This window comes from Ornithorhynchus anatinus, chromosome 20 (assembly GCF_004115215.2).
Source record: "Ornithorhynchus anatinus isolate Pmale09 chromosome 20, mOrnAna1.pri.v4, whole genome shotgun sequence".
Taxonomy (NCBI): Eukaryota; Metazoa; Chordata; class Mammalia; order Monotremata; family Ornithorhynchidae; genus Ornithorhynchus; species Ornithorhynchus anatinus.
Window position 1 is genome coordinate 26,702,375 of NC_041747.1, and position 71,127 is coordinate 26,773,501.

General features: G+C 45.5%; 1 protein-coding gene and 2 long non-coding RNA genes across 4 annotated transcripts; 2 read left to right on the forward strand and 1 right to left on the reverse strand.

Moving 5' to 3' along the window:
- Positions 1 to 1,457: 1,457 nt before the first annotated feature.
- On the reverse strand, positions 1,458 to 42,321 carry LOC100081512 (glutamate carboxypeptidase 2-like). Of its 2 annotated transcripts, none has more exons than XM_007668109.3 (19): positions 41,419 to 42,321; positions 39,023 to 39,131; positions 37,466 to 37,652; positions 36,298 to 36,399; positions 29,222 to 29,347; positions 27,758 to 27,944; positions 25,163 to 25,256; positions 21,721 to 21,819; positions 20,007 to 20,092; positions 18,867 to 18,986; positions 16,581 to 16,663; positions 15,528 to 15,591; positions 14,240 to 14,307; positions 11,671 to 11,762; positions 9,268 to 9,358; positions 7,990 to 8,254; positions 5,936 to 6,017; positions 4,200 to 4,292; positions 1,458 to 3,061 (listed from the first exon to the last, which is right to left on the reverse strand). In XM_007668109.3, the coding sequence occupies exons 1-19, from the start codon at positions 41,540 to 41,542 to the stop codon at positions 2,872 to 2,874; spliced, it is 2,262 nt and encodes a 753-aa protein (XP_007666299.1). In that variant the 5' UTR covers positions 41,543 to 42,321; the 3' UTR covers positions 1,458 to 2,871. The 2 variants fall into 2 exon arrangements, with proteins under 2 accessions (XP_007666299.1, XP_028904240.1); XM_029048407.2 differs by having other exon boundaries at positions 41,615 to 42,311.
- LOC114805897 lies at positions 6,006 to 13,396 on the forward strand. Its single transcript, XR_003753994.2, has 5 exons — positions 6,006 to 6,162; positions 8,069 to 8,158; positions 11,380 to 11,467; positions 11,571 to 11,788; positions 12,950 to 13,396. It is a non-coding gene; the product is annotated as an uncharacterized LOC114805897 (long non-coding RNA).
- LOC114805898 lies at positions 18,962 to 30,042 on the forward strand. The gene is made up of 3 exons (XR_003753996.2): positions 18,962 to 19,048; positions 22,549 to 22,703; positions 29,839 to 30,042. It is a non-coding gene; the product is annotated as an uncharacterized LOC114805898 (long non-coding RNA).
- Positions 42,322 to 71,127: the final 28,806 nt, after the last annotated feature.

Below are 71,127 nucleotides of genomic sequence, written 5' to 3' on the forward strand. Positions count from 1 at the left end.
GGGGCTCCTCATCTACTTTTTGCTTATCACATTCCTTCGCAAGAGGATGGGGGCCATTCGTTGAGCCACCGAGCAGCGGAAGAAAAATACTTCCGCACAGAAGGCGGTTAGTTTACAAAACTAATTTCCACAAGAAGTTGGGCAACGGGAAATACAGATTCAGAAGGGTAGGATGAATACATGGGTGACCCCCTAAGGGGTTATTAAGGGAAAAGGAGAAGCTAGAAGGTAGATCCCAAACTACTCTGTTAGTTGCCCCTGGTGGAGACAGACTATTGGGTCGGAAGGACCACGGCCTTGACTTTACTACTCAGGCGTATCGCTGTTGGCCTTTTATTCCTGGCACTTGGGCTTCTTATTCAATTGTATGTTTTGGTTTATTGCCCATTTAAGAGGAAACTCGATGCCTGCTTCCTGTACAAGTTAACTGGGCAAAAAGGGTGACGTTTATAATGATAAAAACACGCTCCCAGAAGCGTCCACATGTGCTCCTCTGGGGAATAGCTCAACTTGGGCCAGGACCAATGGGTGGATTCCATTTTGTTTTCTTGGTGGAGGCTGTGTCTTCAAGCCACCCCCTTCGACCAGTTGGAGGGATCTTTCATTGGGGAAAGGGAAGGAGGCCCTTTAAAGCCCCACCCACCATGCCGGGGTGGGAAGGAAGCAGCCACGGGCAGAGATTCGGGGCAGGAGGCTGTGAGGAAATGGTCCTACCGTGGGCAGGTGGGTGATGATGGTCATGTCCCCTTTACATTATCATCAATCCCACCACGAGGAGGAGGGTGTGGGGACTGGGTTGAGGCGCCAGGCTCTCTAACGTCGCTGCTTGGTGGGTGGGCTGGGACCTGTTTTTCATCTAGGGTCCTATGCCTCTTTATGCCAGGGAAGGGAACCCCATCAGGTCGGAAAGAAACGGGCCATGACGTTCCGAGTTCCCAACACCCCTGCCGATGTAGAAGCCTGCCTGGGATCTACTCCAGCTCCACAACCGACCGGGTGGCCATAGGTCAGTCTTGCCTTATGCTGTCTAGTCGTCTCCGACCCGTAGAGACTCCATGGACACATCTCTCCCGGAGCGCCCCACTCTCCAACTGCAATCGTTCTGGAAGCGTATCCAAAGTGTTTTCTTGGTAAAAATACAGAAGTGGATTACCATCGCCTTCTTCCGCGCAGCAAACCTGGGTCTCTGCCTTCGACTCTCTCCCGTGCCGCTGCCGCCCAGCACCGGTGAGTTTTGACTTGTAGCAGATGGCCTGCCGCTCGCTAGCTAAGGTCCAAGCCGGGAACGGAATGGGGAGGCCTCTGCTTGACTCTCCCTTCCGCGGTCGAGACCGGCGGACTACCGGAACCCCTCCGGGTGCGATCCTGAGAGGGGATAGGCCAGTCGCCCGACCTAAAAACCCACCTCTGCGTGCTACTAGGAAAACGAGAGAAAAGAATGTAAAAATGACCCGAGCTCTTAGGAAAACGCCAGAAATCCAAACCGATAGTTTATTGATTATTATTACCGTTATTATTAGTGGCAAAACACTGACAGGAAACCTTCATTTTAGAGAACTGCAATCCATTTAGAGAAGTTCATTTTCTTCCATGGATATTTCATTCAAAAAGGCAGATTCCAAAACACAAGTCTTTTATATTGAAAAACCAGCCCTGTCCCCCTTCTCATAAAATAAGCAAGGAGAACCAGTACTGGATTTCTGTGAATTCTCCTCCTTTCCAGTCCACATTCCCAAGCACCAGAGTTTCCCAAGACCGCCCCCTCATCTTCTTGCTTCCTGCCCCGGATCCAGCCCTGTAGCCTGAAATCATGAAGACAAAGGGCACAGGAAGACCCCAACACTCCCCACCCCTGGGCATCTCTGTCCTCTACCACTCAGCAAGCATTCAAAGGCCCAGTGCTCTGCTGGGTGGCAAAGCCATATGGAAAATCATTTTCTTTAGTCCCTGGATCCTTTATAATACTAGTTATTTTTCTTAAGAAACATCAGTCAGCCAATGAATGCTATTTATTGAGCGCTTCCTGTGTGCAGAGCACGATATTAAGTGTTTGGGAGAGTCCGATAAAACAGAATCGGTAGACACGTCACTAAGCCCTTACAAGTACCAACTGCCGTGCGAGATATGATACTCGCATCAGACACAGGCATATCCTGTACCAGGCTCATAATCTAAGCTCCTCTCCATTTTCCAGATGAGGATAGCGAAGCCCAGAGAGGTGAGGGGATTTGCCTAAAGTCACACAGCAAGCCTGTGGCGGAGTTGGGACCAGAACCCAGTCGCCTGACTGGAAATCCCGAGCTCTTTCCGCTTTCCAAGCTTCGACCCCAACAGACTCCTCTCTTCCGCTCTCAAAAGACCAGAAGGAGATGAGAATAGATCCCGGAGGGAGGAGGAGGATGGACTTGGCCCATTGTCAGGGTTTGTCTTCACAGACAGACGGGAGCCTTCCATTACCAAGATCCTTCGGAACAAGAAGTGGATTTCTGAGTTCCTTTAGGTTCATTACTAGAGCTTCCCTGAATTCGGCATCAAGGGAAATGCTGCCAAAATCAACCAATCGATGGTATTTACTGAGCGTTTACTGTGTGCAGAGCACTGTACTGAGCACTTGGGAGGGTGAAATACAGACACATTCCCTGCCCACCAGGAGTGCTGAATGGACTAAACAAATGAGACCCAAGGTTACCTGTTAGCCCTTCCATCCTTCTGACTGCCAATGTGATTTTACTTTTTTTTTAAATCACCACCTTATTTTACAACTGATCTCAACCCCATCCTGACTTATAAAATGGCCTCGGTAATAGAGTTAAAAGGCGAGCACAAAAGAGGGTATATTCTAACCCCACAAACCCCAAATCCTCCCGGGGGTCAGGCCACCTCCTTCAGGGTGCCCGCGGCGGCCTGGACCGTGAAGGCCGCGATGGAGATCTGCCTCTTGACTTCGGCCCAGGCCTTGGGCGGGTCGGGGTGGTTCCCGATATCAAAGAGGGCGTCGAAGATCCCCGGGAACGACTCCCCCGCGTACTTGTTGTGGCTGCTCGGAGCAAAGATCACGTGTCTGTGGATAGAATAAAACCGAATATCAACCAAGTGAACCAAAGAGGGTGTCCAAGGTCTAGTGGCCTCACCGAGGGCCTGAGAGTCAGGGGACCTGGATTCTAATTCCGATTCGCCACTTGCCTGCTGTGTGACTCTGGGCAAGTCACTTGCTTCTCCGTGCCTCAGTGTCCTCGTCTGTAGAATAGGGATTCAACATCTGTTCTCCTTCCCACTCGGGCCGTAAGCCCCGGGAGGGACAGGGACTGTCCCCCGACTTGATTATCTCGTATCTACCCCAGCGCTTGGAACCAAGTGAGCACTTAAATAGCACTATTACCATTATCATTACTGTCATTGTTACAGTGCAACCAAGAAGCAGTGGGGCTCAGTGTGAAGACCGTGAGGCTGAGGGCCAGGACATCTAGGCTCTTGTCTCAGCTCTGTCCCTGACCTGCTTGGTGACTTTGGGCAAGTCACCTAACCTCTCTGGGCCCCAGTTTCCTCATCGGTGGAATGGGGCTAAGTTCCCTGTTCTCCCTGCCTCTTAGGGCATGAGCCCCACATGGAACAGGGCAGTGTTTTATCTGGTTATCTTGTAGCTACTCCAGGGCTTAGCACAGTGCTTGACATGTAGTATGTGCATAATAAATACCCTAATATAAGATCACGATCTGGGGATTCTGGAAGCATAGGACGTGTTTCTCAGTGATGCCTACATCTCACTAGGAGAGAAGGATCTCACTTAGCTCCTCCCACCCTTTGTTTTAATAGTATTTGTTGAGCCCTTACTGTATGCCGGGCACTGCATTAAGCACTGCGATAGATACAAGATAATTCGGTTGAACAGTCCCTGTCCCACATAGGAGTCACAGTCTTCATCCTCATTTTACAGATAACTGAGGCTCAGAGAAGTGACTTACCCACGGTCACACGGCAGACAGGTGGCACAGCAGAGATCAGAAGCCAGGTCCTTCTGACTCCCAGGCTTGGGCGCTAACTACTAGGCCATGCAGCTCCTCCCGGGGAGAAAAAGTAGGGGGTTACTTTCATTTGCAAGGAAACACTCGACAACTCTTTTTTTCCCATGGTGATTGCAACTGTCTTCCAAGCGCTGAACTCTGAAACGGAATCCAGGCAGCTGAAGGTCTTTTCCTTACCTATAGAAGGGCCTGCCGGGTAATCCCAGAGGATCGATGAAAGCCCGTTCCAAAAACATTAACTGATCATTCGCACTTCTCACCGACACTGGGCTGAAAAGGAAATGGAGATGCTTTAGTTTCTGATGATGATGGTATTTGTTAATCGCTTACTATGTACCAGGCACAGTACTAAGCGCTGGGGTAGATCTAAGCAAAGCAGGTTGGACACGGTCCCTATCCAACAAAGGGCTCCCAGTCTCAATCTCCATTTTACAGATGAGGCAACTAACACACAGAGAAGTGAAGGAACTTGCCCAGACAGACAAGTGATGGAGCCGGCATTAGAACCCAGGTCCTTTTGACTCCCAGGTCCGTGTTCTAGCCACTAGGCCGTACTGCTTCTCTGCCCGGGGTTCAGTTAAACCGAGGAAGAGAAGGGAATGAAGAAGGTGGGGGCAAGGCATGCTGCCAGCACCGTGTGGAGCCTAAAATGCTCGTCCTAGAATGGGCCCAACCTCACATCTGGGCCAGCACTTGGTGAAATCAATCGATTAATCCATCAGTCAATCAATAGTACTGTGTGCCTACTCTGTGCAGAGCACTGAACTAAAAGCTGGGGAGGATATAATAGACCCGATACCCTCCCTCATGGAGTCTTCCGTGGGCGGGACACTCTACTGAGCACTTGGGAGGGAACAACAGAATTAACAGACACGCTCCCTGCCCTCCAGAAGTTTACAATCCAGCGATAATAATGATAATTGTGAGATCCATTAAGTGCTTACTATGTACAAAGCACTGTACTAAAAGTTGGGGTAGATACAAGATAAGCAGGTCCCACAAGGGGCTCACATTCTAAATTGAAAGGAGACAAGGTATTGGATCACCGTTTTTGCAGATGAGGGGACTGAGGCACAGAGAAGTGAAGGGACTTGCCTAAGATCACCCAGCAGGTAAGTGGCGGAGCTGGGATTAGAACCCAGGTTCTCTCATTCCCAGGCCTGCGCTCTTTTCGCCGCGCCAAACATAATTGTCGATGGACCACTGGGTAGGAAGAGCAGAAATGGTGGCGGTAAAGTCACCGGGTACAGAAGCCTGGGTGGTTCAGACCCTCTGGGCTGCACGCTCGTTGTGGGCAGGGAATGTGTCTGTTCTCTTTTACTCTCCCAAGCGCTTAGTACAGTGCTCTGCACATATTAAGCACTCAATAAATACGAGTGACAGACTGATAGCAACGGTACTTAAAAGAGCCTATTGAATGCAGAACACTGTAGTAAGTACTGGGCAGTGTACTAAGACTGTGAGCCCATCACTGGGCAGGGACTGTCTCTATCTGTTGCCTAATTGTACATTCCAAGCGCTTAGTACAGTGCTTTGCACAGAGTAAGCGCTCAATAAATACTATTGAATGAGGCACTTGAGTGGTGTCCCAAAGCAGAAGGTTAATATGATGCCAGCACTTTCCAAGGACCCAGCTCTATTTAGAAATGCCAACTCCATTAAAATTCCCTGAGTATTCCCAGCTTCATTAATCACATATCCCTGCAGAGACATTAACCCCATGTCTCCGACAAGTCTAGAGACTTGAGGGTAAAAAAAGACCCCCAAATAGTGACTGATGGTTCCTTCTCTGAAGCCAGTTCTCAACTTCTTATGCCTCCCACACTTATGATGAAAAGTTGGCACCTTTGTCTCTGTTTACTTTTATGCACGACTCTGTCCGTTGAACACTCACTGCTTCGGTGACCGCTTACCGGTTTGGGTCCACTTGCTGGAGTCTCCCGTGAAAGTCAGCGGCTGTTACCGTAAAATTTCTCACTGCAGAAAAAAGGGAGTCTGGAAGAAATGAAAGCCATGAGCAACGACTGCAAAGCAAACCAAATTTCTAGCCATTTAAAAACACACAGCCTGGCAAGGAATCACTGCAGTCACGATAAAAACTATTCTCCCATTGGAGTGGAAGCTCCTTCCGGCAGAGAACGTGAGTTTTGCTTCTGCTTTACTTTTCCAAGTACTTAGGATTGAAGCGAAATGAACACATTGTTCTGTCGAACTCTCCCAAGTGCTTAGTACAGGGCTCTGCACACAGTAAGCGCTCAATAAATACGATCGATTGCTGATTAAACTCCTGCTGTTAGGGAAAGGTGGAGGGGGGAGATGTGGACATTAAATAGTGAATTCCTTTCCCCAGTATTCCTGTTATTCAATCATTTCCCACAGGTCCTTAGGAGGCTTTGTCAGAGGCAGATTAGCTAGGGTCTTTGTAAACAAATATTCATCTAACCAAGCTTCAAGGGGCCTAATGTAGTCTGTGCTGTTTCGTGGTAATAACACTCTCCTGGTGGGTTCTGAACAGAGAAAACTTGGCAATAGAATATAGGCTTTACTGACCAGATAAACAGGCACATTTAATTAGACTTAGTTTAACAAGGAGGTAAAACAATCCTGGGAGGCAGGAATCCCCGTATCCTCTTCTCAATTTTAGTTCCACTCGGGGGTGGTGGGAAGTTAGGTCGGAAGAGCCTCAACTACCCTCTCCGGGATACATCCGGACGGAGGCCGTTTAGTCCCCCTACCATCGGGACGCTTAATACCCGGTTCTCCTAGGTCAGCAAACAACTCACGGCTAAGGGAAGCACCTTTGCAGCATGGGCTGCGTCAGATACCATGCGCAGTGCACAATCATGTCTCCATCAACAGTATTGAGCACCCACTCTGTGCAGAGCACTGTACTAAGCAATTGGGAGGCGCGCAACAGAATTAGTAGACATGATCCCTGCCTTCGAAGAGTTTACAAGCCGAACAGGTGCCAAGGACCGTGAGCTCATTGTGGGCAGGGACGTGTCTGCCGATTCTGTTTTATTGTACTCTCCTGGGTGCACACAGTAAGTGCTCAATAAATGTCACTGATGATGACCGAACAAAACACCTGGGAAAGTACGACGGAGTCGATGGAAACGATCCTTGCCACCGAGGATCTTAAAACTCCCCCGACACCATGTCATGCTGTAACCAAACAGGTTTGGATAGTCGGGAAAAGTATAGACACAGTCCTGTCCTCCCCGTCCAAGAGGGCTCAACCTTCCCCTTAGACAGGGAGACCCATTAGGAAAAGGGACTGTCGTTTAATCTGTTTGCGATGTATCTGTCCCAGTGCTCAGTACAGTGCCCGGCACCAACTGAGGAACAAATACTGTTATTACCGTTATTTTGGAGGCAGAGCCGGTACCTTCTCCCCACCTTACAGATGAGGAAACTGAGGTTCAGAAAAGTTACGCAATTTGCCCAGCGTCACACAGGACAGTGGCAATACTGACTTTAGAACCTGTGTTATCTGATTCTTAATTGCCCCTTCCTCTCTGCACTAGGCCATTTTGCCTCCATTGTAAAGGGTTAATAAGCAAGATATTCCTGGGATTGGGGTTACAGGGAGGATCTGCTTAAGCAGCCTGTGTTGTCTTTGCTGTTTCTGAGCCCGTGGAAGCTTCCGTAACATCTGTTTTCCATCAGTACTAACACCCAAAAACTTTGCCACGTCAGCTCCAGAGTTAATCAATGCCATTTTTGAAAACAAAGAGAGAACAAAATTGAGTAGCACTCTTAATTTGCTGGAGATCTCTCACTTTAATATCATCATTATGGGCATAATCCAAGTCTCTCGCCAACTGCAAAACCTCCGTAGTTATTCACCCACTGCAAAACCTCCGTAGTTATGAAGAGCAGAGCTTGCAAGAGGAATAGAGGGGACGGGCCCACCAGAAAATCTGATTTTTTTTTTCCCCCAAGGGGCTCAGAATGTGAGACGTACCAAATGATACCTGGTAGCTTTCCAGTTCCTTTTGGTATTTCTTCGCTATATCATAAATGTTGCGTGCATATTTTTCTAGAGCTTCTGCATAGTGGCGGCAGTCGAAGGGAAGGATGATGGAGTCTGCCAATTGGAAGACCAACCCTCCTCGAACCTGGGCCACCGTGAGGTGATTCTTCCAAGTGGGGTCGTAAAATCTGTCCACCATCTCATAGGTTTCATAGACGCTGTGATATACTGGGTAGCCACTGAACCTGTCCACTTTCTATAAGGAAAGGAAAACCAGAAATCATAAATTCGCACTGCTTCTAAGCAGAGCGCCCGCACTGCTGACAGCGGGAAGGGAAATGTCTCCTGAGTAAACAGCGGTGAATGAACTATGACCGTTTCTCTTGGGCCTCCTCTTTCTCCACCTCTCTCCTTCCGTCGCTTCCCCACTTCCCTCATCCATTGATCTAGTATTTAAAGTTGAATATGGATGTAAATCCTTCTCTGGCTGGTAAGGAGGGAGGCAGTGTGGCTTAGGGAAAAGAGCAAAGGCCTGGGAATAATGATATCCAGGCTCTAGTCCAAGTTCTGCCACCTGCCTCCTGTGTGTCTGTGACCTCGGGCAAGTCACGACGTTTCTTTACCTCAGTTTCCTCATCTGAAAAACGGGAATCCAAAGCCTGTTCTTCCACTTCTGACACTGTGAGCCCCACGTGGGACAGGGATTGGGTCCAATCTAATTATCTTGCATCTAACCCCGCTCTTAGAACAGTGTTTGGTTCATGGTAAGTGCTTTAATAATACTGTTATTGTTATCCCTACAGAAATGGCCAGGCAAGGGGTCTCTGTTTTATGTGAAGGTAGATGGGATACTACTGCAGGTTTTTGAGGAGTGAACTGAATGTGTTTTTTTAGAAAAATGATCTGGACAGCAGCTTGAAGAAAGGCCTAAAGTGGGGAAAGACAGGAGGCGGGGAGTTCAGTGAGGGGGCTGATGAAGTAATCAAGGTGGGGATATAAGTGCTTACATGGGATGAAAAGGAGAGGGTAAGGGAGAATTTTAGCACTGTTTTGAAGATAGAACCAACAGGATTTGGTAACAGATTAAATATGTGGGTTAAATATGAGTAATGAGTCAAGCATAATGCCAAAGTTATGGGGCTTGTGAGAAGGGTGGATAGTGGTGTTGTCTACAGGCATAGGAAAGACAGGAGGAGCCCCTGTATACTTCAAGTCAGGCAAGACTGAATTTGCTTTCTCCAGCACGAACCCCTGGTCTGTCACACTCACCCAGTTTTTCGTGTACCGGGCCCGGCCTGAAGCAATGCCAAGTCGCTGGAAAAAAACTTCAAAGTCATTGCCAGATCCTAACTTGTTAATCCTTTTGAAGAGACAATGAAAGCACAATTTTAGGGCAAGATGGTTGAGTTCAACCCAGAACAATACCACAGTGAACCGAAACTGGAAGCTTTCCCTTGAGGATTTTCCTCCATAGAGCAAAAGCTAGAGCCTCCCTACTGGGGCTGCTCTCAGAGTTAGGACCCCATTCAAGCATTTTCCTAAAAATAATTTTCTTTCTTTTTGCGATCACTCATGGTTCACAAAGAACCTTTCAAAGGATGTCATTCCTTATCTAGCATATTCCTAGGACCTTCAAACACTTAAGAGAAATGTTTATAAGCTCCTTGTAAGCAGGAAATGTGTCTACAAACTCTGTTACGCTGTCCTCGCTCAAGTGTTTAGTACAGTGCTCTTCATACAGTAAGCACTCAATAAATACCACTGACTGATTCATTCATTTTTTCATTTCTAAGGGTCTTTAGAACTGAATTGGTAAAACTGGGTCATCCTCGATGGCTTCTGTGTCACCTTTTCCAGAGAGATTTCTAAAGCTTGGAGAAAAGAGAGAGAACTTGGCAGGCAACAGAGACCCTACAAACATCCCTTTGGAGGGAATGAATGAACGAGGTTTGGCTTTGGGCTTCCCTTCGGGAAGGAAACTGGCTGAGAAACTCTGTTGGGAGAAAGCCAAAAGTGAACGTTAGACTGACAAACCACGGTCCAATCAGAAGACTCGCTGCTTAGGAGTCCCAACAGTCTCTGACTTTTGTCAGCAATGCCAACACAGTGTGGACTGGAAAGATGGAGGAACACAAAAAGTAGAAACTCGAAATATATCTGTGACGGTTTCCACCCTCCCCCAACCATAAATATGGAAGGCCACGGGGTCCAATGATGATGATGATGGCATTCGTTAAGCACTTACTAGGTGCCAAGAACTGCTCTAAGCCCTGGAGAAGATACAAGTAATGCGGTTGTCCCACGTGGGGCTCACGGTCTTCATTCCCATTTTACAGATGAGGTAACTGAGGCACAGAGAAGTTAAATGACTTGCCTCAAGTCACACAGCTGACAAGTGACAGAGCCAGGATTAGAATCAACGACCGCTGACTCCCAAGCCCGTGCTCCTTCCACTGAGCCACGCCGCTTCTCTAATGGAAAGAGCATCGGACTGGGAGTCCAAAGAATGGGGTTGTAAGCCCAGCTCAGCCTCCGACATGCCGTGTGACTTGGACAAGTCACTTTACCTCTCTGGGCTTCAGTTACCTCATCTGTAAAGTGGGGATGAGGCACCTCCCAACCTCTTGGACTGTGTGTGATCAGATTCAATTATATCTATCCCAGCGCTCAGCACAGACCTCGCCACTGAGTAAGTACTCAGAGAAGCAGTGTAGCCAAGTGGATAGACACAGATCTGGGAGTCAGAAGGCCCTGGGTTCTAATCCCAGCTCTGCCATTTGTCTGATTGACCTTGGACAAGTCGCTTCACTTCTCTGTGTCTCAGTTACCTCATCTGTAAAATGCAGATGAAGACTGTGAGAACCATGCTGGACAAGGTCTGTGTCCAACCTGATTACTTGCCTATCTCAGTGCTTAGTACAGTGCCTAACACATAGTAAGAGCTTAAGAAACACCATTAAAGAAAGTGCTTAGTAAATACAGTAATAATAGAATTTCCCACCCAATGGACAAAGCATACTGAGGTACAGAAGGATTCAGCAGACTGTGAGCCACAGGTGGGACAGGGACTGGGTCCAACCCAATTTGCTCGGATCCACCGCAGCGCTTAGTACGGTGCCTGGAACCTAGTAAGCACTCTTTGAATGTCATTATTATTATTACTATTATTATTAACAGCATATTAGTTTGGGTCATTCAAAGATCTATGATTCAAGCTAAACGCCCAAGTTTTCCATGGACATGGTGCTTTCTCAGAGGCAAGGCCATAAGCGTGAATAATAAACAGAGAATATAAACTTTTCTCCTCATGAAACACACACAAAAAAATCATCACCGTCTCACCCTGCTTCACTCTAAATCGCATCGTTTCACATTTCACAGTCCATTGATTTGCTGAGAGAGCAGGGATTCAGCTACGGACACGAAGGAATAACTTTCTTACTAACTTCTGAAGATTTAACAACATGAGGTAAGGAGTGATGGGAAAGAGAAAACCTTACATGTCATTCAGAAGCATTTCTCCCTCTCAACCTTCTCTCTCCCCTTACCTCCTCTCTCCTTCCTTTCGCCAGACATGGAAGCATTTTCGCACCATTAATACTGTAGGGGAAAAGCCCCCAAATTTGCAATGTAGAGCATACTCTGTCAATTCCCAGGAAGACATGTATTTACCAAGGAACGCCGATGAATTCATCTGAAGGATTTTTCTCGTACCAGCTTTCAAAGAGAGATTTATCTTCAAAACCTTCATCAGGGCTTGGGAGCTGCAGGACATTTCCAACGGATAAAGGTTAAGCTACGTTAGGGATAGTAGGACAAGGACAATCTACAGTATTAGGCCCAAACCACGGACAGCTTTTTTAGGGGGGCGAGGGGAGAGATATGTGGTCATATGGACCCCAAATTGGAACACATCATAAACTAAAGAGAGTGTGTGGTAAAATCAAAGCAGGTTATCTGTTGCAATACAAATGTAAGTCATCAATCAATGGTATTTATTGAGCACCTACTGTGTGCAGAACACTGTACTAAGGGCTTGGGAGAGTACAATACAAGAGATTTGGCGATACAACAGAATTGGCAGACAAATTCCCTGCCCATAGACAGTTTACAGTGTGAAGAGGGAGACAGACATTAATATAAACAAATTACAGATATGTAGATAAGTGCCGTTGGGCTGAGAGTGGGGTGAATATCAGTGCTTAAAAGGGTATAGATATAAATTCATAGGCAATGCAGAATTACTGAGGATCTACTGAAAGTAATGCAATATCCTGAGCATTTGGGAGATAATAATAATAATAATAATAATGGTACTTATTAAGCTTTTACTATGTGTCAAGCATTGTTCTAAGCACTGGGGTAGATACAAGCTAGTCAGGTTGGACACAGTCCCTGTTCCACATGGGGCTCCCGGTCTTAATCCCCATTTGGCAGATGAGGTAACTGAGCCCAGAGAAGTGAACTGACTTGTCCGAGGTCCCACAGCAGACAAGAGGCAGAGCCAGGATTAGAACTCAAGTCCTGACTCCCAGGCCCGGGCTCAACCTACTAGGCTAATGTGACTGAAAGCTCGCTGTGGGTAGGGAGAGTGTCTGCCGGCTTTGTTTCACTGCATTCTCCCAAATGCTCAATACCATGTTCCGCACACAGAAAGCGCTCAATAAATGCCACTGATTAACTGATTGGGATTTACAGGGCTCTGCACCCTGTAGAAGCTCAATAAACACTACTGATGGATTGATTCTGAACATATCTGAGCTAGCTTTAAAAATAAAGCTTATCTTTCCTTTGTCATAGCCTAATAAACGAGCAACATGCCACTAGAACATAAAACTTGGTGATAGCTTCGTTTCATTTGTAGTATCGCAGTGGAGCAAAACTGATTGTGCATACGAAGTAATTATATTCTACTGTGTAAGGTTATTAACTGGAAATCTTCTCTTTTCAGATCAGATTGGTTTCGCACTCTGACAGTGGGAACAACAATGAAAGTCAGAACTCAGCCAATTTCACCCAAGAAATCCTACGTTTCGCTTCGCTGCTAGTCACAGGACACTCTTGACGGGAAAACTGGTTGGAAACAAGAATGTTTAAAGTGTTTATAGCAGGGTCACATCCACACACACACCCCCTTCTAGAAATGTTGTTTATTGGGGCCACGCTGAAATTAAGTGTGGGACGGGGACTGTGTCTGACCTGACTTAATTCTATCTATCGTTCAGTGCAGCGGGTAACATAAACCACAGTTATTACGATTATGATGATTGTCACAACTTTTCTTTGCTTCAGTTTTCTCACCTGTAAAATTCTTTTATTATCTCTGTGGGCCTGGTGGGACCAGGACTGTCTTTGATCTGATTATCTGTACCATGTACCTGATTATCTTGTATCTTGGGGAAGCGGGAAAGAGTCTGGGCCTGGGAGTTAGAGGACCCGGGATCTAATCCCAGCTCCACCAATTGCCTGCCGTGTGACCTTGGCCAAGTCACAACTCTCTGTCCCTCCATCTCCTCACCTGTAAAATGGAGATTAAAGACCTTTTCTCCCTCTCCTATAGACTGTGACCCCCATGAGGGGCACCGGATTACGTCTCGCCTGATTAATATTATCATTAGTAGTATTAGTCACAATGATAATGATATTTGTTAAGCGCTTACTATGTACCAGACACTATTCTAAGAGCTGGGGTAGATTCAAGCTAATCAGGATGGACACAGTCCCTGTCCCACACAGTCTTAATCCTCGTTTTACAGATGAAGGAACCGAGGCACAGGGAAGTTAAGCAACCTGCCCACGGTGACACAACAGACAAGTGGCGGAGTCGGGATTAAAACCCAGATCCTTCTCTCGGCTCCACGCTCTCTTCACTAGGCCAAGCTGAATAACTTGTATCTACTCCAGTGAACAAACAGCCCTTGGCATGTGATTATTATTGGTGCTGAATCTGAGAACAGAGACCACTCGGAGACTGAAACCGTTCAGAAGCAGTGGTGTGCTTCATATTGAAATTGTTAGTGAAATCTGTGCTCTCCTAAAACCTGATCTCCTTTAAGCCTAGCCTCTATCTGTTGGTCCATAAGCCTGAGCTCAACTGTCGGGTCCGATCGATGCGTCTAATGGATCTCGAAGCTATTAAGGTAAGCCCTGTGCTCTGCTGTTACACAGCTTTTATGATGAAATTACCGGGGAAGAATTGAACAAGACCAGAGTATTGTCACATGTGACATAAAGCCTTTACCTCTTTCGTCAGGTTGTATACCAGTGAGTACATCAGCGGAGTACAGTCAATTCTCAGAGTGTAGTTTCCTGAAAGATGGAATTAAGGTTTATCGTTAGTACAGGGACCGACATACAAAAATCATAAAGAAGCACGAGGTAGCCCGGCCTGGAAGAAGAGAGCCTGGAAGTAGGAGAGTCAGGAATCCTGGATTCCAATTCCAGCCCTGCCCCTGGCCTGATGGATGACATCGGGCAAGTCACTTAGCTTTAATGATAATAATAATAGTGATAAGGCATTTAAGCACTTACTATGTGCCAAGCACCGTACTAGATGGTAGGGAGGATACAAGCTACTTAAGTAAGACACAGTCCCTGTGCCACAAGGGGCTCCCGGTCTAAATGGGAGGAAGAAGAGGGACCGAATCCCCATTTTACAGATTAGGAAACGGGGGCACGGAGAAGGAAGTGATTTGCCCAAGGTGACACAGCGGGCAAGAGGTGGAGTCAGGATAATAACTCGGGTTCTCTGACTCATAGGCCCACGCTCTCTCCTCGAAGCCACGCTGCTTTTCTTACCGTACCTCGGTTTCCTGATCTGTTAAATGGGATAAAATACTTGCTCTCTTAGATCATGAGCCCCAGATGCGACACAGACTGCGGCTGATCAGATTAGCCCATATCCATCCCAGTGCTCAGCGTAGTGCTTAACTTTCGGTTAAGTACTTAACAGATAACACGGCTAACTACAGAGATTACTTTTATCACATGGCTAACTATAGAGAATACTTTTATTCCCTATTGTTTTTAATATCCTGTTGGCTAGTGGCAAAACTAATTACGAAGAGTCACGGTTTAGAATCTATTATTGTGAGGCCTTATTTGAAGGGCCAAGCTGATTTAAAATGGGAGGGCATGGAGGTAAGTGGAGGAATCTCCCTCCTATTTAGACATGTACCCCACGTGAGCTAGGCGTTGTGTCTGGACTGAGTATCTTGTATCTATCCCAGTGCTTAGCCCAGTGTTGGCATGGAGTAAGTGCTTAACGAGTACCATAATTAATTAATTGACCCAACCAACCAGCTACTCATTGCTTAAAAAACTAATGATGCAGACTTGTATTTCCTCTACAGGCAGCACAATATTTTAGGGATATTTTAGAAGTGCAATCTCCCTCTAGACTACAGTCTTCTCGTGTACAAGGATCAGGTCTACCAACTCTGTTGTACTATAATCCCCCAAGCACTTAGTACAGTGCTCAGCACATGGTAAGTGCTCAATAAACACCACTGACTGATTGATAGATTGACCTTCCACAGATGAATCTGCATTGATATAGGCCACTCCACGCTCCTGAAGTATTCTGGAATTTTCCTATTGAAAAAGGGAAAAAAAGCAGCATGAACACATGATCCCACCTAAGAAGACAATTTTTTTTAAAATCCCCCCCCCGATTTCTTCATTACAAGGTACTGTGTTTAGGGCTTTTGGCCACTGTTTTCTCAGATCTAAATTTCAATCACAGAAGCACAGATCCTGAGAGTAGCCTCGAGAGATCACCGGCTGTCTCCACACGGGAAATAAACTGAGCCACTCAGGACTGCCAGTTGCCTCTTCTTTGCCAAAACACCTCCAAGGTTTGGAGATGCCACTTCCCAGGGAACTGATTCCAGGGGTTTCGCTCTCAAGACGGGACAGGATTTGGTGAACAATAATTCTATGTTTGTCCTGTCCATATTGCTTGTGGCTCTGTGAATTTCAAATATGTCGCCTCTAACTTCATCTTTCCAGAATACAGCATCCTGATCCTTACCAGGAACTTGGTCCATCCCCTAATCATTCTTGCTACCCTCCTGAACTTTTTTTGCAACTTGAAAATTGAGATGAGCTAGTTTTGAGCTCTCCACAGAGATGACAAGAGTTTCACAGTGGAGACAGCTCAGCCTCATTGAAATTCACACTGAGGCCAGTCACGACATGACCCAAGATTAACGGTTTTTTGGTTTGCTTTTTTTTTTAAAAGGCATTTGTTAAGCATCTACTATGTGCCGAGCACAATACTCAGCCTTGGGATAGATACAAGTTAATTAGGTTGGACGCGGTCCATGTCCCACACGGGGCTCATAGTCTTTATCCCCATCCTACAGACGTGGTAACTGAGGCGCCAAGAAGTTAAGTGACTTCCCCAAGGTCACATAGCGGACAATGGTGAATGATTTCAGCATGATGTCTGCTTTTGGTTCCAGAAAAACGTTTGGGCTGTTTTCTGGAATCTTGGATGGTGTTGCTCATCTCTGCCATCTCAAGGAAATAGAGTCTCATCCAGCCTGCCTCTGGAAAAGTTTTCATGTTGTCTGACAGACCTCAGCCCACTCGGTAGACCCCAACAGTCCAAATTCTTCTGCATCCCAGCTCGCAAATAGCATTGTTCTCCTTGGCCTCCACCCTACAAAAACAACACAAATACAACCTCTGTGAATACGCACAACTCTCGGCCGTCTCTGAAATGATGTCCACTTCAGTTACGCGAACACCGAGCGTGACACGCAGAACCAGTGAAGCAGCGTGGCCTAATGAGTAGAGCAATGGGCCTGGGAGTCAGGTGGACCTCAGGTTCTATCCCAGCTCTGCCATTTGTCTGCTGGATGACCCTGGGCAAGTCACTTCATTTCTCTGGGCCTCAGTTAGCTCATCCGTAAAATGGAGACTGAGATTGCGAACCCCATTCGGGACAGGGATTGTGTCCAACCTGCTTAGCTTGTAGATACCCCAGAACTTACTACAAGGCCTGACACATAGTAAGTGCTTAATAAATACCATTTTTTTTTAAGAAAAGGACCAAGTCAAAAGGTCTCTGGAGAAAAAACCACACAAACAACTAATGACTCAGTCACCCACCAAGGCCTGCATTTTCTCAAAAGCACCAAAACCAAAATCTTGCTTAAATAAGCATCACCAGCAGGAATGCTGCAAACAGCTCGTAGATAATCAAACTGTCTGCTCAGGGGAACACAGAGTTGATGACAAACAATCTTTCCTTTTCCACTCTCCTCTTTTATTAACAGGCACAGCAGATGCAGTTTCTTGTATGAATTAAAGAATTGCGTTCATCATCTATTCTGAAGCCACTCACCAGTTCTCCCAAAATAATTATAATAGTATTTGTTCAGCACTTACTATGTGCCTTCCCCATCACTCTGTACCCATTCTTGGGCCTGCCCTTTTTTTTAATGGTATTTGTCAAGCACTCACTATGTATCAGGAACTGCACTAAGCACTGGGATAAATATACGATAATTAGGTCGGACAAGGTCCCTGTTCATCCAATTCATCTAATCTTATTTATTGAGCTCTTACTGCGTGCAGAGCACTATATTAAGCACTTGGGAAATTACAATACAACATTAAACAGTGACATTCTCTGCCCACAATGAGCTTATGGGGCTCATAGTCCTAATCCCTATTTTGCAGATGAGGTAACTGAGGCACAGATAATTTAACTGACTTGCCCAAGGTCACACAGTGGATAAGTGGGAGCCGCGATTAGAACCCAGGGCCTTCTCTATAAACCTCTTCATTCCAGCTCTCCGGAGATAAAATTAAAGTATGACCTGATATTTGTTTTTAAAGAAGGTTACTAATTACTTAGATTAGTGGCAAGTTCTGAGATGGAAACTACTGGAAAGAAATATTGGGTATTTTTAGGAAGACTCTGCTATGAAGAGCCTGGAAAAAGTCATGAAATATTCTGATGTAGCAAGTGCCACAAAAATACAAATTATCAACTCTATGGTGTTTCCAGTGACAATGTATGGACCCAAAAGCTGGACCATGAAAAAACAGGATAGAAAGAACACTGATTCTTTTGAAATGTGGTGTGGGAGAAGGCTTTTGCGAATACCATGGACTGCCTGAAAAACAAACAAATGGATTTTAGAGCAAATTAAATTAAATTGGATCTTTGGAAGGCCAAATGACTCAATTTAGATTAGCGTATATTTTGGACATATAATCAGGAGGACTAATTCTCTGGAGAAGACACTAATGCTAGAAAAAGTCCAGGGAAAATGTGGAAGAGGCAGATCAGCAGCTAGATGGATAGAGACCATAATAACGATAATGGAAGAACCAACAGAAGGGTTGCGGATTATGGCAGAGGACAGGATGTTCTGGAGAAAGTACATCCTTGAAGTCGCTATGAATCGGAAATGACTCGACATTTAATAATAATAATAATAATTATCCTGCTACTGGGGGATTTCCTCCATGACTCTAAAAACAAAGTCAAACGCAAGTGAGAACCCCCAATGATTAACTTGCATTTATCCCTGGGCTTAGCGTAGAGGTGCTTAATAGAGAGCACTTTAAAGAAGTTTGATTTTTAAATGCTTTGGCCATTCTGATTGGGCAATGGGGTTTAAAAAGTGTCCCTCTTTATGGCCACGTAGGGTGAAAGAGGTTCTTTTAAATGACACACACAGTTAGAAGCTCACTATTAGCAACACCAGCTTGAACTAATTTAATGAAAACCTTCTCTCCTTCTCCACATACTTTCTACACAAATGTAGAATCTCGATCTACAGACTTGTCATCTTCAAGACCACACTGATTGCTTTTCTTTCTGCTTCTTTTCTCTTCAGTTACAATACCTTCCTTCTTCAGTTTCCCCAGACTCCTGACAATCTCATGGACGACAGCGGCTCCACTCTGAGGGTCAATGCCTCCGAACACCCACGAGTCCCGATGACCTCCCAGAATGACGTACCTGTCTGGGAAGAACCATTACAGAAGACTATAAAATGCACATGTCATCTCTCTGTTCTCGTTCCAGGTCAGAGGTTTCTCAATTTTCTTTTTTTTCCCACACGTGGCCTAGAAATTCCCTTAGCCGTAATACAATATCCATTGACCCCTCAAGCCCCTCTTTAGAGCAAATTTAGGTGGCCTCTTCGGAATACATTAAAAAGCGGTTTAGGTATGTTTAGCAAGTATTTCAGGCCACATTAGTGCCAAAGACTAAATGGAACACTTCTAATGCCCGTGTTACTTAAGCTGAGAGCATTTTTTTTTAACTTTAGTAAATCAATCAATGGTATTTACTGAGCGCTTACTGTGTGCAGAGTACCGTGCTAAGCACTTGGGAAAGTACAACGTAACAGAGTTGGAAGACCTATTCCATGCCCACTATGAGCTTACAGTCTAGAGGGACTACAACTCTCTGAATCATCCCACCGTACCAGTGGAATGACTGTTCTTAATGAGACGGTCCTCCGGTCAGTGAACAAAGGGATTAGTGCAGGGAAATCTTTTGTGCTCCCATGTGACTAACAGCATGGCCTATGAGAAGCAGAGTTGCCCAGTGGCTAGAGGATCAGCCTGGGAGTTAAAGGACCTGGGTTGTAATCCCAGCTCCACCACTTGTCTGCTGTGCAACCTTGGGCAAGTCACTTCACTTCTCTGTGCCTCAGAGAGGCACATCAGTAAAAGGGGAATTTTAATGTGAGTGCCATGGGGGACAGGGTCTGTGTCCAACCCGATTTGCTTGTATCCATCCCAGCTCTTGGTAAGGTGCCTGGCACAAAGTAAGCACTTATTAATATTATTATCATCCCCTAGACTGCAAACTCACTGTGGGCAGGGAACGCATCTATACACTTGGTTATACTGTACTCTCCCAAGTGCGTAGTACAGTGTTCTGCAAACAGTAACTGCTCAATGAGTACAACTAATGGATTGATAGGTACAGTTCCCTCTGCTCTCAAGGATAACAAACTAGGTAAAGGCACTACCTGGTTCCACTGCTCCTCTGAGGGTGCCGATCACATTGTAGATTCTCATCACTTTATTGTTGGTCTGGATGTGCATCTTGACCTTCCTAAAGCAACAGAAAGCAAACATATGGCAAACCACCTACACCCACGCCAAGAAGACTTAAAAGCACTGAACAATTTCTGAAGCCTTCTTTTGGCCGCACTTGCTAACTATCTGTCCCCAAAGATCAATGGCGCATGGTCAAATTTAAATGGTCAAGCATTGCTGGCTCCAAACCAATAAGTTTTAGTCGAATGAAGACCCTCACTCTTTGAAACGGCGAGTTTCTAACTTCGGACCGAAAAAAAAGGAAAAAGCATACTTTGGAATGAAGGCTCACAAGTAGAATTAACCATCAACCTGCAAACCAATTATCTGAGCCTCGCATTCAGGTTTATTTTTATACTGCCGGTCAGTTCTTCCATTTTGCAAGTTTTCGCTTGACATTTGCCGAAGGACACTGTTAGGGAATTAGGGAATGCTCTTCTGACAACACCCTTCTAGATGAATATAATGCACTGCGAGAACGGTTGTGTGTCAAGAAGCATGTTCTATGGGGTATATTTTCCTCAGTGCAGGGCTTGTCAGGGACATTACCTCTGGGACAGAATAGGAAAACTGAACACGCTCATCTAAGTTACAGGACACCTTTTGGTTTAAGTGAGCACCTGAATTGAAAAATAAACAAAGATTTGAGTGATCTCCCTAGAGAACAATAGTCGCTTTGGTTTGAGAAGGGCAAAACACACGGTGAGATTAAAGGTGTCATTTTCCGGATACCCAATCAATCACTCGTATTTGCCGAGCACTTACTGTGTGCAGAGCACTGTACTAAGCGCTTGGGAGAATACAACACAACAGTATAACAGAGACATTCCCTGCACGAAACAAGATTACGGTCAACAGGGGGAGCCTACAGTCTATCTTCAACGACAGACCTTATTTCTTGCATGACCATTCCAATCAAAGCAGCATTTACAAAAGGACGCATTTTGATTTCGTGCTCCCACAGCTAAAACGGAAAATTACAAATCCGAATGAAAGCCTCCCAGCTCTGACACCTGTTTGCCTTGTGACCTTGAGCAAATCATTTAACGTCTCCGTGCCTCAGTTCCCGTATCTGTTAAATGGGGATTAAGACTGTCGGCCCCATGTGAGACATGGACTGTGCCCAACCTAAGTAGCCTGTATCTATCCCAGTGCTTAGTAGAGTGCCTGTCAGATAGAAAGTACTCAACAAATACCATTAACAAAAATAAAAATAAACCACTGAAAGTACCCATCGGAGCTGCTGGTAGGCTGCCAATTGGGTTTTATTTTTGTTTTAGGGTATTTGTTAAGCACTGCTATGTTCCAGGCACTGTACTAAGTGCTGGTGCGGATAGAAGCTAATCAGGCTGATTACAGTCCCCGTCCCATACGGCGCTTACAGTCTTTATCCCCATTTTACAGAGGAGGTAACTGAGGTCTATGAATCAGAAACGACTCGACGGGCACTTAATAATAATATACTGAGGCCCAGAGAAATAAAGTGACTTGCCCGAGGTCCCACAGCAGACAAACGACAGAGCCAGGACTACGATCCAGGTCCTTCTGATTCCCAGGCCCGTGCTCTATCCCCATTTGTCATTTCTTTGGATACATTTTCCTGGGGGATGAACGAAAAAGCCAAGCAGAGTTTGGCGAGCTCACCGGGAAGAGTAGTTTGCAGTGAAACCAGGGCCAAGATTATAGGATACGTTGAGGCTTCCTTTCCAGCTCTTCTCTGGAGGGGGAGAGCCGCCCATGTTCCTGTTATGGATACAGAAATATTGACTGATGAGAGAAGTCATTGGGTGGGTGGGCTTTCTGGGAAGCCAACTAGGATCATCCAGATTGGGGAATTGATTTTCTTCACTTTGCTATATATTTAAGTCATTGTCTTTGCGATCAACCAATAAAGAAGGATTGATTAAAATCTTAGCTGAGCAAGGCACTAGGTCAACTCCCTCGAGAAAAAAATAGAGATTTTTTTCCACAAAAAGGGTTTGGTTTGGGGTCGGGGGAGTCAAATCCCAGGGAATATTTCAAACCGGGGACTGGAGAAGAAAAAAGCCATTCTGACTGTATTGAGGCAGATAATGAGAATTCCAGGGAACACAGCATGAGACAGCAGGAGCAGCTGGGAAGAAAATGTCTTTCCCAGAAAGTCAGGCTCAGAGACACAACAGAGTTATTTTCTCTTATCACCTTCCCCGGTGGCTACTGCTCTTTGCTCTACCGGGAGAAAAGCTCAGCACCAGTGTACGTTTCTCTTTATGTGTGTGTTCTTGAATGGAGGTACTGGGAGAGGTGGAGAGGAGAAGCCTGGGTGCGAGGGGTGGGAAATACACGAAGGAGGGTAGGGCTTCAGGGGTCGCCTGAAGTTTCTGGAAAATGAAACAGAAAATTGAAAATTTGACTGGTTTGAATACAACACAGTCTTGGGCAGCATCCTATACTGGAAAAAAATTCAATCTGGATCCTCTCATCTGCTACTAGGAAGAACTGCATCCTCATTGACATGCTGCGGAACCCAAGAATGGGGAGCATGGCAGGTGCCAGTGAAGGTTAAAGAGGAATACAGGGAGCCCAATCTCTTTGGATATTGGCCAGGGTCACCACCTGGGAAGGCTGTGTGTCTGGCAACAAGAATAGTAAGTACATCATTTCTCCTGGTCTCTTACCAGCCAATAAGCTCATATCTTACACTTATGGACAGTGACTTGTCCAACGGGAGTGGGCGTAGGTGGGATATCTGCCTCCAAAATAAGTGTTAGTTTTGTTTGTTTTATGGTACTTGTTACTATGTGTCAAACACTGTTCTAAGCGCTGAGGTAGGTACAAGTTAATTAGGTCGGATGCAGTCCCTAGGGAGAATATGTATTGAACCCCCATTTTACAGTGGAGGGAATTAAGGCACAGAGAAGCGAAGTGACTTGCCCATGGTCACACAGCAAGCAACTGGCAGAGCCAGGATTATAACCGAGATCTTCCGACTCCCAGGTCTGTGATCTTTCCACTAGACCACGCTGCTTCTCTAAAACAATTGGCTGGAAGACCAGATGATGGTTTAGGCTGGGTTGGGAGATGGTGGGGGAAGGGGAGAGAAGAACGGAGAAATAAACGGGTGCTTTGTGAGTCTCGCCGGCACTAATTGCTTGAAGGATTCCCACTCCTCCGTTCCTACTCCCTCAGCTGATTCCTTTTCTCTGCCCATTGGTCCAAAATTGAATTCGGCAGCCACGATCCTGGACAGATTCCAAAAAAGTGAAGCCTCCCAGAAGCGGCAGAGGGTTGGGAGTCTAGAGACCTGATTTCTAGTCTCTGCTCCATCACTTACCTGCTCTGTGACCTCGGGCGATTCACTTAGCCTCTCTCTGCTTCAGTTTCTTCACCTATAAAATGGGTATAAAATACCTGTCTTCCTCCCTCTTTGACAGTGACCCCATGTGGGACAGGGATTGTGTCCAATCTAACTATCTTGTATCTACCCCAGCATTTAGCACAGTGCTTGGCAAATAGTAAGCTCTTAATAAATACCAATAATATGACTTTAGTATTATTAATGCAGTGGAATTCCCAGTTCCTCTATTAATGCTTTCATCTTAAATAGAAAACTTCCTTTGGAGAAATTCCCACATCTTGTTTACAATTTTTGAAATACCAGATACAGCATCTGCTAAGCAGCAAGGACTTGGGCAGAAGTAACTTCTAGCAATCTTAAGAAGCAGAACGACAGCTCACAGAAAGCAGAAAAACATCCCCATGAAATCACTATTCTATTCAATTTCTATTTTGCTCAAAGCCAAAATGTGACACAAACTCAGCTGAAGGGACAAAACAAATTTGTTTTCAACGAACAGTGCCCTTCCTCTTGCCAGACATTCTAAGACAGCAGATGTTACATTGAATCTAGATGCTGAAGCAGTGGGGTTGGGGTGCAGGGGGGTGGCATTTCAATTTCATTGCTTTTCTTTACGGTAAGATGTTGACATGAACTAAATACTTCAAGAGGTGTTAGAAATGCCCACTCCTGAAGCTGAAACATAGTTACACTATTTTAAAATAACTAGTAGAAAAATATAAGGAGGTCTTTGCTTTACATAGTCTTTTAATAGTATTGGATAAGTGCTTACTATGTGCCAGGCACTGTACTAAGCACTGGGGTAGATTCAAGCGAATCAGATTGGACATAGTCCATGTCCCACAAGGGGCTCAAAATCTTAATCCTGATTTTACAGATGAGGCAACTAAGACACAGAGAAGTGAAGTGACTTGCTCAAAGTCACACAGCAAGCAAGTGGCAGGGTCAGGATCAGAACCCAGGTCCTCGGGGGGGTTCAGAATTTCGGAAGATAAACTGGGGAGAGAAGGGCGATTATGAACTGGGGAGAGAAGGGCTCGAGACAGAAACATCAGCGGTGATGAAACAATGAAACAATAAGCCACTAAAACAGGATAAAAGAAAAATATACAAAATTCAAGCGTGTTTAGTAGAGTGTTCCTAGAGAGATGGGTCGATCCGTGTCGTGAGAGGCAATGGTGCCTAATGAAAAGAGCTTGGAACAATTGTTCTGCACCTCTATGGCTTTGTTGAGGGTGCAAGTTGAAACCAAGAGAATTATAAATTTGTTGGGCATCCAGTGTGAAAGTTGGAATTCAGTCCACTCTGTATTCCTGCCAAAAACCCACTGTATCCTTAAGTAAAACTTGTAAGAATAATAATGATAATACTAGAGGTATTTGTTAAACACTTACTATGTGCCAAACACTGTTCTAAGCACCGTGGAAGATACAATAGAATCAGGTCAGACACAGTCCCTGTCCCACTCAGGGCTCACAATCTAAATAGGAGGGGGAAGAGGTACTGAATTCCCATTTCACGGAGGAGTGAACTGAGGCACAGAGAAGTGAAGTGACTTGCCCACTGTCACAAAGCATACAAGTGGAGAAGCCGGAATTAGAACCCAGGACCTTCTGACTCCCAAGCCTAAGATCTATCCATTAGGCCACATTGCTTCTTGTGTTTGAGTAATCCAAATTGTGTCCCTTTCCCCTTTTTTAGACATTTTAAACATTCCATATGAGTTTCATCCTGTTTCCCCATACTTACTCCAGAAGTTTCTGGGCATCATGGTATCCAATCGGATGAACAGGTATTCGGGGGAGCCCAACAGCCTCTGCCAATTCATACCTAAAGGCGTATTCTGGAAAAGGAAGACAAATTTACCTTGTTTTAATCGAAGGATAATCAGTGCTAGTCAAACAATTCTCTATGAAATCAATCCACCATTTATATTTACTGAACTCCTACAAAATGAGGAGCACTGTACTAATTGCTTGGGAGAGTTCAACAGTCACAGAACTGTCGAGAAGCAGCGTAGACTAATGGAAAGAGCAGAGGCCAAGGAGTCAGTGGACCTGGTTTCTACACCTGGCTCCACCACTTGTGTGCTGGGTGACCTCGGGCAAGACACTTCACCTCTCTGTGCCTCAGTTTTCTCATCTGTAAAATAGGGATTAAGACTGTGAGCCCCACGTGGGATGTGGACTGAGCCTCAACCTGATTACCTTGTATCTACCTCAGCTCTTAGAACAGTCCCTGGCACATCGTAAATGTTTGACAAATACCATTTAACAAAAAGACATTCATTCCAGGCCTCAAGGAGTTTGGAGTTTGTACTCAATAAATGAATCAAAGGCATTTATTAAGCACTTATTATGGGCAGGGCTGAGTACTAAGTGCTTAGGAGGGTTCAAAAGAATTAGCAGACAGGTTCTGTGTTCACAGAGAGGGTAGAGCCTAGAAGAGGAGACAGGTATTAATATGACTGCACAAATTATGGATAATGTACCTAAGTGTTGTGGGGCTGAGAGCGGGGTGAACATCAAGGTCTTAAAATGAACGGAACCAAGTCCACAGGAGAGGCAGAAGGGAGAGGGAGTTGGGGAAAAAGAGGCCTTCTGGAGGAGACATGATTTTAATACGACTTTGAAACTTGGGAGAGTGGTGGTTTGGCGTATCTGGTGTATATGGAGGGGGAGGGAGTTCCAGGCCCGAGGGAGGATGTGGGAAAGGGGTTGGCGGCAAGATAGACGAGATCGAGATCCAGGGAGCAAGCAGGCACTAGGGGAGCAAAGTGTGTAGGCTGCGGTACGTTGGAAATCGGGAAGGTGAAGTGGGAGGGGGCGAGCTCACTGAATGCTTTAAAGTCCGCGGTGAGGAGTTTCTGGTTAGTGAACATCTCTTGCTGGGTCTCTGGAGGACAGAGATACAACTATTCTTTTTGCCCCAGCAGGGAGCTCAGTATCGCTAGTAGAAATCAGTCTCAGCAGAAATAGTTCACGAGAGAAACTAGGATTTGTGGGAAGGGCTTTTTTATTGTTTGAGGAATCATGAATTTGGCATTATCCAAATCCAAAACAGCCCACAGTCATGACTTAAGCAGACTTCCCGGGAATGAGGGGTAATAACAAGGGACCAGTCAGGGTTTCTTTTTCTGGCTAGGATCCTAGAACAACAAACAGCTAACATTTCCCCAAGGTTTTCCATAGATGCCAGAAAAACCAAGATCTCAGGCAAGCAAAGGGCCTGAGAAGCTGCGTGGCCTAGTGGAAAGAGCCCGGGGCTAGGAGTCAGAGGACCTGGGTTCTAATCCTAACTCTACCAATTGCTTGCTTGTGACTTGGGGCAAGTCACTTCTCTGTGGCTCAGCTTCCTCAACTGTAAAATGGGGATTAAATCCTACTGCCTCCTACCTAGACTGTGAGCCCCATGTGGGACAGGCACTGTGTTCACCCGGATACACAGGTTGGAACAATGCTTGACACACAGTCAGTGCTTAACAAATACCATTAAAAAAAAGGGGTGAAAGAAGGACAAGTTTGTCATAGGACAAGCGAAAGAGCAGGAAAAAGGCTCTGACTCAGATGCTCAAACCCCAAATTCTAGTTGGATGGCATTCTTGGACATTTTATCTGTATGCTGTGGACCTTTAGAATCCACATCTTCCAGGCAAGATTAGTAGGGTCCAGGGAAGAAAGAGGTTGCTTTTGTTTCATTCATTCATTCAATCATATTTATTGAGCCACTTACTGTGTGCAAAGCACTGAACTAAACCTCGGGAGACTACAACAATAAACAGACCCAATCCCTGCCCACAATGAGTTTATAACAATAATAATAATGCTGGTTTTTGTTAAGCGCTTACTATGTGCAGAGCACTGTTCTAAGCGCTGGGGTAGATACAGGGGAATGAGGTTGTCCCACGTGAGGCTCAAAGTCTTAATCCCCACTTGACAGATGAGTTAACTGAGGCACAGAGAAGGTAAGTGACTTGCCCACAGTCACACAGCTGACAAGTGGCAGAGCCGGAATTCGAACCATCACTTCTGACTCCCAAGCCCATGCTCTTTCCACTGAGTCACGCTGCTTTATACTCTAGAGGGGGAGACAGACATTAATGTATATGAATAAATTTCAGATGTGTACACAAGTGCTGTGGGGCCGGGAGAGGGGATGAATAAAGGGGGCCAGTCAGGGTGACACAGAAGGGAGTGGGAGAAGAGGAAAGGAGGGCTTGGAGAAGGCCTCTCGGAAGAGATGGGCCTCCAATAAGGCTCTGAAGCGGGAGAGAGTAGTTAATTGCCTGTCCGTTGCTTCCATTTCATGGGGCTCTTGAGACGCGGTCACCTGAGGATCACTCACCAGTAGCTGGGTAACCTGGTGTGAGGGGATCCCCAGCGCCGTTGAGATTTAGCACATTGCCACGCTGGGCCCCTCCCCCGGGGAGATTCCACCCCTTCGGGTAGGGCTCGACGCCAGGGGCACAGTAGTCAGCTGGGTCCGAGTACAGGATGACGCCAATGGCTCCCGCCAGCTGGGCATTCTTCACCTGGAAAAAAAAACAGGCAACCGCTCTCACTCCAACTCGGGAGAGCCAAATCCCTCCACATAAAGGCCGGATGCTGCCAGAAAGTGTGCAATACTCCATCAGCATTCTTTCTATCTGGGAACCTACGAAGTCACCGTTTCCTGTTGGAATTCTAGAATGTCAACCTGAGAAATCTGACGCCACTGTGTCCATCACTAGTTTGTTTGTCCCCCACTGAGAATCCCAAGACAAGCAGTGGGCTGGAGCAGACACCTGAACCACCCATGCCAAATCTGATTATCCCCGGCTCCCAAATCCTCTCTGCAAAATAAAGCATCCAGGTCATATTGTACTCTCACAAGCGCTGAGTCCAGTGCTCTGCACTCTTCAATCACACATTCATTCATTCAATCATATTTATTGAGCGCTTACTGTATGCAGAGCACTGAACTAAGAGCTTGGAAAGTACAATTCAGCAATCAAGAGAGATGATCCCTGACCACAACGGGCTTACAGTCTAGAATTGGGGGAGACAGGCATCAAAACAAGTAAACAGACATCAATAGCATCAATATAAATAGGTAGAATTATAGATATATACACATCAAAACAAGTAAACAGGCATTAATATAAATAAACAACTATAGATATGTTCCTATATATGCAAGTGCTGTTGGGGGGGTAGAGCAAAGGGAACGAGTTGGGGTGATTGCGGGGGGGGGGGGGAGTTGAGGATAAGGGGGGCTTCCCCGCCAAGTAAGCACTCAATAACAGTAAGCGCTGAATAAATATGACTGAATGGGGATGACCAGTTGATAACACGTATTTGAGCCTTTCAATTCCGGAACATCCAAGTTCAAAAAATTCTGCCACAGCTCCCTCTGTTACCGCTCAAGGAACAACTGATTCTTCAGAGAGCATGTTTCATATCACTAACCATTGATCACTCCCGCTAATGTACCAAAAACCACTAATGAAAGGGAGACAATGTGGCCTCGTGGAAAGATCAAGGTAGTGGGAGTCAGGAGATCTGAATTCTAAGCCCAGCTCTGCCACTAATCTGCTATATGACCTTGGGCATCTCACTTCAGTTTTCTCACCTGTAAAAATGGGAAAACAATATACTGTGAGCCAGCTGTGGGAGACTGACTCGGTTCAATCTGACAATCTTGTCTCCTCCCCAGTGCTTAGCACAAAAGACTTCATAAATATAATTACTACGAGGCCACTAACTGAAACGAGCATAGGTAGAGGAATCATCATATGAAATGAGCAGAGGTGTTGAGATGTGGCTTTACCTTATTGCCTCTGAAAATTTTCCCATATCTAGCGATTACAATCTTCCCAGTACAATTGATTCCCAAATCCCGCTCCAGCTTGAAGAAATCTTGAGTCCGGCCATAGTTCACGTACACCAAATCCCCCTGTTGGAAAACAGAAATTACTTGCAGCACAGCAAGCGAAGGAAACTTCTGGCGGGCCCCCTATAACTGAAACCCCTCTGAAAGGGGAAGTTTGGAGAATTGATCCAAGAAGGATGGAAGTGGACAGGAGATTCAGGGAAGAAGCAGGGAAGTGAACACTGTGGGAGCTGGCAAAATACAGAGCAGAACAATAAATGCCCCCACGACTGGCTTCCCTTCATCCGTGGATGCTACAGAGACATCTGGCAGAACGCACCCAGGTAACAATTTTGAGGAATCGTATGGAACATGGATGACTTAACTCACAGCTCTTTTTCCAAGGTGTTTGGAAGAGCGAATGAAAAACGCCTTTCACTGTACTAGCGCTTGGCATCAATTTCGGGGTCTCACCCAGAAGCGACGCAACCGGGGAATGTGATGACACTGGAATAGAGTGATTAGAATTCCCGACTCGTGTTAATTTCCTGTTTCCTTCTATTTTGCACTCAAAGGCTTTGCTGATGTTCCAGCTAAATTCCTAAAGACAGATGCTACGAGTAGCCTGCAATTTGACAACTGCAATCATAATGAAATTCATTCTTCCTCGTTGGAAATGGGCTTTTCGTGGGACAGGACGCAGAGGCATATGCTCTTAGAATGCCTGAATGTTCTCTGATAGTGCAAGCAGAAATGATAACTGTGGTATTTCTTAAGTATTTGATATGTATCAAGCACTGCACTAAGCACTGGGGTGGAGACAAGATAATCTGGTGGTTCTAAGTCCCTCCGTCACAGAGGGCTCCAGGAGGGTTTTTTTTTTTAATTAAGGTATTTATCAAGCCTTGTCATACTGTACTCTCCCAAGTGCTGTTAACAGTGCTCTGCACAAAGAAAGCGCTCGATAAACAGGCTGACTGACTGCCTGTCTGACAAGCACTGGGGTGAATACAACCCAAACCGATCCATATTTGACCACTTACTCTGTTAAGAGCACCATACTCAGCATTTGGGAGAGTAAACTAGGGTTTGTAGACAAGACCTTGGTGCTCAAGGAGCTAACAGTCTACCCTCTAATCTTTCCCAGTGCTTACCACAGCGCACTGCACATTTTCGGGGCTTAGTAAATGCTATGACTCCTCCTAATATCCTTGTTGAATTACTACCGTGTACAGTGGAAAACTCAACATCCTCCACAGGTTCCAGACCAGATCTATGGTGTTACATGGACTCCTCCAATCCCCCCTCTGTGCCAGCAGTCACCTTCCCCGTCTGTAGGCTTTGCCCCGGCTGGGGACAATAAATTGCTTCTGTAGCGCTGGTCATAAATGTTGCAGATAGCCAAGGTTCCTGTTGATTCGGTTCACCACAATACATCACATGAGCTTTCAAATAACAACCTCTTAACTGTTGGCTCATATACAATTTGTAGTCCATTCTAAGAAGCAATCAGAGGACCTGAGTTCTAATCTCAGTTCTGGCACCTGCCTGCCGTGTGACCATGGCCAAGTCACTTAACTTCTCTGTCTCTCAGTTGCCTCGTCGCAAAATGGAGATGAAATACCTGTTCTCCCTCCCTCTTAGACCGGGCACCCACGTGGGACAGGGACTGAATCCAATCAGTAAATATTATATCTACCCCAGGACTTCGTATACATAGTAAGTACTTAACAAATGCCACAATTATTATTGTTGATACTATCTAAGTTCATCCCTATTGTGTTTCTTTAGTTCCAACTATGCTTAGCTAGACATCCCCATTTTACATCTGGGGTGACTAGAACATAAATCGATCAGCTTGGCTTCAATCCTTACGTGGAGAAGCAGCAAGGCCTAATGGATAGAGTAATAATAATGTTGGTATTTGTTAAGCGCTTACTATGTGCAGAGCACTGTTCTACGTGCTGGGATAGATACAGGCTAATCAGGTTGACCCACGTGGAGCTCACAGTCTTAATCCCCGTTTGACAGATGAGGTAACTGAGGCACAGAGAAGTTAAGTGACTTGCCCACAGTCACACAGCTGACAAGTCCCAGAGTACAGGCCTGGGAGTTAGGACCTGGGTTCTGATCCCGGCTCCACCATTTGTCTGCTGTGTGACCCTTGGCAAGTCATTTCACTTCTCTGTGCCTCAGTTCCCTCATCTGTGAAATGGGGATTGAGACTGGGACCTCTATGTGGGACGAGGACTGTGTCCAACCCGATTATCCCCGTCTACCCCGACGCTTAGCACAGTACCTGGCACATAATAAGTGTTTAACAAATACCATAATAATAATAATAAAAAGTGGGTTACTCTACACTTGGTCCTCACACACGATTTTTATCAATCAGTGGTATTTATCGTCATTTCATCGGTATTAACTGAGCGCTTGGGAGAATAAAATCCAGTAGAAATGGCAGATACAGTCCCTACCTACAGGAGGTTACAATCCAGAGGGAGAGACGGTCATTGAAATAAATTACAGGGACGTACATAAGTGCTAAGGGGCCGAGGGGGTGGGTGAATATCAGAGAATTTCTCCAAAGTATCAGGATTTAATACCATTTTCTGAGCTCCTGATAACCCTGCACATCCCAACTGGCACTGAAGCTGTGAGAATGGATTTGATCAGGACCTCCTAAGGATAAAACACGCCATCTGACAGCATCAGCACATCGCTTCTCCGATGCCGACGGAGTTTGATTTTGAAATGCTCAGAGGACAAACAGTAGCTGCCTTGTCTCGTTTACACTGCGCTATTGTCCTCCAACGGGGAGCACATACCGCACTGTACTGCGTTATTGCTGCTTTAGGCGGATTCTCTCTCTCGCATTCCCTGCTGGGGAATCTAAAGGATTCAGGGGCAGGGCTGGATTAGTGCTGGGACAGTGCAGAGAAACTATTCCAGCATTTCCAGAGGCCCCTGGCCGGGAGAATCCCGGAGGGCGGGTGGGGCCGGGGAGAGAGGGGAGATGGGGGAAGAGCCACATTTTGGCTCATGTTCCAAAATTCCATTATTCCTTCCACGCTGCTCTAATTTGTTCTGAGCCAAGAAGCCACGCAGATTCAGGTAGGAAAGCACATATATGGAAGCAATGCTAATAATGGTGATATTCGGTAAAGACTTACTACGTGCTCATACACAATTTGTGGTCCATTCTAAGGACCGATCTAAGAACCAATTCTAAGAACCAGTACTATGTACTGTATTAAGCGCTGGGGCAGATACAATTCAACCAGATCAGACCCAGATCCCATCCCACATGGGGTTAACAGTGTAAGGGAGAGGGAGAACAGGTTTTTTATCCTTTTACAGATGAGGAAACTGAGGCACAGAATATTTAAGTGACCAACTTGCCCATGGTCACACAGCAGGCAATAGAGTGGCTGGGATCAGAACCCAGGTCTCCTGACTCTTACTCCTGTGCTCTTTCCATGCTACCTCTCAATCAATTAACGGCATTTATGTATCAAATGCTTGGACGAGCGTAATGTGACAGTCGGTAGACACGTTCCCTGCCCACAACAAGTTTACGGCCTAGAGGTGGTCATATATGATCTACCTTTACATAGCTGTGATTGATTGATTTATTTGTTTATTGACCTGTTTATTGGTCTGTCTCCCCCTCTAAAATGTTAGCTCACTGGGGGAAGGGAATGTGGCTGTTGTACTGTACTCTCCCAAACGCTCAGTACGGTGCTTTGCACACAGTAAGTGCTCAATAAATACGAATGAATGCATCGAATGACTATCTGTCCTAAAGAAAATCCCTCTCCTCACCACTGCCCACCTCCTAAACTCTGGGGACCCCAATTTGGCTTCCAGTCCCCGACACCCATAAACCAGCCCAGACTGAATATTAATCAATCGGTGGCATTTATTGAGCACTTTCAATGTCCACGGCACTGTCCTAAGCGCTTGGGAGAGTGAATACATGTGTGCTCCATGAGGGAGAGGGACTGCATCCGACCTGATCGTCCTAAATTTGCCTCAGCACCTAGAATAGTGCTTGGTACATATGAGCACTTAAATGATGTTTCTGTCCCAGGGTTTAGCACAGTGCTTTAACATATAAGCCATCCTTAATAAATACCCTAATTGTATTAAGGGAATGGTACAATTCCCAGCGAAAATATTTTTTTCATCCCCTAACAGGACACTTAAAAGATAGTGAAATAACCCACTACAGTCTCAATTATATACACATTGAAAGACTGAATGCTGTATTGTACTCCCCAAAGCGCTTAGTACAGCACTCTGCACACAGTAAGTGCTCAATAAATACGGTTGAGTGAATGAATGTATACGACTTGAGATAAACGCCAGCACCTTCTTAAAAAGGGAGAAAAACCTAAAAGGTGTTTACCGGTGATTTCCCCTAATAAAAAGACATTAAGATAGATATTTTTTCAATTTTTTTCTTGAGGAAACCTTCCAACAATTAAAACTTAGAGAATATTCATGGGAAACAAGGATCTTGCCTTTTCTTTTGGAGCCGAGTCTTTCTACCGGACTTAAAGCATGTTGGATTTCGAGTATCTTAAACAAACGGGGCAGGGAATGAAGCGGATGAAGGAGTTTTTCTGGAATGCAATGCAGGAAGACACTCCCAAGCATAACCAGTCCTGCAAGAAGGGTGAGGTCTTCTGACTCACTGAATCGGGGGCCGATTTTTCAACTTTCACTTCCGATACAGAAAACTGGGAGCCCTTGAGCACAAACTCCTCTCTGACTTCTACTGTTTGCCTTAATTCCAGTAAGCGTTTAAAGATTTCAAGACTTCAGTGTTTCTCTTTTTGCACCACCCCACCTCTCATGACTGCCCTTCCTCCTCCAGAGAAACTGGAGGTCTCCACAGATGTGAAGTGAAATGGCTGGAACCCCCTCGGGGCTGCTGTTTTCTCGGGAAAGTCCGGAATTCATTCCACTACCCAGATTCTGTTTGTCTCAAACACTCTGCTATGGAGCCAGTGCATCTTCGTGGCAGAAATCCCCTGAATCTGGATTAGCAGATCGGACGGTGCAAGCTTCCTCTGACTAGTCACATGAACCACACTGGGATGATCCAAATTTTAATTGGAGAAGCAGATCAGCCTCCAATGAGGAAAAGAATTCACAGCTAGAGCAGCCTGCCGAGATGGATATTCCGATCGAGCAATTCGTGTTGCAGCAGCGTGGCTCGGCGGAAAGAGCTCGGGCTTGGGAGTCAGAGGTCATGGGTTCGAATCCCGGCTCTGCTACTTGTCAGCTGGGTGACTGTGGGCAAGTCACTTAACTTCTCTGTGCCTCAGTTACCTCACCTATAAAATGGGGATTACGATTGGGAGCCCCACATGGGACAACCTGATTCCCCTGTGTCTACCCCAGCGCTTAGAACAGTGCTCTGCACATAGTAAGCACTTAACAAATACCAATATTATTATTATTAGTTCCCTCATCTGTAAAATGGGGATTAACTGTGAGCCTCACGTGGGACAATCTGATTACCCTGTATCTACCCCAGAGCTTAGAACAGTGCTCTGCACATAGTAAGCGCTTAACAAACACCAACATCATTATTATTATTATTATTTTCCCACTGTAACCATAGGTCACCGCATCCATTGATTACAATAGGGGTGAGGCTTCACAGCAACAGAGAGTAGATTCAACCCTACAAATGCACGATTAAGAAAAGAGGGGAAAGCCCTGAGGGTCTTGGAAATCAATGTACGCAACACAGCCCGGTGGAGAGAGGGACAAGGAGTGTCTCTGCCACTAGCCTGCTGGGTGACCTTGGCCAAGTCATTAGCCTCTCAGGGCCTCCATTTCCTCATTGTTAAAATGGAGACAAAATTACTTTATCTCGTAGATTGGGAACTCTGTATAAAACAGGGACTGTGATCTGATTATCTTGAAGCTACCCCTTCACGTAGCACAGTCCTTAGCATACAAGTCGTTGAGAGAGCCAGGTGGAAAGAACCCAGTCAGTCAATCGATCGTATTTTCTGAGCACTTACCGTGTGCAGCGCACTGTGCAAACTGCTTGGGAGAGTACCGTACAACAATAAACAGACACTTTCCCTGCCCCAATCTAAAGACCTGAGAGACAGAGGATCTGGTTCTAATCCCAGCCTTCACCTCTTGCCTGCTGGGTGACCTTGGTCGAGTCACTTCACTTCTCTGGGCCTCCGTTTCCTTATCTGTAAAACAGGGATTCAATCCCCGTGCTCACTCCTACTTAGTCTGTGAGGTTCCAGTGGGACAGGGACTGTGTCCACCTTGATCATCTTGAGTCTACCCCAGCACTTAGTAGAGTCCTTGGAAGCGGCGTGGCTTAGTGGAAGGGCACGGGCTTGGGAGTAAAAGGCCGTGGGTTCTAATCTCGACTCCACCACTTGTCAGCTGTGTGACTCTGGGCAAGTCACTTAACTTCTCTGTGCCTCAGTGACCTCATCTGCAAAATGTGGATTAAGACCGTGAGCCCCACGAGGGACAAACCGATCACCTTGTCTCTACTCCAGTTCTTAGCCAAAGTGCTCTGCACACAGTAAGCGCTTAACAAATACCACCATCATCAACACCATCACACAGTAAGCACTTGAGAAATACCACAGTGATTATTATCATCGCCCAGCGACTCCCGGCTCTGCCACTTGTCAGCTGTGTGACTGTGGGCGAGTCACTTAACTTTTCTGTGCCTCAGTCACCTCATCTGTAAAATGGGGATTAACTGTGAGCCTCACGTGGGACACCCTGATTACCCTGTATCTCCCCCAGCGCTTAGAACAGTGCTCTGCACCTAGTAAGCGCTTAACAAATACCAACATTATTATTATCACCCTCCTCCAGCTTCCCAGGATGAACACAGGACCGGGAGCCCTTCCGACTCCTCATCCCACCCCAGAGCGACAGGGTCTGAGCGACCGGAGTCTCTCCGCCAGCCACCCAGCCGCTTCCCACACTGCCCAGGCCTCCCCGACAAGAAGACGAGGCACACGGCTCCTCACCTCGGGCTCGCCTCGCGGGGAAAACGCGCTGAAGGGCGGCACCACGTCAGAGACGTTCTCGTAGCCCTCAGGAGGCGGCTCGAACAAAGACGTGTTGAAGATCTAAAGGACAGTCACATTTCAACCGTCAGTTCCTTGCGGGGAGGGATCGGGTCTTCTAACTCTACTGCACTCTCCCAAGCGCTCAGACCGGTGCTATTTATTGAGCACCTACCGTTGAAGAGTTTAAGACACGCACCCTACTCTCTAGGGTACGATCTAACGGAACAAGCTAAGTGTCAGGAACTAGATCTGAGAAGTGAAGGTTGCTTTTCTTTCTAGCATCTGGTCTATGAGTGGTACTTACTGAGGGCTTAGGGTGTGCAAACCACTGCACTAAGCACTTGGGAGAGTGCAATACAACATTCATTCATTCATTCGATCGCATTTATTGAGAGCTTACTGTGTGCAGAACACTGTACTACGTGCTCGGAAAGTACAATTCAGCAATAAAGAGAGACAATCCCAGCCCACAACGGGCTTAAAGTCTAGAAGGAGGGAGACAGACATAAAACAAGTAAACAGCCATCAATAGCATCGATATAAATAAAATTAGAGATATATACACATCGAAACAAGTAAACAGGCATTAATATAAATATAGAGAATCATAGATATGTACATATACATATATGTATATATATATAAGGGCTTTGGGACGGGGGGTAGAGCAGAGAGAGGGAGTCGGGGCGAGGGGGAGGGCGAGCTGAGGAAAGGGGAGGCTTAGTCTGGGAAGGCCTCTTGGAAGAGGCGAGCCTTCAGTAGGGCTTTGAAGCGGGGGAGTGTGATCGTTGGGCAGATTTGAGGAGGGAGGGCGTTCCAGGCCAGAGGTAGGACGTGGGCCAGGGGCCGACGGCTGGACAGGCGAGGATGAGGCCCAGTGAGAAGCTTAGTGCCAGAGGAGCACGGCGTGCGGGCTGGGATGGGGAAGGAGAGAAGAGTTGGTAGACATGTGCCCTGCTCCCAACAAGTTTACCGTCTAGCCTAACTTCACGATAGATTATTAGTCCAGTTAGCTAGACACGGTGGTTTAAAGTTGGCACTGAAATACTGAAGCAATCCCATTCCCCACTCTCACTAACGTCACGCAGTGTAGACACGGGACTCCCAGAATCTTCCCTTCCCTTACCTCGTTTCCATCTTCGTCGACGATTGCGATGTAGTTGGGATCGGTCTCATTAGGGTGGGATAAGAGGACGTCGTAATGCGCGATCTCAGCTGAATCCAGTCCAAACTCCTTCCACTGGGCTTGGATTTGCTGCGCCAGGAGGAAGTTCTGCTCTGTCCCTGCCAGATGTGGGAGTCGGGTAAAATTGCTGATGGGCAAAAAGGCACAGTCATTAGAAACCCATAGTTGCAACCGCTGTTGGGCTGGATGAGCGCTTCAGAGAACAGGCACCCTCTAAACCCAAGATAATCCGAATTTCAACAAGAAGCCGTACCACTGGCAGCACAAATAAGGTTTTCAGAAGACCAGTAATTGACAAGAGTCAAAATGCAGAATTTTTAACGATCTTTTCAGCTTCTCGGGGGCGGGGGGATCACTCTTCATATGGAATAAACCTTTTTGTTGGCAAGCCCGTGTCACTGACCAGAAGTTCAGCTCTATTTTATGTGGAAAAACAGCTCCATTTGTGAGGCATATTCTATGGCTAAGCCAGTCTTAATTATGATCAAAGTGTTCTCTGGGGGGAAAGGTATTCTGCAAAATGACTCTAAGACCATTCTGACCAACTCAAAGTGAAGCTGAGAATCACAATAGTTAGTCAAGTAATTCTGACTGAAAATAATAACCACAATGGCATTTAAGTGCTTACTATGTACCAAGGCGCTGTTCTAAACGCTAGGCTAGATACAAGATAATCGGGTTGGTCAAAGTCCTTGTCCCATGGGGCTTAAGGTCTTAAGCCCCATTTTACAGATGAGGGAACTGAGGCCCAGAGAAATCAAGTGACTTGCCCAAGGTCACAGAGCAGACAAGCGGCAGAGCTATGATTAGAACTCGTGACCTTCTGCCTCCCAGGCCCATGCTCTACCCACTAGACTGTGAATCAAATATCATAATAAAAATAATACCTAAGGCATAACCTTGTATGTTGTTTAAGCAGTGTGCCCTAATGGAACGAACATGGACCTCGAAGTCACAGGATGTGGGTTCTACTCTCAGCCACCTGTCTACTGTGGGACCTTGGACAAGTCACTTAACTTCTGGGCCTGTTTCCTCATCGGCAAAATGGACTTTAAAGGTTAGGAGTTCAGACACAGTTTCTGTCCCACGTGGGGCTCACAATCTTAGAGGAGGGAGAACAGGTATTGAATTCCCCTTTAACAGATGAAGAAACTGAGGCACAGAGAAGTTGGTGACTTGCCTAAGGTCACACAGCAGATAAGTGGCCACGGCGGGATTAGAATCCAGGCCTCCTGACTCCCAGTCCTGAACTCTTTCTAGACTGTGAGCCCGTGGTTGGGTGGGGATTGTCTCTGTTGCCGAACCGTACTCTCCAAGCGCTTAGTACAGTGTTCTGCACACAGTAAGCACTCAATAAATACGATTGAATGGATGAATTTCCACTGGACCACGCTGTTTCTGATATGCAATTTGCAGATGAAAAATCAAAAGTGAGGCTACCAAAGTCCCCTGTATCCTGACTTTTACTTTTTCTTAAAAAGAGTATGTGGTACCTACTATAGGAACTTCTTGATGTTTTCAGCTTTCATTTCTGCCAGAAATGATTTCTTCATACTTCCCGGGGGACTGACGGTGCTACAATTACTGCTGGGCTTTGTTAACCATCCTGGAAAACAGACCCAAATGTAATAAGGACAGATGCTGGAAAGGAGCACACGGACCTCATTGCGGATTGCTTCGTTCAATCGATCAGCTGGAATTTAACACTTACCGTGTGCAGAGCACTGTATTAAGCACATGGGAGAGCACAGCACAATAATCTAACAGACACATTCCCTGCCCAAGAGCTCTGAACCTCGTCCTACTGATCTTCTCGTGATATTTCCTGATTCTCACCTTTGTCTTGCAATAACAACTTTGACTTGTAAAGCGATTTAAACACCACCCTCTCCTCTAAAGATACGACTTCCTCCTCCAAAGACTCTCTGAGGAATCGGTTCCTCTGAATCAAAGTCTCCTTCTGGGTCTCTCCCTCATTTAAAATGTGGTTTGGGGAGGCAGAAGCCTGCCAAATTGGAAACCAGAGCTTTCCCCTGACAGTCTGACCTCTTTCATTGTTAAATACTTTAGGAAACCATTATTCACCTAAGGGATGCTGTGTGGCTTTTAGGGAACCTTTAGAAAGCCATTTAGAAACGATTCATTTCTGACGAGTAATCACTGGATTATGATCATAATGAGATGGCGACGTAAGGTGGGAGTGGTTTCTACTGTGCTTCTAACTGCAAATGTCACCTAATCCTTCCAAAGGAGGATGCATTTTTCCGGGGAAATGCTGTCACATTTCAATACGTAGGTTGTGAGGGTCAAGATAATTGATTAAAATGCAAAGCCAAAAGCTTTCCCCGTCATGACTGAACTTGAAAGGGGCCAAGATCCTTTCATAAATAATTGTGTTATTTGTAAAATGCTTCCTCTATGCCAAGCACTGGAATAAGCGCTGGGATAGATAAAAGATAATCAGGTCAAATTATTTTATGGGCTCCAAGTCACATTTTATTGACTCCCACACGGGAGGGAAAACGGGGATCTAATCTCCATTTTCCAGGTGAGGAAACTGAAGCGACTCGCTCAAGGTAGCACAGCAGGCAAGTTGCAGAGCTGGGATTAGAACCCAGGTCCTCTGCCTCCCAGGCCTGTGATCTTTCCACTAGGCCATGCTGCTTAACCCCCCAACATCTCCCAAGGCTGCCGCTTTCCAGGTCAGGAGCCTTGACTCTCTCCCTTGATTTTTAGACCAGTGGCCCACAAACTTTTCCTGTTCCTCTTCTCCCACTCCCTTCTGTGTTGCCCTGACTTGTTCCCTTTATTCATCCCCCCTTCCGGCCCCAAAGCACTTATGTACATATCTATCATTTATTTCTTTATATCAACGTCTGTCTCCCCCTCTAGACTGTAAACTCGGTGTGGGCTGGGAATGTGTCTGTTGTATTGTAAAGCGGAGCTCACGAGTAACAATAAGAATAACTGTGCCATTCGTCACGCACTTACTATGTGCCGGGCACTGTACTAAGCGCTTTCTAGCCCAGTGGAAAGGGCAGGGGCCTGGGAGTCACAAGGACTTGATTTCTAATCCCGGCTCTGCCACTTGTCTGCTGTGTGACCACGGGCAAGTCACATCACTTTTCTGAGCCTCTGTTCCCTCATCTCTAAAATGGGGATCAAGACTGTGGGACAACCTGAGGACCCTGTATCTACCCCAGCGCTTAGAACAGTGTTTGGCACATCGTAAGTTCTTAACAAATACCAACATTATTCTTCTTATTAAGAAAATGGGGATGAAGACCGTGAGCCTCACGTGGGACAACCTGATTACCCTGTATCTACCTCAGCCCTTAGAACAGTACTTAACGAATACCAACATTATTATTATGAAAATAGGGATGAAGACTGTGAGCCTCACGTGGGACAACCTGATGACCCTCTATCTACCCCAGCGCTTAGAACAGTGTTTGGCACATCGTAAGTGCTTAACAAATACCAACATTATTCTTCTTATTATGAAAATGGGGATGAAGACCGTGAGCCTCACGTGGGGCAACCTGATTACCCTCTACCTGCCCCGGCGCTCAGAACAGTGCTCGGCACGTAGTATTATTATTAATAAAATGGGGATGAAGACTGTGAGCCTCACGTGGGACAACCTGATGACCCTCTATCTACCCCAGCGCTTAGAACAGTGCTCTGGCACAGAGTAGGCGCTTAACGAATACCATCACTACTATTATTATTATTACAGCGTCGGGGCACTGTAGTAGGCGCTTAAGAAATGCCACGATCCTTATTATTAGAGGAGGCGAAGTTCCTGGGAGGGGGTTAGAGTTGTCCGGGCGCCGAGATGGGGTGGGGACCCCCGTGGGAACCTCCTCCCCGCCCCTCCCCGGCCGTCCTACCGATCAGGAAACCCAGCAGGAGGAGGAGGAGGAGGAAGAGGAGGATGGAGAGGGCGAGCGGAGCCGGGGACCTGCCACCCCGCCGCAGGATGGGCTCCGTGCGCTCCTGGAGCAGAGTCCACATCCTCGGGTACCGGGATGCTCGGGCTCCGGGATGCTCGGGCTCCGGGATGCTCGGGTACCGGGATGCTCGGACTCCGGGATGCTCGTGCTCCGGGATGTTCGTGCACTGAGCTTCGAGTGCACCGGGATGCTCGGGCTCCGGGATGCTCGTGCCCCGGGCTTCGAGTGCACCGGGATGCTCGTGCCCCGGGATGCTCCTACTCCGGGATGCTCGGGCACCGGGCTCCTCGGGCACTAGGATGCTCGTGCACCGCGCTGCTCGTCCTCCGGGATGCTCGGGCACCGGGATGCTCGTACCCCGGGATGCTCGTGCTCCGGGATGTTCGTGCACTGAGCTTCGAGTGCACCGGGATGCTCGGGCTCCGGGATGCTCGTGCCCCGGGATGCTCCTACTCCGGGATGCTCGGGCACCGGGCTCCTCGGGCACTAGGATGCTCGTGCACCGCGCTGCTCGTCCTCCGGGATGCTCGGGCACCGGGATGCTCGTACCCCGGGATGCTCGTGCTCCGGGATGTTCGTGCACTGAGCTTCGAGTGCACCGGGATGCTCGGGCTCCGGGATGCTCGTGCCCCGGGATGCTCCTACTCCGGGATGCTCGGGCACCGGGCTCCTCGGGCACTAGGATGCTCGTGCACCGCGCTGCTCGTCCTCCGGGATGCTCGTGCACCGGGCTCCTCGGGCCCTGGGGTGCTCGTGCACCGGGAAGCGCGTGCCCCCGCAATGCTCGTGCACCGGGCTCCTCGTGCACCGGGCTCCTCGTGCCCCGGGATGCGCGTGCCCCGGGATGCTCGTGCACCGGAATCCACGGGCCCCACGAACCCCCGGGGGCCCCGAGCGCCGCAAGCCTGCGCCTGCGCGCTCCCGCGCCCCGCCCCCTCTTCTCTCCGCCCCCTCCCTCCCCCCCAGCTGCTCCAGGGGGACCCAAGTCATTTATTTTATTATTATGATGATTAGATTTCATTCCATTGTATTTATTGAGCACTCGCTGGGTGCAGAGCCCCGAAGCCTAGCGGGGAAGATAAGACTAAAGTTTCCCTTGGGAGACGCTGCTGCACCCAGTAAGTCCTCGATAAATACCATCGATTAAAAAACTGGGCTGCCACGGATGCCCAAGTTCATTCCTTCATTCAGTTGTATTTATTGCGCGCTTACCGAATAAGGGGCACTGGGAGGGGCGGCGGGCATAATGATAACAATAACGTTGGTATTTGTTAAGCGCTTACTGTGTTCTAAGCGCCGGGGTAGATAGAGGGGGATCGGGTTGTCCCGCATGAGGCTCGCCGCCTTCATCCCCATTTTCCAGATGAGGGAACTGAGGCCCAGAGAAGTGAAGTGACTCGCCCACGGTCACCCAGCTGACGAGTGGCAGGGCCGGGATTCGAACCCATGACCTCTGACTCCCAAGCCCGGGCTCTTTCCACCGAACCACGCTGCATAGCATGGGGTGAGGAGTGGGGAGGGGTCGTCTGAGAAATGGAGATTGAGATGGAGCCCCACGTGGGACAACCTGATTACCTTGTATTCCCCCCCCCCACCAGCGTTTAGAACAGTGCTTGGCACATAGTAAGCGCTTAACAAATGTCATTATTATTATTATTATTATGAGCTGTTAACCAGTATATACTGGAGAGACTGTGAGCCCGTCGTTGGCTAGGGATTGGCTCTATCTGTTGCCAAGATTGTACTTTCCAAGCGCTTAGTACAGTGTCCGCACACAGCGCTCAATAAATACGATGGAATGAATGAACGTCCTAAGCGTAGGGGTGGACACGAGGCGATCAGTGTTTACCACGGTGCCTGTCACATAGTAAGCGCTTAACAAATCCATAATCATTATGATCAGGTTGGACACTGTCCGTGTGCTGCATAGGGCTCACAACCTTAATCCCTGTTTCGTAGGTGATCAAACTGAGGGGCAGAGAAGTGAAGTGACTTCCCCGAGGACACACAGCAGATAGGTGGAGTCAGAATTAAAACCCAGATCCTCTGACTCCCAGGCCCGTATGCTTTCTACTAGGTTATAATAAAGATGGTATTTGTTAAGCGCTTATTATGAGCCAGGCACTGTACTAAGCTCAGTACAGCAAGTAGAGTGGACACTGTCTCAATCCCCATTGTACAGATGAGGGAACCGAGGTTATGCTATGCCAGAGGTCATGGGTTCGAATGCCGACTCTGCCACTAGTCAGCTGTGTGACTGTGGGGAAGTCACTTCACTTCTCGGTGCCTCAGTGACCTCATCTGTAAAATGGGGATCAACTGTGAGCCTCACGTGGGACAACCTGATGACCCTGTGCCTACCTCAGCGCTTAGAACAGTGCTCTGCACATAGTAAGCGCTTAACAAATACCACTATGATTATTCTCAAATTCCCTTTTCCAAGTGTCCCGTCCCTGAGGGAGGAATGTGGGCCCCATCCAGGCCGCAGAGTTTCCCTTCTCACTGACCCCCAAAACCTGTCAGTCCTGGGTGTTTGGGAAGAGAAGTAACAGTAGAAATCAGCTTCTTCCACATTTAGGTAATAATAATAATAATAATAATAATAAATGTGGTACTTGAGTGAATACTTCTGATGTGTCTTACACCATGCCACGTGTGCTAGGATAGATACAGGATCATCAGATTGGACACAATTCTCTCCAGACTGTCAGTTCCTTGTGGACAGGGAATGTGTCTATTGTTTTACCGTACTCTCCCGACCGCTTGGTATAGTGCTCAGCACACAGTAGCGCTCGGTAAATCCGATTGATTGATGACTGTCAATTCCCCCTTTTAGTCAAAGTGGTAACTTTTTGGGTCACGGATCTGGGGTAAAAAGGGGGAGTTGATACCCTCCCTTTTCCCCCCGCCAATCAAGGACATGTCATTTTTATAAAACGTACTGTTTGAGCACTGCTTCTCCTTATGCGTGAGTTATTATACATCTCCCTCGCACACTAGCTCATTATGGGCAGGGGAATGTGACTTCTATTGCATTTTTCACAAGGGTTTAATGCAGTGCTCTGTCCTTAGCATGTGCTCGATACGTGCTAGTCTTTTCTTTCCACTTATCAAATCGAAGAGATGCTTCTGAGACCCTTTCAGATTAACCCCTGCTCAAAGTGAGAGGGTTTGATCTGGGGGTGGGGAGAGGAAGAAGGAAAGGGGAGGAAAAAAAATAGGAAGGAAATGAAAGGGAGGAGGAAGAGGAGAGAGAGGAGGACAGGAAAAAGGGAGAGAGAGAAGGAAAGGGAGAGAGGAAAGAGACAGAAAGAGGGATGGGGTGGGGAAGAGAGGGAATAGGGGAAGGGAGAGTGAAGAAGAAAAGGGAAGAAGGGAAGGTTGGGGAGGTAGTCAAAAACATGATTATTAAATAAGGAAACATTTGGATAAAGGGGATTACCCAAATACACTTTTTTTAAACTCGTATGTTAGGAACAGAAAAAATAGACCTGCACATCATGACCTGAAGTTTTTATGATATTCTAGCACATTAGCATAAAAACCTGGGAGAAAAATGTCTCTTTGAATGATTTTAAAAATCCGTCTCGTACGTTTCATTATTTCCTCAATGAGGTATTTATTAAATATCAGAAATGTTCATTCTTCACAAGGAAGATGTATTTATAGTAAATTGTGTCAGCACTGATCATAATAAGAACAATAGCTAGCAGTATCTCAGCCACCCCGGAATAGACTATCTTTTAAAAGGGAAATCTTGCATTTTACTCCCACGTTTTAATAAACTGGGGGTGTTTCATCTTTTTTTCTCCTATGTCTTCAGTAAAAAAACAGAGTAGAAAGAAAAATACATATTTTGGAATACGTTCTATCTTTAGATTTTCATATTCATTCAATTGTATCTATTGAGCACTTACTGTGTGTAGACCATTGTACTAAGCGCTTGGAAAGTACAATTCATCAACAGATAGAGACAGTCCCTACCCAACAACGGACTCACATGAGAAAGAGATGTGAATTTCAGTCACCTTGAAGGTATTTTAATTTTGGACTTGTGTTTTCTCATTTGCAGAAATAGTAATAATAATGGTATTTGCTAAGAATGTACTATGTGCCAAGCACTGTTCTAAACGCTGGGGGAGATACGAGGTTATCAGCTTGTCCCGGGCGGGGCTCACCGTTTTAATACCCATTTTACAGATGAGATAACTGAGACACAGAGAAATGAAGTGACTTGCCCAAAGTCACACTGTTGACAAGTGGTGGATTTGTGTTTTCTCATTTGCAGAAATCATGCTGACTGTTCCCTCTTGCACCTGTTGAAATTAAGTTATTTTCAGAGAAAAAAAGGTTTCTTGTCACAGATGAATGAAAGTGTAAGTAAAAAAATGTTTTCAGTTTTTTTCTTCTAACTTCAGAGAATCCCAATACTGTACATTATTTTTCAGCTTTAAAAAGGCCAACTCTGCATAGGCTAAGTGAATTGGGTAGTTCAGATATGTGAATAATTCAGGCAAGAGGAAAAAAATGAAGAAGAAACCCTACGGCAGAGTTTTACAGCCCAAATTTTCAAATTATCATCTCTGGCTGCCAGTGGCACGAGAACATAATAAGTGTATTTTTCTAATCTTATGGCCACTCTGGAAAATTTATCGCCAGAAAATTAGATAAAATAGTGTCAGGTTAAAAAAAAAAGTAACGATAGCGTGGTTGGAGTCTTAGTAATAAACACTTTGACATAAGCACAGATGTCGAGTGAACTGTAAAATGTAATCATTAAACGTGTCTAACTGCACGGCTTCCTTCATTTCCAAGGAGTTACAAGGGATTTAACTTCAACCTTCTTGTACAGGCTATACTTCAATCAGTGGGATTTATTGGGCATTGGGTCCAAAGTACTGATTTCATAGTTTCCTTTATTCAATACATTTCCTTCTCAATATGCGTGTTTAGAGCCATATTGCACTCTGATTGTCTTGCATCTCCGCCACAGTTGAGCAATTAAGCGCTTAATATATTCTATAAATTACCATATCTTTATTCTCCACTGCTTCCTCTACCAGTAACGTATTTTAGTGTCTGCCGCCTCAGCTAGATAGAAAGTCCTTTCAAAGCAGGACTCCTGTCTAACTCTAATGTACCCAAATGCTTAGTTCAGTGCTCTGGACACAATAGGTGCTCAATAAATATCATCCATCCAAATCTTCTGTTGTTTAAAAGCAGGCTTAACTTGGCTTCCCCAGACTTCTAGAAGACAGGTTTTCTTCACCTCCCACTCCCTTTATGTCACCCTGACTGGCTCCCTTTGCTCTTCCCTCCTCCGAGTCCCAAAGCACTTATGTACATATCTATAATTTTATTTATTTGAATTGATGTCTGTCTCCCCCACTCTAGACTGTGAGCTCGTTGTGGGCAGGAAATGTCGCTGTTTATTGTTGTATTGTACTTTTCCAAGAGCTTAGTACGGTGCTCCGCACACAGTAAGCACTCAATAAATATGACTGAATGAATGAACGATGCAAGACCCTGCGGGGTGAGCTCATTATCTTTGCATTTAGGCAATCAATCAATCAATCAATTATGATTTACTGAGCTCTGACTGTATGCAGAGGACTATTGTAATCGCTTGGGCGGGAACAATGGAATACGTTCCTTGCTCAGAATGAGTTTATGGTCTAGAGGGGGAAGCAGCTATTAATATAAATAATTTATAATATATCATTAAAAGACATGTACATGAGTTCTGTGGGATTGAGGGGGGGGGGGCAAATATCAAATGATCAAAGTTCAGAGATCCAATGGTTAAGTCTGTGGAAGGCATTTATTGGGCTCTCACTTTAGCCTAGGCATGGCTCTTTCTTAATACACATCTGTCCTACTCTCCAAACTCTTGGTAGAATGCTCTAAAAACAGTAAGTGCTCCGGAAATACCGTGAATTGATTGATTGACTTCACTTAAACACCCTGGGCCATCAGAACTGAATTTCTCCATTGCACGCTGAATGGAGGTCATCTTCACCTGTTGAAAAGCAACACCCAAGTGTAAATTGCCCTTCAGCAGGTGTGAATGCAACCTAATAGCTTTCTACTAGAAAGCTGCTGCTTCACCTAAGAAGTGAAAACGAGACGTGAAATCATTCCGGGTTCTACAAAGCTCTGACTGAGATATCCCACACCTGGTCTAAAGGAAAGTTGTTGGTTTTTTTTTTTTTAATTCAAGGGAGGAAGACATTTCCCATTTATTTTTGATGCAGACAGACCTGAACCCCATTCTTCTTACAGGGGGTGCTAACCCAAAGGAAATAACCCGTGTTTCTTACTTCTGCTGACCCTTTGAAAAAAGAGAACTGATAGTACAATTAGAATACGAATACTGGATATTGCTTCTCTTCTTGCTTCCACTGTTTGTAAATAATTTATGTCAGTCTTGCCCCTTCCGGGTTGCTAATAGCTGATGCTACTTAACTAGAATTATGAATAAAAATGACTGACTTTCAAACTATTTTTTTTTTAATCAACAGACTGAAAGCAGTAGAGTATGAGTGTTGACCAGGAGAATAGTTAGCTGGACTCCACCTCTAGATACTTACTCTGTGCCAAGCACTATACTAAGCAGTGCGGTAGCTGCACTATAAGCAGGTCAAACAGGCCCACAGGGCTCCTAATCTAAAATGGAAAATAGGTATCTTATCCTCATTTATACAGGTAAGGAAACTGAAGCACAAAAGTGATTGCCCAAGATCACACGAAAGGCAAATATGGATGAGAGATTAGCACCCAGGTTCCTCACTCTCAAACTTGTGTTCTTTACCTTGGGCCACACCATTTTTCAGGTGCCTTCTTACTTTAAATAAGGATACACCCTGCCTTTCTCTTTTTCTCTCTCTCCACATTCCCTGTTTGATTCCCCTTGCTGATATCCCTGGATGGAAGCTAGCTTTAGATGGAGATATATGTTTAGAGCAGTTGCAAACAGGACCAGTCTGACCACATTTTAACTTGGTTTAAAACAAGTGGCTTGTTCCAGGCTGAAGTATGTCTTTTCTATGACCTTGTAGGACCAAGTTAGGTTTTGAGAAAGGCAGATCTGTTGGAGATAAAAGGTGGAGTCAGATGAGATGTTCAGGACTCTTTCAGCTCTGTGATTTTTATGACTGTAGGTGTGGAAGAAAGAAGTGTTAAATCAGTAAAAAGAGAGAGGGAAAGAAAAGATTTTTGTGGCTTTTCAATAGCAAACTACTTTTTTTCCCCAAATAATATTGATTTTAGGTGCTAAATTTTCGGTTTCTGCCACAGTGTTGCAAAGTTGGCAAGAGCTAACGTTTCAGTCCACCTATCCAAATTAGAGTGAATTTACAGGGACAGAATCTGGAAAGAAATTTGCCCGAAAGTAAAAGAAATCCAGATGTGAACAGGTAAGAACTTTAACAAAAACTCTTCACTACTGTGCTGCTGGTTACCGGTCATATGCCTGGCAATAGGTTTTGTTGTCTCTCATAGTTATCTGTCAAGTTGCTTCATCTAAAAGTATTACATAATTAGGTCTATGGAATACAGGAGAGACTAAAAGAACAAACCTGTTCATTTTCAATTAGAGCGGTTGGAAACATGCAATGTGTCTGTAAAGATGGGGTTTCCAGTCTAGAATTTACAATGCTAACCTTTGTCCCAGGAGTTATTAAACAAGGTTAAATTTAAACTGTAATTATCCAGTTTTTATGGGGCCGTGCCAATTATCCAATCTAATTGGTGCAGGGATTTGCTCAGATAATTGTCTGGAATACCAAGCCCATTATTGTTTTGTGTTCCTTGCCTAGTAACCTGTCCAATTTTGCTTCCCTCAAACCTATTTGCTCCAAATCCAGAGATCAGATACTTTATGGTCTACTCTACTTGGCTGTCGTGACTGACTTGCTAAACGTTTAAGTGACTAACCCTGTGACACTTCTATAATCAGCTTTAGAGATCAAAGTGGAAGGTCTCTCTGGCCTCTAACAATGTCTGGGGGTTCCTATTTCCTACAGAGGTCTGTTTTTTCACTGCCTTCCTCCCTCCCGACACCTTAGGCTTGTAATTGAGTTAGGAGTAAGTTTGTGGTACCCCATGAGAGAATGTATTTTTATCCGCTATTTCACTTAATAAGGCACCCAAGCGAACGATGATTTTTCTATCTCAGTTTTATTCCTAGAATTTTGAGTGATCGAACTCTTCTACCTGACAAGGGTGTAGATTAGGTCCTGGGGGAAGCATCAGGTGCTGAGGTGCATTACTGATATGGATCATAAATGACCTGGCCATACCCCTACCAAAAAAAATGGTTCTTAAGTGATGATTATATGCCAAGTACTAGGATAGATACAAGATGCTGTTAGAATAACTACTGTATTTATTGAACATTTAGCATGTGCTCAGCCTTGGATAGATACAAGGTTATCAGATCAGATATAGTCAGATGAGTTTCAGTCCCTGTTGGACCCCTGGGAATTGTCATTTTAATCACATTTTACAAATGAGAATATTAAGACCCAGAGAGGTTAAGCGACTTGTCCAAGGTCACCTAGTATGCAAGAGCAGAGGTGGGATTAGAACTCATCTCTCCCTACTCTCAGGGCCATGCTGTTGTCCACAAGCAGTACAGCTAGTGGAAAGAGCTTGGGCCTGGGAATCAGGGCATCTGGGAGAGTATAACATTTTAACAGACACATTCCCTGTCCACAATGAGCTCACATTCTAGAAGGGGGAGACATTAATATCAATAAATTGCAGATATGTACATAAGTGCTTTGGGGCTGAGAGGGGGGATGAATAAAGGGAGCAAGTCGTGGCGATGCAGAAGGGAGAAGAGGAAAGGAGGGCTTAGGGAAGGCCTCTTGGAGGAAGTGTACCTTCAATAAAGCTGTGAAGAGGGGGAGAGTAATTGTCCATCGGATAGTAGCAAATAAGTAGATGTGTCACAATGTTGCTTTAGAGGCAGTCGATGGAAATTGTTGAGGGGCAAGACTGGGTAGATGGGAATTTCTCCCCTTTTCCCATCCCTCTCTTTCCTTTCTCTTATCTCTCCTCCCCTCTCCCTGCGCTGCTGGAAATGATGATCTGTGGTGAGCGGGGAAAAGAAGCAGTCAAGTGTCACAGGAGGCTGGTTATTGTGTTGGACCTGTTTAGGACTCATTTGAATAAAGCAATTAGCCGGCCCCCTGGGGAACCGAAATGACTTATCACAGATGAAAAGATAGCCCCCCAGAGAATTCTATCCAATAAGCTCTTTAAAGATCCTCTCTGGCAGAAGTAGGCTAATGGAATAGTTCTTCAAAGGGAAGATCATCAGGACCATCAGTAAAACTTCAGCACCTCATGTTCTGAATTTTATTTTCCTCTCTTGCTTTTAATGGGTCCTTTTCTCTTCCTTGAACAAATACACTTAACGGGGGCTGGAAAGGAGGCTCTCAATTCAAAGCGTGGATTTTTCACAGCCTCCTGAATTTCAGGTTGTGAAGATTAGACCTGGTGCCTGGGGAGAGAACTCCACACCCCCCTTTTGAAGAGCCTTCTGCCTCAGCCACAACCCAGTGGGTCTTCCAGGTGTTGCTTTGTGCAGGAATGATGAGCCCAACGTTTGCGAGAATCTTATTCCTTTGACTAATTGGCCTGTAAGAAATATTAAATTTCTTTGTGTTTGATTTCCAATCAAAACAAAATTCAAAGATGCACGTGTTCTGTCTCCTCCCCCGTCTCGCCTAGGCGATGCAAAATTGAAATGCCGTAGTGTCCTAAAGCAGACGTGCTTTGTGCTCTATCCCCAGGAAGTAAATCATTTTTATCATTCAACTCCTGTGTTCTTGTTCCCCCCCTTAAAGTTTGGCCTGTTCGAGGACCTGGCCAGGGGGAATGATTCCCAAAGCCCTAACGGAAGTCCTAGGCGAGGAGGGGGGCTTCAGATACTGGTGGTTTGATTGTTGGTGAGGCAGCATTAACACTCTGTGACATTCCATTTCATCCCTCAACATTGCCTGCCTCCCTGGATTCCTCTCGACTTGGGGGAGATCCTTTATCTGAGTAGCGTGTGTAGCGTCATCTCCAAAAACCCGGGGCCGAGTGACAACCCCAGTGCAACTCTACTCCTTCATTGGTCCAGCCATCTTGGATGGGTAGTAATGGAGTAACCCAAGGTCAGGTAGAGAGCTCTTCAGTCAGTCGATTATATTTTTTGAGTGCTGACTGTGTGCGGGACACTGTACTAAGCACTTGGGAGAGTAGAGTATAACAACGTTAACAGTCCAGAGACTCTTTTAAAGGGATGGCAAAACATCCTCTTTAGCACTCATGCATACGGGTGTTCTCAAATAATTTATTTCTACTGCCTGGCCTAATGGAAGGAGCATGGGCCTGAGAGTCAGAGGAACTGGGTTCTAATCCCAGCTCCGCCATGTGTCTGCTGTGTGATCTTAGGCTAGTTACTTAACTTCACTGTGCCTCAGTTCTCAATTGTAAAATGGGGATTCAATCCCACTCCCTCCTACTTAGACGGTGAAGCAGCGTGGACTGGTGGATAGATCACGGGCCTGGGAGTCAGAAGGACCTAGGTTCTAGCCCTGGCTCTGCCACTTGTTTGCTGTGTGACCTTGGGCAAGTCATTTCACTTCTCTGTGTCTCAGTTAGCTCATCTGTAAAATGGGGGTTAAGACTGTGAACCCCATATGGGTCCTGGACTGTGCCTAACCCAATCAACTTGTGTCCACACTTATCAAATGCCATAAAAATATAAAAGACAAAGCCGAGGAGAAATTCAACAGGAGCGTCAAGGGCACCGTGGCTAGGGGATCACTGTTTCAGGCTCCTCATGTTGCTTTCCTTTAGATTCCTTTAAGGTCCCTTTGAATTCTATGAATCGTGCTATTGTTACTTGAGCTTGAGTGTCTGAGGCTCAAATGTTCTTTATGAGGTCCTGATTCAGATTCTGCACAAAGAAACCTCCCGAATATAATATTTCAGGCTCCATCTGCAGGTCAAAGTTCGACTGCTTCTCTGAAACGCGGTCGTTGCAACCTTCGACCGTTTGGTTTTCTGCAAAGCAGCCTCGGGTTCCTCCCTCTCCTCGTGGTGCCTCCTTCCCAGAATTTATTTCACGGAATTGGCGCATCTGCCCTTTCTTCAGGTGGTGTGGGTGGGCGGGGAGAACATTTGCCTGACTTTTGCTACTGGACTGTCTTGTTTTAGCTTGGTCTGTTCCGTGTCCAGTTCAGACATGGCACTGGACATCTTTATTTCCGATATCTATTCAAACACCCAGTCGCTCTGCGCTTCAGCTTTTCCCACTGAGTTAATAGCAGTAATAATAATGACTGTGGTATTTGTTAAGCGTTTACTATGTGCCAGGAACTGTTCATTCAGTCGTATTTATTGAGCGCTTGCTGTGTGCAGAGCACTGTACTAAGCGCTCGGAAAGTACAATAGAGCAATAAGCTGCCCACAATGGGTTTACAAGTCTGGGGGCCGGGGGCGCGGTGAGGTGGGGAAGACATCAAAACTAGTCCCACGTGGGATTTACAATCTTAATCCCCATTTTACAGATGAGGGAACTGAGGCACAGAGAAGCCAAGTGACTTGTCCAAAGTTACACAGCAGATAAGTGGGCAGAGCCTGGATTAGACCCCAGGTCCTTCTGACTCCCAGGGCCGGGCTCTATCCACTAGTCCATGCAGCTTCTGTAGTTCTAGTGCTACTGGAATTTCATGGCTCGAAAGCAGAGGCTTTGTTCATGGGTACTGAGAGGGGAACACCATGGCTGCTGGAGCCAAGATGGAGAGGCTGAGATTCTGCCAATTTGTGTAAAATGTTATGTATTATTTCCCATTGTTGTTTCTGGGTCTCCAAGGTCCCCCTGTGGCCACGCTAACTGCAAGACCCATAATCCTCCCTCGGATTCTCAGGGAGGCTTGACTTTTTGATTCTAGCATTTGCCAGATGTGTGACCTTGGGTAAGTCACTTCTCTGTGCCTCAGTTACCTCATCTGTAAAGTGGGGGTTGACTGTGAGTCCTATTTGGGGCACGGATTGTGTATACCTCGATTAGCTCGTATGCACCCTAATGCTTAATACAGTGCCGGACACATAGTAAATGCTTAACGAATACCATAAAAAGGTTATGTGAGTGCTTACGGTGGGCAGAGCACTGTATTCAGCACTTGAAAACACTCCATTACTCTAAACGTTGGTTAATCTATTTGTCTTCATTATTCTTCCTTTGTCTTCTTTTATAGGCACTCATTCTCTTAAACCATTGTATGTTTTTTAATTTGTTTGTCTTTTCCATTAGGCCACAAGCTCAGAAGGGCAGGCATCCCACCGCCTGATTCCCAAGGGTTAGTTTGGTACTTTGCACGTGATGCACACAAAGTAAATCCTCTTAGCTTCTGTTTACTCATCTTCCCTTGCTAGGGCAGGGTTGTATGCTAAAACGTGTTGTTTGAAATGGCATCACTCAACCCAAGAACCCATCAGATCTGAGGAGAAAAACAAAGCACAGAAAACAACCACAGTCTCTTCTTTGGTGTGAATAATGTAGCTCTGGGATCCTTAAAATCCGGGTGGGTCCTCATTAGCTCTCTCAGCTAAGACTGAGAGAGGATCTTATATTTAATATTGACCAATGAGACGCAAAACAATTTTTATCTAGCAAAATTGTTCAGGCCCGTTTTGTGTTGGTAGAGGCAGTGAGCACACGACTAGGAATGAATAGAAAAGGAATGCATTGCTTTGTGCTGTTATGAATAGGTGGCGTTGAAAAGTTTCTTGAAAGCCACATATTCTGCCTTCTCTTTGAACAGTGCTAAACATATATTCATATTATGGGAACTGAACTCTTGCTGACAGAGAGACACACACACACACGGAAGGAGAGAAAGCAAGCAAGCAAGCTTCCCTAGAGTGTATTCTTTGGTCTTTTGCTACACTTAAGGTGGGAAAATTTTCACTAAATATCTAATCTGGCATTTGGAAATGTGAGACGGGAACTTTCTGCGGCAGTACAATAAAAGGACTGTGGAACCCTTTTTTCTAATGTAAAAGAAAATGAACAGAAAAAATTCTAATTCAAGGTTGAATCTGTGTCCCCTGCCTCATCGAGCAATCAACTGTATTTATTCAGTGCTTACTATGTGTAGAGCACTGTACTAAGCATTGGGGAGAGTACAATACAACAGAATTAGCAGCTACGTTCCCTGCCCATAAGGAGCTTACAGTCTAGAGGGGGAGACAGATATTAATATGAATAAGTAATTTATAATATGTAATTTAAAGATATGCTTATAAGTGCTGTGGGGTTGGGGGTGAGGCCAATATCTAATGTCCTTTAGGTGGCCATTTATCACGAATATAGGACACTCCCCATCTATATTTTTTTTTTAAAGACACTTTTAGCTTTTCTGTTGTAAGCTGTTGTAAGATCCTTGAGGGTAGCGATTGTGTCTTTTTTATCTGTGGTCCTCTCCCAAGCACTCAGTACAGTGCTTTTCACCCAGGTGCTCAATAATAATGCTAGTATTTAGGTAGTTATTATATGTTAAGCACCAGGGCCAATGCAATCCCATTCCTGTTCCACAAAGGGCTGACAGCCTAAATATTGTCCGTGTCGATCAGGCAGCCTCCTGGACCAGTAGCACAGGGACCAATGGATGCCCATGTGACTGGTGATCAAGTTGAATCGAAAGGTAAAAAATAGGGTAAATTTCGCTTTTAACCATGTACAGGGCCCTCGAGGACAGGATTCTGCTTCTGACAGTGGCCAGGATATATTCAGAGGAAGCGTGTGATGATAGTTCCCCTTGACATCTATTTATTCTGGTTTTAAAATCATTCCTCAAATGATGCTCCTGAAATGTGAGCTTGCCCCTTCTGCTTCTCACACGACTTTTCCCTCCTCTACCTTTTATCGAACCACCAGATGGCAGAAGAAAACTATGGTTTATAAATGTCTTTTAGACGCCCTAAGCATGGGAACAAAAGGAAAATCTGTGGAGCTCTGATGAATATTTGCCATGATTAATGTTTTATTTTCCTTTTTTTTTGTGTAGTATTTAAATAGGCAGAACTTCTCTTGACCCTATCCTTGGTCCAGAGACTATGCTTGGTGCTGGAATCAGGCCAGAATTAGTCAATATAGGCTTGGGCATCTTTGAACTGAAGGACAACTTTCTTACTCCTATTAGCAGTAGTAATAATAATGATGATGATTGTGGAATTGAAGTGTTTACTATGTGCCAAGCCCTGGGGTAAAACTGTCCCAAATGGCGCTCTGAGTCTAAATAGGAGGGAGAACGGCTTCATTTTACCGATGAGGTAACTGAGGCACAGAGAAATCAAGTGACTTGCCCAAGGTCACACAGCAGGCGAGTAGCAGAGCCGGGATTAGTACCCAGGTTCTTCTGACTCCCAGGCCTGGGCTCTATCTACTAAGATAGATTCCCACAGTTCCCGTGTACACCAAAGCAGGATATTATTTTGCGAGCTCCTCTCTGACTTAATCTCTGCTGGCTGTCGACTCTAAAACTAAGGTGGAATAAATGTACAATCAAAACGTTGGGGGTTTTTTATAGGCATGTTTCACTTTCGGAATCTGCATCCTCCCCACCAATGCATAATCCTAATACATTAGGATGCAGATGTATTCATAAAGCGAAAGCTCTGAAAACAAATCAGTGAGGTGCAGACTTGGGTGATGCAGATTGTATAGTTTCCGGGTAACATGCCGGAACCTTGGGCAGTTCAGGTTGCTCAAAGAAAAAGCAGCGGCGCGTGAAAATAATAGTGTTTGTCGTTAAAACCTTATTAGGTGCCAAGCACTGCGATTGATACAATACAAGCAGAAACAGTCCCCCTCCCACATTAGGGGGTCACAGACTAAGAGGGTGGGAGAATAGGTAGTTTATATCTATCTTATTGATGATCCTATTTATCGAGGATGTCTATTTCCTATCCTGGTTTTGAGGTACGCTGCTTTCTTGTCCCAAGAAACTGCTTGCAGAGCAAGCAAAGCAACAGAGCTGGAAGGAAAATAACCCTGCTCTCAGCGGGATTACCGCACGTGTCTGTCTCTTGCTGTATTAAACTGGGTTCTGCCTGACAGCTCAGGTCTTGAACAAGTTGCCTAGTGTGCAAGAATGGGATTTTAGTGCTTTGGTTGTTGAAAACAGTGTCACGTGTCAGAGCCGGTCTAAAGTACAGTGTCCCTTGGGAGCCTGGGGATACTGCATGTTGCCATGGTTGAAAAGTTTAATCGAAAGCCTCTGTCCTGAAGCGGAATTGTTTTCATAGAGTGTGTATTAGAGAGATGATATCCGATCTTTGACTGAATTCGATCGATCAATCAGTGGTATTTGAGTGCTTACTGTGTGCAGGACACTGTACTGAGTTCTTGGGTTAGTACGAGGGTGTAGGTCCACTTGAGTTTAATATTCACCTCCCACCCGTAGCCCCACAGCACTTAAGTGCATATCCATAATTTATTTGGATTATTTGGAGACAGTGTCTATGTTCCCCCTCTAGACTGCAAACTCTTTGTGATCAGGGAATGTGTCCATTACAACTCTATTGTTTTGTTCCTTACAAATACTTAGTTCACTGCTCCACATGCAGAAGCAGTGTGACTCAATGGAAAGAGCACGGGCTTGGAAGTCAGAGGACGTGGGTTCTAATCCCGGTCTGCCACTTGTCTGCTGTGTGACCTCGGGCAAACCGCTTAACTAACTCATCTGTCAAATGGGGATTAAGACTGTGAGCCTTACATGGGACAACCTTGTATCTACCCCAGTGCTTGGCACATAGCAAGCCCTTAACAAATACCATTATTATTCTTATTATTATTAATAAGGGCTCAATAAATTCCACTGGTTGTAGCAATAAGTGCACCAGCTGGCTATTTTATGTATTAAAAATCTATAACAGTTTTTCATAGGGGCCAAATTACTAGCCAAATCAAACACAAGGGGAGATAAAGTTAAGACTTTTATTACTGTCTACCATTCTTCCCCATTCATTGTTATATTTATCCTAGTAAGGCTTCTCCCAATTGTAAGTACCCAGATGTATATTAATTTCTTAATATGTACCCTGTTTGGAGTGCATTATAGCCTGTAGGAGTCACTATCCTAGTCCCAGTTTTGTCTTTGGAGACAGATGACTACCTCTTGTTTTCTCGAACGGTGATGGATTTTTCTGAATACATCTTCACTGCCATTTTTGTGTGACTTAGCCATGGTCCTGAAACAGAGGTAGGATTTGAGAAACATCTGTAACTCAGGCGGAGGCAGTCTCTCCACATATGGAGTGGAATATCCCAGTTTTGTTCCTCAACACAGTTTTTATTTGGAAAGGGAGGCCATCATCATCAGTGGCATTTATTGAGTGCTAACTGGGCAAAATACTATACTTAGCACTTGGGAGAGTGCAACGGGGCAATAATAATAATTGTGGTTATTGTTAGGCACCTACTATGTGCAGGTATTGTACTAAACACTGGGGTAGATACAAGCTAATCAAGTTGGACACAGTCCCTGTCCCGCATGAGGCCCACAGTCTCACTCCCCATTTTACAGATGAGGTTGCTGAGGCACAGAGAAGTGAAGTGAATTGCCCAAGGTCACGCAGCAAACAGGTGGCAGAGCTGAGATTAGAACCCATGACCTTCTGACTCCCAGGGCCATGCTCTATTCACCATGCCATGCCGCAGACACATTCCCGGCCCACCAGGAGCTTACAGTCTAGAGGGGGAGAGTTCATGTTTACCCCTAGTCCTTGGCTCAAGTGGTGTAAGTAGTTGAATTTACACCATTTTGGCTGTAAATTGTAGTCCAGAATCCATTCAGTCTTGCATGTGAAGACCTCTCTGTAGAGATTCTGGAAGTTAGCTTTCCTCCGAGCAGTCTTGTCTGATTTCCCGAAGGGAGGTAGCCAGACCTGGGATTGGAGATGGTCAAAGAGGGAACGGGTAAGAATAGAAAGTTCTTTCCTCTGAATCCTCAGTAATCCAGAGAGTTCCAGAACAGTGTATGGGTTAGTAGTGAGGAGTAGTGTGGCCTAGTGGAAAGAGTATGGGCCTGGGGGGTCAGAAGGACCTAGGTTCTAATCCCGTTCCACCACTTGGCTGCTGTGTGACCTTGGGCAAGTTCCTTTACTTCTCTGGGCCTCAGTTCCCTCATCTGCAAAATGGAGATTGAGACTGTGAGCCCCATATGGGGCAGGGACGGTGTCTGGCCCGATTTGCTTGTATCCACCACAGTGCTTAGTATAGTGCCTGTCACGTAATAATAAATACTAACAAATACCACAGTTATTAATTATTTTTATTAGTGGTGAGGGGGAAAAATTTTCAAAGGGAAATTCTGCTTTGAATTGGAAAGGCTCTCAGCATCTCTGTTAAAAAAAAAAAAATCAGAAATGACTGGGGCGTGATTCTTCAGAGAATACCAGGGTTGCCTATAAAACGAGATGAAGATGAAATTCTTTTTATTATTTCCCACTGGTATATAATGAATGCAAACTAGGAAATATTATATCCATCAACCAAGTGGGAACATTTATAAATTAACAAAATCTATCTGGGTGATTCTGCAAATAGACCACCACATCCATGTAGGGAGCCCTGCTTTCTCCCTTTTTTTCCCACTTGCTAATGTATTTCCCTTACCCAAACATGTCCATCACATAAGAGCAGAAGAATATAAGAAATACCATGCCTGGGCCAGAATCATGGTCCATCCAACTAAATTGTGGTATTTAAGCGCTTACTACTGTCACACACTGTACTAAGTCCTGGAGTAGGTACAAGATCATCAGGCCCCACGTGGGACTCACAGTCTAAGTAGGAGGGTGGTGTTAAATCCCCAGTTTACAGTTAAGTAAACTGAGGCACAGAGAAGTCGAGTGACTTGCCCAACATCACACAGCAGTTCCATGGCAGAGTGAGTATTAGAACCCAGGTTCTCTGACTCCCAGACTCATGCTCTCTTTCCACAAGGTCTCACTGCTTCTCTAGGATTTGATCCTCCATCAGGAGGATGTTAAGGGGAGCCATGTGGTGGTTACCCTCTTCATATCCATCTTTGTGGTTCGGGATAACAGTAATAATAATGATAATGATAGTATATGTTAAGTGCTTACTATGTGCCCGGCACTGTACTGAGTGCTGGAGTGGATACGAGCAAATCAGGTTGGACACAGTCCCTGTCCCACCTGGGGCTCTCAGTTGCAATTCCCACTTTACAGATGTGGTAACTGAGGCCCAGATAGACCACCTAACATGATCATTTTCCCTGTCCCTAACTTCCCTTGGAGAATCTCACTATGGACATCAATTTCTCCCTTCTGCTCTCAAACCTACAGATATTTTCTGCCTGCACAACTTCCTGTGGTAACATTCCATATGTTTACCACACACTGTGAGTGAAGGACTGTTTGCTTTTGCTCCTAAACAACCAAGATATACACTAAACAGATTCTGAAGTCTTCAAGTCTCTGCTCTCTTTACTGAGATCCTCTAACCAATTCACTTTCCCTAAAGGCTGCTGGTGACCCCACATGTCTGATGCAGGCAGAAAATTAGCTATAGGCAACTCATTCTCCCCCATACCACGGTTCACGTTTCCCAGTCCCTTTTCCCAAATACTTCTTTTTAAACCAATATCTCACGTATGATTCTTTGGGTGATCACATTCCTGTTTTCGGGGGGCGGAGGGGAGGAAACCATCTTAAGAATGCGTGCTTTCCCCTTCTCTTTCTGTGATGGAGGGAAGAGAAAGAGGAAACAATGGCTTGTCCTTACCACAAATCCTGGAGTGTCATGAGCCCTAAATTGAACATCTGGAACAGGAACCGTGTCCCTTCTGATTGTACTGTATCTCCCTCAGTGCTTAGCACAGGGGTTGGCATGTAGTCAGCAATTAAAAAATGCCACACTTCTTATTACTGTATAATAATGTTAGTATTTGTTAAGCGCTTACTATGTGCAGAGCACTGTTCTAAGCCCTGGGGTAGATACAGGGTAATCAGGTTGTCCCACGTGAGGCTCACAGTTAATCCCCATTTTAAAGACGAGGGAACTGAGGCCCAGAGAAGTCAAGTGACTTGCCCACAGTCACACAGCTGACAAGTGGCAGAGCCGGGATTCAAACCCATGACCTCTGACTCCCAACCCCGGGCTCTTTCCACTGAGCCACGCCGCTTCTCTGGCGGGATGTAAAGTCTACCCTTATCGAAAGAATAGCTGCTTGGGCTTGACACAAAGTAGACTAGTTTTAATACAAGTCTCAGTTCCAGATGATGTGTGGCTTGTTTTTTGGTAATGACCTGGAACAGTTTATTAAAATCTGGGACTGTTCTTTTTAAATAGGGACATCTGGTCATCCTGGTTATTGTGAAAAGACAATGGAATCAACGGGGCCTAGTGGAGAGTCAGACGGGCCTGGGAGTCAGAAGGACCTGGGTTTTAATCCCAGCCTCCACCTCTTGTCAGCTGTGTGACCTTGGGTAAGTCACTTCACTTCTCTGTATTTTAGTTACCTCATCTGTAAAATGGGGATTAAGACTGTGAGCCCTGTGTGGGACAGAGACTAATTTACTCGTCTCCACCCCAGTGTTTAGAACAGTTTCTGGAACATAGTAAACGCTTACCAAACGCCATAATTAATGGAGGAGTATCTGGACTTTAAAAATTCTACTGAAGTGCAGTCCTTCATCAACAAATGCTGTCGGGAGTTCTTTAACTTATTATTCAGATGCAGCAGAGAGGAAACGCTCCAACTCAACTTTGATGAAAGAATGCTCGAGGAATCAAAACCTTTAAATCATCTTTTCAGATTTTCTCTGCTTATTATGACAACTCGCTGAGGAATCTGGGGAGGACCAAATGCTTCATTAAGGCTATGAGATCACAGTTTCTGTGGCTTAAATGAATTTGAATTAGCGAGTGCGTTGCTTTGCCCGGGGAAATGTCCTTTCGGGGGTTGTTTTCCGTTCGGAATAAAGTAAGGAATAGAGTGCCTTGGAGGAGAACTTATTTCATAAGAGTTGGGGCTGGCTGTGGAATCTGGATAGGAAACTTTGCATCCTTAACTTTGGGGAGGGTGAAGGAATGCTAAACATGAAAATCAGAAAAGAGGGAAATGAGTAAAAAGAAGCCTGACCACAAGGGTTCAGCTCCTGAATTCTAATGTTCAGACTGCCATTCGGGCAACTCGTGGTACCTTGCTTGTTCTTCCTGATAACCCAGGAGGAAAACATACATGAGAAAATCAAGAGAGGTTGTTTGCCCACTGTATGAATGGCATTATGGGCATACGAAGGGATCCAACATGGCTTTTTAAAAGTGGTATTTAAGTACTTATTAGGTGCCAGGCACTGTACTAAGCACTGGCGTAGATACAAGCGACTTGGGTTGGTTAGAGTCCCTGGCCCACATGAGACTCACAGTCTTAATCCAAGTTCTTAACAAATACCATCTTTATTACTATTTTACAGATGAGGTTACTGGGGCACAGTGAAATGAAGTGACTTGACCAAGGTCACGCAGCAGACAAGGAGTGGAGCACAGGTCCTTCTGACTCCCAGGCCAGTGCTCTATACATTATGCTACACCCCTTCTCAATGTCACAGCAGGGACTGTCGCTGTTGATATCTTGGCGCTTGAATCGTCAATTTGAGTATCCAGGGCTTAAAGAAGGCAGTGAGAAACGATCTTCAGAGCAAAATAAATAAACAATACCTCCCCATGCCCCTGGCGGGGTGGGGGGGGGGGAAGAAGGGAGATTTTGGGGAGAGGCTTTAGCGGAGAAGAGGGCAAAGGGATTCTGAAGACAGGTCGCACAGTCAGAAAATCCCCCCCGCTCCCCTCATCTATCTGGAGAGCTACAGCAGTTAGGAAGCTTCTATGTCAAAAGCAGCCTCGGGCTCTGCTGTCACAGTCATATTAGAGGAAAATAGTGCCCCATTATATACTTTAGGAGACCACTGTTTTGAAAGAAAACAATATCTTTTCTTTTATAATTAAGTGTGTTTGGCTACAGGCCCTTGCATAAACATGTTACTTTCTGTTTAAATTCTTTAAGAGTTCCAGCATTCTATAGTGGTAAACCACACTAAACTCACCCAGAAGGCAGTGGAAATTAGGATTATAATAATACCAAATTGTAACATCTACAAAGACAAAAATCTTATACAAGAGCCCATATCCTCCGTCCGGCCTGTAAATCCCTCTCCCTTCATGTGACGGGCCACCACTCTCCTCACCTTCAAAGCCTTATTCAAATCACAACTCCTCCAAGAGGCCTTCCCGGATTTAGGCTTCTTTGCCCCGACTCTTTCTCCCTTCTGTCTCACCTACACACTTGGATCTGTATCTGTTAGCATTTGATATTCACCCCACCTTAGCTCCCCAGCACTTATTTTAATGTCTGTCCCCCCCTCTAAACTGTATGCTCCTTGTGGGCAAGGAACAGGCCTATCAATCAATCAGTGGTGTTTATTGAGCACTTACTGTGTGCAAAGCACTGTATCAAATGCTAATTATTAGCCCCTCCCAGTTCTGGTAACTAAAATGCAATCCATCCATTACCAAGGTAAATGATAACTTCTAAAATTAAGAGTTATTACAGCCTCTTTAAATTAAATCAATCCATTTCGTACTCAGTTCCCATTTAGCATTTTATGAACGGGTTATCCTATCCCGCTTCAATTACTGTATCAGCTTCCTTGCTGATCTCCCTGCCGGCTGTCTCTTCCCACTCCAGTCCATAGTTCACTCTGCTGCCCTGATCATTTTTCTACAAAAAACGTTCAGACTGTGTTTACCCCTCAAGAACCTCCTGTGGTTGCCCATCCTCCTCTACATCAAACAGAAACCCCTTACTATTGGCTTTAAAGCCCTCAATCCCCTTTTCCCCTTCCTACCTCACCTCACCACTCTCCAAGTACAACCCCACCAGCACACTTTGCTCCTCTAATTTCCCTCCTTCTCACTATACCACGAGCTCATCTATCTCACTGTTGCCCACAAACTGCCTCGGGCCTAGAATGCCCACCCTCTTCATATCTGTGGGACATTTGCCCTCCCTCCCTTCAAAGGCTTCCTGCCAACAATGAGCTTACAGTCTGGAGGGGGAGACAGAGACTAATGTAAATAAATTACAGATAGTCAATTGCATTTTTTGAGAGCTTATTATAAGAACAGCACTCTACTAAGCTCTTGGGAGAGTACAATGTAATAATAAACAGACACATTTGCTGCCCACAGTGAGCTTACAGTCTAAAGACAAGCTTACGGTCTTCAGGCCTGACTGAAACCCAGAGAGTCCTCAGATGAGGGGTGTCATAGGATTGGTCTGAGGTGCCAGGATGCCTCAGAGACAGACTCACTCAAATAAAACTTCACGAAGCCTCCTCTGTGGATCAGTAAGGAGGAAAACAGTTCTCTACTTCTGATGCCCCTCCACCTTTCCCTTGACCTGCAGAAACACAGGGGCGAGTCACGTACTAGACCGACTTAGACCCCTGCCCTCCCATGGACTTCTACCCACCAGACCATTCACGTTGTCTGCCTTAAACATTGCTCTAGAAGGAACTGAGTGACCTCATTACCCCCACAGGGCTCAATAACCTACTGGTGGAAAACACTGTCTCATTGCTAGCATGAAAAAAGAGGCCTAAAGGAAGGAGCCGGGTGGAGGGGTTTTATTATTCATTGTCCCTTGCTGGCGAAAGGAAGATCCCTTGCTGAAGAAGCAGGATCTCTTTTTAATTAGTAATTCATTGTTGCCCTGCTGCAGTGCAGGTCCTAATGATCTGATCCTTCTAAATTTTGAAAATGGGTGGAGTCTTCAGTGCGTCTGTCATTCAGGAACAAAATCCCTCTTCAATTACCACTGTTCGGTTCTTGGTCAAGGGTCTCTAGGCTTCTCCCTCCACCTCCAAATCCACGTTTACCACATAAATAAGTAAAAGAAGGCTTCTAGAGGGCTTGAACCAAGTGAAATGACCGTTTTAATGATGCCAGGTGTCTGCCTCATGAATATTTCATCTTTTCCATCCTCGCAAGCAAAATATTTGTAGTCATCCAGGCTAAACTAAAAAGCAGTACATTTATGGGTTCGTATCCCCCCCTGCCTTTACACGTCGATTGGGGAATGAAATTGAAATGTTGACAATGGAATCCATGCTGCGTACAGCACAGTGAGCAGTGGGGAAATGAGCACTGATTGGTTTGTAAAATAATGAAAGAATGGTACAGGGGTTCCTGGCTTATTTTTCTGGGGGACCTTAAAGCTGGGGAAGGCTTGGAGTTCAGAGACAGGGAAAAGAGTCAGGGCTGAGCCAGAAGCTGGGAAACGCTGGGGGATGGGGAAATTGTGAGGACTAGAAAGCAACAGGAATGCTTGTCTTTTCTCACCTTTGGACTCTTTACTCATGACTCTCTTTCCCCTTAGACTTTCCAGGGACACATACTCTCTGGTTAGATACCGTATATGGAGTCATACTAAGGGGTTATTGGAATGGCAGGATGGATTAGCCTAGGATGCTCTGAAGAGGAAATCTTCTGTTAGTCTTTTACAAAGAGGGACTTGACATGATTTGGTGAAGAGGAGAGGATGGTTCAAGGTAGGAAATAGCCCAGGGAATGGTACAGACTGAAGATTTCTTTTGCAGTGACAAGAAAGAGACTTTATGTTGTGAGAAGCTTTCCTGGGACTCTGAGATTTGTGCTCCTTGACATTCCATTAAAGTTTTTGATGAGTTTAACTTTCTCATCGTACAGTTCTCTCTTGAAACATAGGAACCTGGTTAGAACATTTTTTTTTCAAACTGTAAATTACGGAAGGGTAAAGAAGAAAATAAGCGGGGTGACATTACAATTGTTGAAACCTTCCGCCTTGTAGCCATGTTAGAAATAAAGTTAAAGCTCTCTTTCAATTGAGCATGACCTCAAGTAACAATGCATTCTATTATAATGGATTTTTCAAGAACTTTCTACTTAAGAGGAAAGTCTTAAATGTTGACAGTGGCCTTCTTTTCCCTCCACCATATAAATACTCCTAATTTCTGTATGGGACAGGGACTATGTCCAACCCAATATTTTGTTTTTTCTCCGGTACTTAGCACATTGCTAGAGATAGTGAAATTGCTTAATACATTCTATCATCATTTAGTGGCATTTCATGGGGCAACAGAAAATCAGGAACTGATGGCAAAGTTAAATTTGCAGCTTTCATTGTGAATCTGTATTTCTGGCGTAGATATAAGCACAGTAATTTTTTCAATACAAAACTAGTCTGGTCACTCTTTTCTGTTGCTAATCTATCAATGGACTGTCTCCTTAAACCTAGAGCTATTAAAAATTATTTTTGCTTTGACTCAGAATAACCGCTGGAGTATATCCAAGATGATCAGATAGGACACAGTCTCTGTCCCACATGGAGCTCACAGTCCAAAAGGGAGGGATAGCAGGTATCGCATTCCTGTTTTACAGATGAGGAAGCTGAGGCTCAGAGAGTTCAAGCGACTTTGCTGAAGCCACACAGTAGGCCAATGGAAGAGCAGTAACTGGAACCCACGTCTCTTCACTCCCAGACATGTGCTCTTTCCACTGGACAACACCACCATTTCATTTCTTGTGCCATGGCATTGTGAACTCTAGCTGACCTGGTAATAAGAGTTAATGGATATAACAGCTCCTGGCATTTCAGTGTAATGTGACCAGCACTGGCAGGCTGCTTAACCAGGGAGGTTGTCTGCTTCACATCCTGGATAATATGCAGCATGAGGATATAAGCCCGTGACTTCCCCTTGCTCTTCTGCTGGAGGTCAATCAATCAATCATATTTATTGAGCGATTACTGCGTACAGAGCTCTGTATTAAGCACTCGGGACACTACAATATAACAGACAAATTCCCAGCCCCAAACGAGCTTACAGTCTCGAGGGAGAGACAGACATTAATATAAATAAATAAATGATGGATATGTACATAGCGCTGTGGGGCTGGGAGCAGGGATGATAAAAGGGAACAAGTCAGGGTGACGCAAAAGGGAGTGGAAGAAGCAGAAATGAGGGATTGGTCAGTGAAGGCCTATTGGAGGAGATGTGCCTTCAATAAGGTTTCGAAGGCTGGGGAGGAGTAATAATAATGTTGGTATTTGTTAAACGCTTACTATGGGCAGAGCACTATTCTAAGCGCTGGGGTAGATACAGGGTAATCAGGTTGTCCCGCGTGAGGCTCACAGTTAATCCCCATTTTACAGATGAGGTCACTGAGGCACAGAGAAATGAAGTGACTTGCCCACAGTCACACAGCTACCAAGTGGCAGAGCCGGGATTCGAACCCATGATCTCTGACCCCCCAAGCCCGGGCTCTTTCCTCTGAGCCACGCTGCAAATAACTGTCAGATACAAAGAGGAAGGGTGTTACAGGACAGGGGAAGGACGTGAGTGTGAGGTCGGCGACAAGATCTAGGTACAGTGAGAAGATTAGAAATAGAGGAGCGAAGTGTGTGGGCTGGGCTGTAGTTCTAACCGGGAGCAGGGGATGAAGCTTCAGACAATATCTGCCATTGTTTGAGGGGAAAACCATCATCTCTCAAAGTCTGTTGGCTCGACCCTAAAGTCAGTGGCCGGGACCATCATCCTTGAAGTCCCTTGCACACAGTCCCTCTTGTATGCTTGAACAACTCCCAGCTGTTGCTCTTTTCCTAACAAGGATTGCTTTCTTGCAACTGGCTGTTCGCTGCGGTTTCTTTTGCCAACCCTCCTTCCAACTCTCCCTCCAAACAGCCCCTGGTTAGTATGGAGGCAGTGAATTTCCAGCTGCTTGTGTGTTACTCCTTAGGGGGAGAAGCAGGTGAAAAGGGAAAGCCCAGGAGAGGTTTTTTCTGCCAGCTGGATTTTAGGAAAGGTGAAATGGAAGCTCCCCTGAAAAGTGAAAAGTCAGGCAAAGAAGAGAAGCTCTAGTGGAAAGAGCAGGGGCCTGGGAGTCAGAGGACCTGGGTTCTAATTCCGGCTCCACCACTTATCTGCTGGTCACTGAAGTTCTCGGTGCCTCACCTCATCTGTAAAATGGGGATTAAGTCTGTGAGCCCATTGTGAGAAAGGGACAGGGTCTAATCCGATTGATCTTGTATCTCCCCCAGCGCTCAGTACAGTGCCTGGCCCATAGTAAATACTTGACAAATACCTTTTTTATTTTTAAAAAAAGAACAACTTTTCTCCACTGCAAGAGTTTCCCTTCCCTAAGAAGTTCTTTGTCACTTGATTTACCTCTTTCTGTGGCTGACAGAGACCTTTAGTAGGAACCCTCCAAAAGAGAGGAAGAAGCCTAAGGAAGAATATGTGCGTTTTAGGATCAGGTCTAAATTTTCCACTCAGGTCCCTTTCAGTGGCCAAAGTATGGAGATGAGGTCGTGGCCCAATGTCCCGGAAGGCTTATGGACCCCGGGAGGCACACAGTAAATGTGTGTTGCACACAGAGTGGAAAGTGACAACAAGCTTCACCCTATTTTGTGGACGTCCACCCCAACCCAGAACACTTCTCCGGGGTCCACCCCGGCACCCCGATTTATTTATATTAATGTCTCGCTTCCCCTCTAAACTGTAAGCTCACTGTGGTCAGGGAACGTGTCTGTTATATTGTACTCTCCCAAGTGCTCAGTCCAGTTCTTTGCACACGGTAAGCACTCAATAAGTACGATTGAATGAATGAACCTTTGTTCCAGAGCCTCTGTGTTTCCGTCCCTTTGAACATGGCCTCTTTTGGATGAGATCTCTTGGAACACATGCACTGCTTATGAAAGTGAGTGCTGGAAAATGTTAATAAAAGAAAAAAAATACAGCTGCAGTGTGGGTAGGGTTCAGGTCAGGGGTTGTCATGAACCCAACTAGCAGCTACAGTGCAGAGAGCCAGTACCATCTCTCCCAAGCTTGCTCTCCACTGCTTTTAATAATAATAATCGTGGCATTAGATAAGGGCTTATTCTGTGCCAGGCACTATACTAAACAGTGGTTGGATATAAGCAAATCGGGTTGGACACGGTCCCTGTCCCGAGTGAGACTCAGTCCCAATCCCCATTTTACAGATGAGGTAACTGAAACACAGAGAAGTTCAGTGACTTATCCAAGGTCACATAGCAGACAAGTGGCAGAGCCAGGATTAGAACCCATGACCTTCTGACTTTGATCTGTGGGTAAAAACCTTTAGCAGTTGGTATTTTTATTCATCCTATTAGGTGAAGAACATTCTCAGTAGCTGGCAGACCGGATGCACATCCATAGGTAAAAATCTATCCCGGGGTCATCTCAGAGTGCAAAGTTCATCTCAGAGTTCACACGACAAGTAACCCCAAACAAATCTGTCATCTTGTGCTGGCTGTAGTTCCCAGGAACAGTTAGAATGGAATTAAGCAGTTGAAAAGGAACTTTTTAAAATACAGGAAAACCAAATCTGTGTTTGTATGTTAAATGTAAGGTGATGATGGATCAGGCATCCATCTTCTTTACACACTTTCTGCCTTAAGGGGTGGGGTGGGGCAGATCAATGAGGTTTTTATTACTTATGAGAGGTTTAAAGTTGGGGCTTTTGGTCTTCAAAGCCGGGCATCTCTCTAATATTGCAAGGTAATCTGTAAGCTTTGCTGTCACAAAGGAAACCACTCTTTGATGATAAGGATGAGTGCCTGTTAGAGCTGCATGTTTCCACAGGGTGCCTAAAATGAGGGAAGATTTTCCAGTATTTCTTCAGCACTTAGTTGTGAGCCTTGTTCGCTGCAGCTCTCTCCTGTCCTCATTGTCTTTCTGAGTTAGGGATAGGTGGGAGGTGGGGGGCGATAGAAATCCACTCATTAGATGTGGAAATCATTCACTGATATCTTGCATTTTCAGTGACATCGGTGAAGTATTTTTAAATACCATCTTTCTTGTAACCAGTTTTGGGTGGGAAGAGCAAGCATTAAAAAATGAAATAATGTAGTGAGGCCTCTGTTTTAGTCCCCGCTCTGCCACTTGTCTCCTGAGTGACTTTGGGCAGGTCACGGCCCCTCTTGGGAAGTTTTCCCCCTCTGGAAAATGGAGATAAATTAGATATTCTCCCTCTCCCTGAGATCGTAAGCCTTGTGTGGGACAGGGACTGTATCTGATTGGATTACCTTGTTGCTGATCAGAGTGCTTGGCTCCTAGTAAGTGATATCAATCAGTGGTATTTGTTGAGTATTTACTGTGTGCAGAGCACTGTGCCAAGAGCTTGAGTATAATTCAGTAGAGTTTGTAGGTATGTTCCCTGCCCAAATTAGACAATCATTCAGATATTGGCATAATGCATTTTGGGTAAACTGAAACTTTAGTGGGACCTTTCCCATTTATCTCATCTATTTAAGTCTCTTATATTTAAAAATCTTAGACTTTCATTTAGGAGGGATATCTGGATAAAATATTGTCAGTCTGTTTGCTGAATGAATGATCAGATGTGTCCACTTATTTCCTAGCAGTTATCCAGCTTTCCTGGTTGGATAATCCTTCAAATTCAATAATTGTTCCTCCTGGGTTCCCGAGGCCTCTCTCCAAGGGTTTGAGAGGTAATTCCCATTCTTGCAACTCAATCCTGCTCCTCCACGTTTGTGGTCTTTCTTCCCTGCTAGCCTCTGGGGTCCTTTTTTCTGCTATTAAGTTTGGCTGTTGGGAGCAGCGCTCTATTTGACTAGCCCTTCGCTCCATGAACCGTAGTCTATTTGGGAAATCTGAGTGTTCACAAGCACATCGTTGCATTGAAGCAGCACGGCTTATTGGACAGAGCATGGGTTTGGAGGTCAGTAAGACCTTGGTTCTAATCCCGGCTCCTCCTCTTGTCTGCTGTGTGACCTTGGGCTAGTCACTTCCCTTCTCAGTGCTTCAGTTTCTTCAACAGTAAAGTGGAGATTAAGACTGTGAGCCCCAGAAGGACGGGTGTCCAATTTGATTAGCTTGTATTTACCCCACCTCTTAGTGCCTGGCACCTAGTAAGTGCTTAACAAATACCATAAAAAACCCCCTAGTCTCTGGGTTGCATGAACTGTCTTGCATCCTTGAGCTTCTCCGGTCAAAGTTAGACTGTGTCTCGGGACAGGAGTCTGATTCAGTCCTCATCACAGATTCACGTTCTGCTTAGGGATCAGTAGCATAAATCGATTTGCAGTGGAGTTGTTGGCTGGAAGGTTTTGGGGGTTGAGGCTTTGGGAGTACTGCTGTGGTTTCACCTCATCACTAAAGAACTCTGGATTTGAGACATGAATTCATTCCAGCCTCTATAATCCAGTTTGTATCATCCATCATCTCCTCCTAGGAAAGCAGACAGGTTTCCCGGGATCCAACGGCCGCCGATCTGCTCTGCCCTTGGCTTTAGGGATTGGACAGATGGTTACTCTTAAGTGGCTTCCTGTGGTTTGTTTTGCCTTTTAGTTGACTTGCAATGGGAGCAGTGGGGCTGCCATTAACCGGTAAATGACCAAATTCAGAGCAAGGCTTTCAGTCACTCTTTGGTCAATTGCTGTCGAATCGGTTCCGATTAATAGAGACTCCTGGACCCATTTTCTCCAGAACATCCTATTTTTCCCTCATTCTGGCATGTGTATCTGGCATGTGTTTTCT

Bases quoted from the DNA above. Each gene is read 5' to 3' on its own strand.
- LOC100081512 (XM_007668109.3), bottom strand. From the start codon at position 41,542: ATGTGGACTCTGCTCCAGGAGCGCACGGAGCCCATCCTGCGGCGGGGT. The intron at 16,664-18,866 runs GTATTGTAACTG...TTGTTTTTGTAG, and splicing joins GGGGAAACTGAAGAAGGAAG to GGTGGAGGCCAAGGAGAACA. The intron at 6,018-7,989 runs GTACGTCTCACA...CATTTCTTCCAG, and splicing joins AAGCTACCAGGTATCATTTG to ACTCCCTTTTTTCTGCAGTG.